The 62,065-nt window shown below is 41.1% G+C and overlaps 1 protein-coding gene and 1 long non-coding RNA gene across 3 annotated transcripts; both read left to right on the forward strand.

Moving 5' to 3' along the window:
* Positions 1 to 3,245: 3,245 nt before the first annotated feature.
* On the forward strand, positions 3,246 to 27,130 carry LOC309360233. The gene is made up of 3 exons (XR_014163962.1): positions 3,246 to 3,794; positions 4,471 to 4,509; positions 27,002 to 27,130. It is a non-coding gene; the product is annotated as an uncharacterized lncRNA (long non-coding RNA).
* A 20,130-nt stretch (positions 27,131 to 47,260) lies between these two features.
* On the forward strand, positions 47,261 to 53,424 carry LOC309359950 (uncharacterized protein). Of its 2 annotated transcripts, none has more exons than XM_081894394.1 (4): positions 47,261 to 47,344; positions 50,851 to 51,012; positions 51,711 to 52,196; positions 52,882 to 53,424. In XM_081894394.1, exons 2-4 carry the CDS (start codon positions 50,860 to 50,862, stop codon positions 53,224 to 53,226), a joined length of 984 nt encoding a protein of 327 aa, XP_081750520.1. In that variant the 5' UTR covers positions 47,261 to 47,344; positions 50,851 to 50,859; the 3' UTR covers positions 53,227 to 53,424. The 2 variants fall into 2 exon arrangements, with proteins under 2 accessions (XP_081750520.1, XP_081750519.1); XM_081894393.1 differs by lacking the exon at positions 47,261 to 47,344 and adding an exon at positions 47,481 to 47,847.
* The last annotated feature ends 8,641 nt before the right edge of the window (positions 53,425 to 62,065 follow it).

The raw sequence follows: 62,065 nt of genomic DNA on the forward strand, positions 1-62,065 counted from the left end.
ACTGCTGCTGAATAAATAATGGTCAAATTGGGATGGTCGTCGAAAGTGTTTGGTCTCTGAACCAGTTTGGGTTCAGAACTAGTAAACACACACACACACACACACTGCAAGACCATAGGTTGGTGGAAAGAGTCTGATATTGCCAGTAGAGTTCAGTGCTCACCAATGCATATTTATGGGTCTAAGAGAATTTAAAAATAAAAAGCCTACCAAGCAGAGCCAGTCTTTGCATAAACAATCTGCCCTAGGACCAGGGGAATAAAAGACAGACTAAAGCACATCTGACAAGGTGTTAGCAACACTGCATAATGCACTGCTCACATACACTAGGGGAGATGGCAAAAGAACCAGCATACCTTACATAACTGTGTATATATTCAGATGTTATTTAAATGTAAGCTTCTTTCATGTGAATCAGTTGTCAGGCAACAACACCCGTCATCCCCAGCCATGTGGACAGAACTGGTGAAAGTTGGAGTCCAACAACGCAACTGATGTGCCAGAGGTTCACAATGCCCGATTTACATTCTATTGATAGTAAGATAGAAGTCTACCTACATGCAAGGTTACCTGCCAGAGCAATGGTTTTTAATGGCTGCTGAATGTGTATCAGTTGCCATGAACTTCCCTAAGAAAGCCAGGTTTTATGTAAGTCGCCCTTTGCAAAACTCTCCCTAGCCGACAGGTTCTGTGACATTAATGCTCAGACCAACCTGAAGCAGAGGTCAGGCTAAAGTGGCCTGAAGCAGTTGAACTGACAGGGAGCAAGTGGAATTGGACAGTCAGAGCAACATTTCTTCATTCCCAGTGAAAGTTTGTGCTGTGTTTTTGCTGTTACTAATCCCTCAAGTTAAATTCTGACCACCATGCTAAAAAGGTCTGGTTTTTTAGGGACAGGAAAGATCTGCTGATTCCTTCTTTCCCTTCCTTCCTTCCTTCCTTCCTTCCTTCCTTCCTTCCTTCCTTCCTTCCTTCCTTCCTTCCTTCTCCAGAAACAGACCAGATGTCAGTGTGCTTCTCTTCTGGATTTGAAGCATTTTGTATGAACCGTGACTGGCAATGAGACGCATGGAGTATCTGAAGACCCGTATGTGCCCGTTTACCAGGAAAAAAAATTAAGCAGCAAATTATTATTTTAAAAAAGGAACAATCAATAATATACAGCAAAATTTTTGGAGTAGCTATTCTTATTTGCGGGTTGAGAAGGAATTCTACTGAAAATTAAAGTCAGCTGAAAAGAAAATTACTAGCAGTTGCTAAGATGTTGGGAGAAAACATTTGCATAGATGGGGTTTGAAAGTGTTTCAGGAACAGTTAACAAGCTTTATCTTACCAGCACTGAGGCACCCAGCTAACAATGGCTCAAGATCATTTATAGGTTGTGTTGCCACTTTGATTTCTGGCATGGCTGATGTGCTATTGACAGTTGTGTGACAGGCAGCACTTTCAGTGGGGCAGGCTTTACCCAGCATGTGAAAACTACCTTCTGTGCACACACTCATCTCAAATAGGGAATCTGTGGACCTCTGGATATTGTTGGACTAAATTTCCCATCATCCCAGAACATTGTCCAGTCTGTTTAGGGCTGATGGGAGGTGGACTTCAACCAACACATGGAGGGGTTCAATGATTACAGTGGTACCTCGGGTTACAGATGCTTCAGGTTACAGACTCCATTAACCCAGAAATAGTACCTTGGGTTAAGAACTTTGCTTTAGGTTGAGAACAGAAATCGTGCAGTGGCGGCACAGTGGCAGTGGGAGGCCCCATCAGCTAAAGTGGTACGTCAGGTTAAGAACAGTTTCAGGTTAAGAACAGACCTCCAGAATGAATTAAGTTCTTAATCTCAGGTACCACTGTGTTCCCAGCAGAATGTCCTAGAATTCACTTCTATAAGATTTAAACTCTTCAAGTTTTCCTTAAAGCCTGCAGAAGAGGAAAACTCCATGTATATTGTGAAAGGTAAAATGATCCAGCTTTCTAGCTAGCACTTCCTGACCTGATTTGAGAAAATAAATCTATGAAACCACTAAACACCTCAAATGAAGGCAGACTTAGCAAAGGCCATGCTGTCTGTCAAGTTAATTTTTAATAAGGAGCGAAACCAGAGCTAGCAAAGTTGTTTAAGAGTATAATAATTATGCATCTAAGTGTCAGTGAATGTCACCTGTGGTTTAATAAAAGTTCACTGGATGACCTCATAGTCTGACATTTGGAGAAAGTGAGAGTATCCTCTCTCAATCCACTCTTTGAGATATTTGTAAGATTTTCTCAGGTTGCCCTATACTTCTGAAAAGAGAGATATGATAACTGACTGTTCACACATAGAGTGGGGCCTTTTCACTAGTGTCACCAAAACAGAGAAGCAAATGGCCACATTATTGCATTCTGCTTCATACCTCATTGAACCTGCCTTTAAAAGAGCATTTCAAAGAAAGTTGACAGAATTGCTGATCTTTATTTCTGTTTAGTTTGATGTACTTTTTAGTCTGCTGATTTTTAGAATTTTTTTCTCTAAAAAGGGTTTTGATGTTGTTGTAGGTAGAGGTTTGTGGGTTTTTCTTTTTGGTATCAAGTTTTTAAAAGCCAATTTTAATTCTTAGTATTTTATTTTAAAGTGGGAGCCATTTCAAATAAAAAGAGTTTATGGACACTGAAATGTACAGAGAGCATGGACAGGGACAAATTATTTACTTCGTCTCTCTCTCTCTCTCTCTCTCTCTCTCTCTCTCTCTCTCTCTCTCTCTCAGAATATTGGAACTTGAAGTCATTCACTGAAAGACTGATTGGAAGTAGAGTCAAGAAAAGAAGAAGCATTTATTCACAAGAGGCTTACAATAATTAACTCATGGAATTCATTGCTGCAAGATGTGGTGGTGATGCCTGCTACCTTAGAAAACTTGAAAAAGCAACCAAATAAACAGACTAGAAAGCAGAATGTTTTTTTTTTTCTTGCAGACCAGTGTGATCCTCTATTTAAATGAATCCAGGAACTCCCTCATTTCCTTTTACTTACGATGAGAGATGTGGACTGGCTCAGGAAAGCTGTCCTTTCCTTTCCTCTGATTTCGTCCAGCCTCTAACTGACTGAGCGCAGTATAACCTCATTCATTTATCCAAATGAACAGTGGGACAGCCAAAACACAAACCTTTAAAAACATTAACAGCACAATCCTACGCATGTTTACACAGAAACAAGTCTCATTGTGCTTACCAGGACTTCCCCCCTAGTAAAAGTAATTCAGAATGTGTCTACAATTTATTTAATTGTTTAAAGCATTTTTTTTAACCCCGTGACTCAGCCAAATTTTTTTTCCTGGGGTTGTTTACAAATGAGTTAAAAAACCAACAACCAAAAGACACCCCCTGCCTTGAGGCTTACAATTTGGTAAATCTAGTTGAATCAAGAAGACACATATATTGCCAGAGGAGCAGCAATTTCATAAAGAATTTGGAAGTAAGACACACGGCTGTTTTGTCATGGAAGTCAAACATGGTTTTGAGGGGGGAGGAGATAAGAGGAAGCCACCACTATAAATAAAATTCAGATTTCACGCCATTAATTGTCCCAAAGAGAAAGAAACAAAGGGAAGCCAGTGGGAAATAAACAGTTCCATTAGATCAAAGACAGTTCTGCTGAAACTTCATCAAGGCAAAAGGATTTCTTCCCCCACCTTCCCTATAGCGAAGCACGAGATCATGAGAAGCCTAGTTGGCATGAAATATTGGCATCGTGTTCCTGTAATTAACTACAGCTCAGTCTTCCAAACATAACAAACAGAACCCCAGGAACGGTAAGAGAGATATTATATTTGGAGCAAAGTTTGGCTCTGGTGATATTTCTTTCCTATTGGAGTCACGCCAAGGTTAATCTGCCATAATTGTTCCTATCTCCAGATTCCTTTTTAATAAATAAAGCAGGCAGCCCTGGAGTTGTTGATACAACTCTTGCATTAACAACCACAGAGCACGACTCTATCAGATCTCATTCTTTCTGGATTAAGCAGTGGGTTACCGAATTACTCCATCACTGTAATTGTATTTTGCAGGAAGCTCGCAAAAAACTCCGTGATCATTTCCCCTTCGAGAACACTTATTACTCATAGCATTTGGAGGATTGAATGGATAAGCTTACCCGCAGGAACCACCAACAATATAAATCTAGGGCAAGGCTGCACAGACAGCAGGTTTTCAAGTTGGGATTTTTACTAGAACCCCAAAGTTCAAAAAGCAGAGTCGGGGCACAATGGTAATGGGTCCGAGGGAAGAGGCAGAAGTAAAATGTTGGGTCTAGGGGTAGAGCCAATTACCCCAGATCAGACATACACTGGCATGTCCCGCATCTTCAAATCCTACTGAGTTATTACTGCTCAGAAAGGCCAATAGTTGTAGCTTGATTATCCAGCCCAGTCATCATTAATTCTAATATGAATGGTAATAATGTGCACCTTGATTTTTATTTTTTTGCAGGCATTTTACTGCTGAAAACATGGCATCTCTGAAAAACAGGTGAGCACTGAGTTTACACAATAGTAGGGCCACGGGGGGTGCTGTAGTTTAAACCACTGAGCCTCTTGGGCTTGCCTATCAGAAGGTTGGAGGTTCGAATCACTGCGACAGGGTGAGCTCCCGTTGCTCTGTCCCACCTTCTGCCAACCTAGCAGTTCAAAAGCACACCAGTGCAAATAGATAAATAGGTACTGCTGCGGCGGGAAGGTAAATGGCATTTCTGCGTGCTGTGGCTTCTGTCATGGTGTTCCATTGCACCAGAAGCAGTTTAGTCATACTGGCCCACATGACCTGGAAAGCTGTCTGTGGACAAATGCTGGCTCCCTCGGCCTGAAGCGTGATGAGCGCTGCAACCCTATAGTCGACTTTGACTGGACTTAACCATCCAGGGGTCCTTTACCTTTACCTTTCTTAGCAATAGTAGATTTTGAATAGTATGGGGAGTTAAGTTTCCAGCACATTTTAATTCATTGTGAAAGATCTCCATGCTTACACAATATAAGGCCTAAGAAGACCTTTAGTGTTGCAATGGATTATTAAGGCTGGGACCCCCTTTTCAGGCATATTGCATTGTCCCTCCCACAGATATTCTGTACCAATGCTAGAATCAAACCCTCCCATCAGCTGCACCCAGCATAGCTTAAGGCAGGCACCCCCCCAAAATCAGCCCTCCAGATGTTTTGGGACTACAGTTCCCATCATCCCTGACCACTGGTCCTGTTAGCTAGGGATGATGGGAGTTGTAGTCCCAAAACATCTGCAGAGCCGAGCTTGGAGGAGTCTGGCTTAAGGTATTCAGGGGTGGTGGCAATTGTAGTCCTGCAACATCTGGCGGGTCACAGGTTCCCCATCCCTGCTGACAAATCTGTCCCTTCCAGAGCTAGCCGCATTTGACAGTTCCTATAATTAAGAACAGACTCGGGACTGAATGTTCAGACTCAAGCGAGTGTGTTGCGCCGACAGGCAAGGAATGGAAACACCCTTTCACTCTTTTGAGCGTCCTAAAGCTCGATACACAGATTCTGTGACTATTTTAATGTCTAAATATTTATAGCAAGGGGTCAAAGGCTCTTTGTTAAATGTCAAAGTTGGTTAGAGTAAGCATTCCTTGACACAATCTATCAGAGCTCTGCACATGTTTTTAATGAATGATGCCTCTACTACCCCTACAGGGGTTTTGGCCTGGAGTCAATGGTCTGAAAATGCTCCTAGAAAGAAAGAAAGAAAAAGAGAGAGAAGAATGTGCACTCTTTCAGTTTCTGCCTTTTCCAAAGAATTTGAGGATTGGATTTCATTTTTTTTCTGAGGGGGGGGGGACAGCTGATGCAAAAAATAAACTGATGGAAACTGTTTAATGTTGTTTATACTCTCAGTAGAAAAAGGGATGGGTGCACAGCTGAGAGCACTTCACTTCCTGCAGCTCTTTTGCAAAAGGGGTATAATTTTCCTATGCAGTTGCAGACTTCCTTAAAAAGGATTTTTTTTTTTTAAAAAAAAGCATAGCTCTCAGAACTCACTGGGGCTGTGGCGGGTGGGGAATGAGTCTCCCTGGATATTCTGTAGTGGATCTTAAAAGTCAGCATCCTTGGGGTGGGAGGTGGACTTTCAAAGGTAGAAGAGGATTCCGGTGTGAAGCAATTGGAAAATGTCGGAATTCATCAGCACTCTGGAGTTAGACATACTTTCCCAGAAGCCCTCATCAGAGCAATGCCATCCCAAGGTGTGTATGGGGAAATAAAAATGGCCGCCACCTGGCAGACAGTGGCAACTCGCCCCACCTTGCAAACTTGTGTCACCACTGCTCCCCCATGTTTTTGTCAGACCCATGCTTTCACCCACGGAGTGCGACAAAATTTGAGTCCACGTGTCTCTATAGATAACATTTATCTATACAATATAGTACTAAATTCTATCAATTTACACAGGATAGATATCACACAGGTGGCCCTGCTATTTCCTGGCTCCCTTTTAAAATTGATATTATTTTGGTTACCTTCCAACCTTCTGGTGTAGAGACTGATTTCAGCGTGAGGGGTGTGTGTGTGACATTTGAACTTTTAAGACCTTTCAGATATATGTCATCCACACTCTGCGACCAGTTAATTTTTTTCATTTGGTTATTTGGTCCAAGAATTTCATCTCTTGCCATCTCTGGAGATTTAGTTCTTCAGATGCTATCCCTGGAAAAAGCAGTTCTGGGGTGGGTATCTCTCCAGCATCCTTGGTAGGGCGGACCAAGATAAAAAGGTCATTCAAATTCTCCTCCCTTTGCTCCTTTCATAATTGTTATACCTCCTTTGTTTAAAAACCCAAACGTTTCTCTGGATCTTTGGCTGTTTTTGATATATTTACATCACAGCCATCATTCTTTATTGCTGGTTTTAAAAGTACGAGTAATGCACTTTTCAAGCTCTTTTCATTTGATATTTCCAGCTAGCCTTATCAACTTACCGTACCTTTGCAATGATCGAGTTAGGGCTCATTTTTGTTCTCATTTGGGAGACTTCAACATTTTAAAAAGAAGCCTTCTTGACTTTTATTAACTTCTTTAGCAACGCTGTATTAAACCTTTGAGCTGCTCAGTAATTTTCCTTTTCCAATATGTTTTTGCAAACCATCTGTTATAATGGTTTGTCATCATCATTTTTATGGGTTATGACCATTTCAGATTCCTTTTAACATAACCTGACTCCCCCCCCCCCAATAAGTTAAGTTCACTCTTTTGAAATTAAATGTGATTATAGCGGACTTTCTGAGCAGTCTTCAACTTAGAGATATCCAACCGATGTTAAAGACTACAACTCCCACAATCCCTGGGCTTTGACCATGCTGCTTGGGGCTGATGGAAGTTGGAGTCCAAAACATCTGGAGGACACCCGGTTGGTTACCCCTACAATAGGGTGTCTGCATGTTTAATCCAAAGGAAGGTTTAGGTTGCAGCCCTGTAACAATTTTCTGGGGAAATAATTGCATTGAGCTCAGTGGGGCTAACCTCTGGATTGAAGTGCATAAGGATTGTTTTATTAATCTTGAGTGCTCATTCCTTGTTTAGTTTCGCTCACGACTGACAAAAAATTGAGCTGCTTTGGCGAGTTTATTATTCTTGCAAAGTATAGGATCATTTATCATGGTAGTCAGGGAGCCTTGTTGGTAATGATTCACGGCAGTAAGATATTAAAGAACTAAGGAGATTCATAGGATTTTCTCATGGATTAATAGGGTTTTCTGATCTTTTGTTTCAAAATTACACATGAAGCAGACAAGCTGAGGGGCCAAGACAGGCTGATATATTGCACCATATGTGACAAGAATCATGTGCTTCATTTTCCTGTGACTACAATCCTATTACTACAGCCCTAACTTCTTTGTAATGCCAGTTCAAATAAATTCCTTTAAACCTCAGAGCGAATGTTCAGGGCTCTTCCTTGTTTTAAAAATTGAAGTTGGTCTGTGACATTTTGTAGGACAAGGAGTTGATTCAGGAACAATTTCTCCAGCAGGTTGAATTTGCTAGAAACTGATACAATTAGAAAATCCATACTTCTCCTTTGAAAAACCATATATACTGGGTATAACGTAATTTATGTCCATATCCCATGACTTTGTAATAAACTAATTGTGCAGACAAGCTAGAAAGTTGTACTTTAATTTTCTGAGCAGTAAGCTGCTGGAATTAGTTTAATAGGAACCAGGCATTCAGCCTCTGAGAACAGATCCATTCGAGGCAAGGACTTGTGGAGGGCAGTTGGGATGGAAAACCACAAGGATTCTAGTATATTCTATGTCCTTTGTTGGCAATTAATTAAGAGGAGATGTCCTGTTTTCACAGGGGGCAAGTGGTTCCCATTATTAAGTTTAATTTTGGTAACTAAAAGTGCTATTCATTTAGAATAATATTTCTTTAAAAAGGAGAAAGATTTCTACAATCTGAAGAGAAACCAGAGTACAGAAGAATATTTATTAGCTGACAGCTCATTAAAAGTATAAGTTTCATGGTTGTGTCCCAAAAAAGTTATTTTATCATCACAAAATTTTACAGTCATAAAATGTAGAACAGATGAGCAACACTGAATCACACCAATTCTCCGAAAATGTTCCGACATGCTTTCTCATGTCCATATAGGAAACAGCATAGACCCCACATGGACACCATTACATTGTGATGAACACACACATTTTTGCTCTACCAACACAAGATCAGAAGCCCCAACCAATCACGTTTAAAAATATGCTCTGACTTCTATGGGACTTAGCATAATTAAACATCCACATAGCAATCATGCACTATAGCTGGTTGTAACCTGCTAAGTTCCACTGAGAGAGGACCCATTGAAATTAAGGAACTTAAGTCAGTCATGCTTATTAACAGTAAAGAGTCTACTCGGAATACGACTAGCATTGGATCCTACCCAATAATTAAAAAAACTTTAAACCTAGTGTCTTTGAAAAAAGAAGCAGCTCTTGGGGGTTTTCTTTAACTGTTATTTCTAGAAGATCTTCAAGTACAGACTTTAGGAAACCCTTCACACTTCTCTGAATCTTGAAATGCAGTCAAGTAGGGGATTCCGAAATGCATCTACTAAGGTGGAATGTGCAGTGGAATAATGTAATTTTCAAGAGGATTTGTGGTTTGGTTTGATTTGGTTTTTAAAATCACAACCTGATATGCATGTGTGGAGAACTGAACTCAAGATTTGAAAAAATGAGAAACTGAGAGAAACCAAATACAGACATATATGCCCATCGCTACCATCACCTGGCGAACCTCTAGTTTTCTCCCTTTATACACAGAAAAATACAGTAACCTCCCTCATAGGTTGATGTGAAAGAAAATGGAGATGCGGGGAAATCATGTGTACTACCCTGAGCTACTTGGAAGAAAAGTGGGATATAAATGAATCAAATTTTGTGTGTGTGTGTGTGTGTGTGTGTGAGAGAGAGAGAGAGAGAGAGAGAGAGAGAGAGAGAGAGAGAGAGAGAGAGAGAAATATTATGTATCCTAGACTTGGGCTTTATTAGCAAATATTAGAAATGTTAGCCACACTTTAAATCGCAACTACAAAATGGCTTCCTATCAAAATATTTGCTCATTTGTTATCACAAGGGATATATGTCCACTGGCCTAATATAGTACAGGAAAAGCTGGTGTAGTTAGTGTTGACAGAAAATAAAATGGTACAGGACTTTAAAACTGATTTTTGTTATGGAAGAACACGATGGCTATTTATTGGGGACTTTGACACTTCCCTGTTCTTCTCTAAAGCCCTGAGTCCGTCAGCCTCTGCGCCTCAGGATATGTCAGCCCTGGGAAAACAAAGCTTCAAAGGTCTGTCTGTTTCCAAAGTCCCTCTGTTGAAAGGAAACCCAGGATACTGAAGATGTAATATGCGCACAAAGCTTTAACTTCTTTCTTTTCCCCTGGAAAGTTTAAAATAATAGCCATTTTTAAAAGGCAGGGGAACATCATGGTTTGTTTCAAAATAATGCATTGAGTCTATCTGGCATTTGACATATAAAGCGTTCATGAATTATGCTAGTTTCTTTTTGAACTTTGTGGCCTAAGACAAGAAGCAAGGCTGGAAAATGTTTGACATCACTTGATCTTCTTTTATTTCATGCTCCGTCTGACAAAAGGAAGTTTCCAAAAGAAGGGGGAAAGCTGTTTTTTTGGCCCCTGTTTAATGAAAAGCAAGATGAGGCATTAAGTGGGGCAAGATCAGTTATCAGATTAAGAGTGTGAGGTGTTAGTGTTCTTCTATCACCTTACAAAGAACTGATCGTGCCCAACCCCTTTGTGCCTCATCTTGCTTTTGTTTCATCAAACCTGGACCAGTAAACAGAAGCCTTTCCAATTTCACATTATTCAAGTGATTTAAAAGGAAACTGACATCTTGCCAGGAGAAGCTTGTTAGGTCCAAGGAAGGGGAGGGGTCAATAGGAATAGATACTGTTTAATTTTTGTTAACGCATTTTGTTCTCAGTGTATGTACCGGTATTTTGTTCTGAAACTGCCTTAGAAGCATGGCTGAAGGGCATGTGCATGTCTCTATAGCAGGCACCCCCCAAACTCAGCCCTCCAGATGTTTGGGGACTACAATTCCCATCATCCCTGACCACTGGTCCTGTTAGCTAGGGATGATGGGAGTTGTAGTCCCAAAACATCTGGAGGGCCGAGTTTGGGTCATGCCTGCTCTATAGGAACAAAACAGTACCTTTCCTGGCCTTCCAGGAAATGTACTGGTTTTTTATAGACCTTGAGACTTGTTACTGCAGGATTTTCCTTAATACAATGTATTTTTGGTATGTTATTTTCACAAATTGATTTATTTTTATGCACAATCTCCCCTTATGTATTCCCCCCCCCCAAAAAAAATTGTTTGCTCAAAAAACTGCACCACAGTATTTGAATAAGAGCAAAATTGGAAAGATAGCTGTATTTCAGTCCACAAATTGCCAATTTGGTAGATTCAGTTTTAAATAATAACAATTTTTTATTTGTATCCCATCTCTGTCCAAGAGTATTTCCAATTGTTGGACCACAACACCTGTCTGGAAAGTTGCATTTTATTATTTCACTTCCTTCTCTAGTCAAATTCTCAGTCTTTGATAAATCATTTTTTTTATACAAGGTCAGGAGTGCTGTGCCCAGTTCTGAGCACCACAATTTTAGAAGGATGTGGACAAGCAGGAATGTGAGAATAGGAGGGTGACCATGATGATCAAGGGGCCACAAACCAAGCCTTATGGGGAATGATTGAGGGAGCTGGGTACATTTAGCTTGGTAAAGAGGAGACTGAGAGGAGATATGACAGCCATCAAATTTTGACTGCAATGAGCCAGGTGGGAAGGAGCTTCTCATCCTTATTTTGGACATCTCCAGCACTCTCCCTATCATTAAAGAGCAAGATGTCTTGAACAAAACTGCTGAAAAACCATTTAATTTGAATATTGAGACTGGACTAAACTAAATATGGGCTGGGAAAGATCTTGGGAAATAGTAGAGAGGCAAACAGATGGAACAGTTAACAGATTTTGCCTGATATCTTTCAGCTTTATAAGGAGCCTATGCCCCAATCATTTCAAGCCTAGCTAGGGCACCATGTTTTTGGGTTGGGTTGTCTGTTTTTCTAATTTGAGAAGGGCTGGGGGTGGGGAGACACCAAATCGTTTGAAGTCAGGTTGCTTTGAAACCTCAGCTGTTCATTTCGTTTTTATTTTTCCTAATTGGGGTTGGGAAAGTTCAGAGTACAGCTGCAGGGCTGACTCGCTCTAGGATGAAGTAAAAACGGGAATTTGAGTACAAAGCTTGGACTTCAAGCCTGAAAACACTAATCCATTAGAGAATCAAACTCTTAATGCATCCAAGAGGTCCTTTCTCCTTTGCTCATGGTAGTGTAATCATTGCACAATTGCTCAAGTGGAAATGGCTTGTAAAACCATTCCCATTTCAATAAAGTTACCGTAATTAGTCTTTGGAGTGCTGGGATGAATAACTCAAAATACCAGACTGTTGCAAGCCTGACCTTTGGAATGATTGCAACATCTTCGCCACCATCATCAGGCCCATATTTTCTTGGCCAACAAGCAGAGCAACTTTATGCTGCCATATTTTGGCTCTGTGGTTAAAAAGGTCAGGAAAACAAGCAGGGTGAGCCCAAGGCATTTTGCTGCCTGACGCAAAGGGCAAGATGGCGCCTGTCCCAGCATCCCACATACAGCAGCCGAATGGACTGACAATTGAGTCTTGCTTGTACATTGGTGATGGGACAACATCCTCCACCACACCCAAGGACAATTGGCTAGCTTAATAGGCACAGCCTCATGGCACACAGTGCTCTGTCTGCCAGCATCTTGCTATTGCTTGAGGCCCCCAAGCACCTATTGCCTGAGGCAGTCACATTATATGGAGAGAGAGAGGGAGAGGGGTGATATGATAGCCATGTTCAAATATATAAAAGGATGTCACATAGAGGAGGGAGAAAGGTTGTTTTCTGCTGCTCCAGAGAAGCGGACAAACTACAAGAAAGAAGATTCCACCTAAACATTAGGAAGAACTTCCTGACAGTAAGAGCTGTTCGACAGTGGAATTTGCCACCAAGGAGTGTGGTGGAGTCTCCTTCTTTGGAGGTCTTTAAGCAGAGGCTTGACAACCATATGTCAGGAGTGCTCTGATGGTGTTTCCTGCTTGGCAGGGGGTTGGACTTGATGGCCCTTGTGGTCTCTTCCAACTCTATGATTCTATGGTTCTATGAGAGGGAGAGGGAGAGGGAGAGTGTGTGTAGGGCAGCCCAGGGGACCATGTGTCACTGGACCTGAAAACATGGCACTGGCTGCCAATCAGCTACCAGGTTCAATGCAATGTATGTATTAGTATTAAGGATGTGAAACCCTAAATGGCTGTGAGATCTAAGTCTCTCAATATCAAGTGTCTCCAATCACAGAGGCCCAATAAGTGGTGCCACCACTGGTGAAGCCTGCTTAGTGTTGACCCATGACAGAACCTTCTTGTTGGTGGCTCCCTGTTTGTGGAAAGACCTCCCTGTTTGTCTCCCTCATTATTAAAATTCAGGAGGAATCATTTTTCTTCACCCAGGCATTGGATGGCCAAAGGAGACTGTTCTGAAAACCTTGCAATTTATTAGCTGTGTATGTACCTGATGCTCTTAATTTTTTAAATATGATTTCATGTGTTTTATTTTAAATTGTATTGTATTTATGACTTTGCTGTTTGCTGACCTGGGCTCCAATAGAAGTAAGGCTGGGAAGAAATTTAATAATCCTTAATAACAATGCTTTGGCCCTGTTCAATTCCTTCTCTGTGGACATTAGACAGGCAGTGAGTATACAAGGTTCTGAACACCTACTGAAGACTTTTCTTTTTTTAGAGAAGATGTCTCATAGGATTGATCCTATTCAAAATATTCAAAATATAAAGCAATTCTCAGAAGTAAGCTTCAGTGAGTTAATTGGGCCTTAGTTCCAGGTGTGTGTGTGTGAGTGTGTACACACACTATAAAAGGGTAATTTCCCTTTCCCAAACAAAGGCTTTATGCTTTTAACAGCTTCAAAATATTCAAAAAGTGGCAGCATTCCCTAATATAACTTAAGACAAAGCCAACAAGGTTTTTTTAAAAAAATGTAAGTTATTAATGTCTTGCAGAGCGTGAGGATCTTACAGATGTTAAAATACATCTGTTTACAACATTTTTCTAATAAGTCCTCTGAGTTTTCCCCTGGTAGTCTTTGAAAGACTTAACGTCCCCTGGCAAAATACTGTGCTTGTTTTTATTAAAATAATTAGTCATGGTGCCTGAAAAAATTAATGCAAAGCTCGAGCTGAAGTTGTCTCTTACTTGCTGCCAATCCTTTCCCTCCCGTCACCTTCTGCAATATTTTACCTTTCATATTTAGAAATTAGGGCTTCACCCCGCACCATGCTGATGAAGCCTAAATTATTACAGTACATTCCCTTAACTTCAGTGGGACTTAGTTCAATAGGTCTTACTCCCAGGCAACTGTAGATTGCAGCTTTAATGATTTATTTAATTACAATTATTATTTTATACCTCTCCTATCTGACTGGGTTTCTCCAGCCACTCTGGGCAGCTTACAGCACATATAAAAACATAGTAAAATATCAAACATTAAAAATTTCCTGATACAGAGCTGCCTTCAGATGTCTTCTAAAAGTTGTACAGTTCTTTACCTCTTTGACATCTGAAGGGAGTGTATTCCACAGGGAAGGCACCACTACCGAGAAGGCCCTAATAATTTATATATATGAAATATTATAATGAAAAATACTATCAACAAGAATTAAGCTGTATTATTATTTAATGTTGGTCAAACTGTGAAGTCCTGAGATGATTTACTGTCATGAGAGTTGACCAAACATTTGGTATATTCGTCTGTAATATGAGACTTGGGGGTGAGTCCTTGTTATACAGCAATAATCTTCAATAGTACTTAGTTCTGTAGAACTTAACATAACATTAAGAGAGTCTGTTAAAAACAACAACAACAAAGCTTATAATCCTTGCAATCTCTTTCCACAAATGTCTCGAGTAAAACTGAACAAAGGTCACAAAGTCCTAGAATGCAAATACAAAGATTATGTATAGCTTGGTAGATTGACAAACAGACAGGATACAATCTGATTGCAGGGCACAAACTCACAGGAGATAGATTTTTTTCCACCCAGGCCAAGAATTGTGATGAAGGAGGAGCAAAGAATGCTATGCTAAGGCCACAGCTTCATTGTATGTGTACAGACATCCAAACAGCTGGGCAACCCCAAGACACAGACCGACATAGAGCATAGATGTAACCTAACCCTTATGCTGGTTAATCACCAGGACAGAGGAAGACATCAGGAAGATTTCAGCATATGTTGAACACTGCTTACCATCTACAGCTCCCTGGGGAAGCCTTCTTTCTGGAGCATCCCTAGTGCCCCTTCCTTGTCTCCCACTTTAGTAGTCCCTGGCCACTCCAAAGTGCCCCTGATGCCAAGTAGTTTGCACACTATTGACGCCTTAAAATCTTCCAGCCACATATTGTTTTCAAGTTGCACAGTTTGTTCCCCTTCCCCCATTGTAAGATGCTTCAGGGACCCAAGAAAAGGCAGAGGAGTGGTGTAAGCAGGATATGGTTTTATTCCAACAGCTTTAGTGTGTTTCAAGCAAGTCCAGATTGAGGCCCACCGGAATCTTTCATGGCTGTGTGTGTGTGTGTGACACAGCGAGAGGGAGAGAGGGAGAGAAAGAGAACACTTGAGTCCTAAGTAAAACATGGGTCTGACTGCTCCAGATTCTAGTATGCTACAACTGCTAGGAAAATATGGAGCACAATGTTAAAAATACGGACACTTGTTCATTTGCAAAAAATTATTCTCTCACCAAGGATAACGCTAATTGAGCTCCCACCCGCAACTCACATTGGTAAAGCAAGGTTTTTTTTTTTTAGTATGTTGCATTCAATTATTCTGTTTACAAGGCAATTCTTTACATGTTTACACAGAAGTAAGCCACGATGAGTTCAATGGGACTTACTCCCAGAAAGGGTTATAGGATTGCAGCCTGAATCTCAGAATCAACTTGGACTGTTCTTGTTATGCAACAGCTGTAACTCAACAACATTTATTCAGCAACATTTACTATCTGAATACATCCTAATGCAGTGCAGAGGAGTGAATCGGTGCACACTGAGTATGCTTGTGCAGGAATATATGACAGAGTTAAGAGGTATCTCTTTCTGGGGGCTAAATATCTGAGACATGGGAAGCAGATCAAGAATGGCAACTCTGGCCTCATTTCACCATACTTTAAAAACCTCCCAGAGGCTACTACTGTGGTCCACTGTAAATGTGGCTGTCTTTGGGTGCTCTGGAAACTGCAGCAAGCACAAAATGCAGCTGCCAGATTGCTAACTGGGCCTGGGTGCCGTGATCATATTTCACCTGTGCTATGCCAACTGCACCGATACCCAGTCCATTTCTGAACCCAGTTCAAAGTGCTGCTTTTGACTTCAAACATTATTTGCAGCTTAGGACCACAGTGCTTAAAAGGTCAATCATCGTCATAAAGATCTCCTTGAGCACAGAGATATCTGATGAAAAAAGCCTTTTGCAGGTCCCCCCACCCCTGCCGCTGAGGTGAGGTAAGGCTGGTGGCCACCAGAGACAGGGCATTCTCAGTGGTGCCCAACTTGTGGCATGCTGTCCCCAGAGACAGTTGCCGGACACTTGCTTCACCATTTCTTTCTGTGCCAAGGAAAGACCTTCATATTTCCCTGAGCAGTTTTAATCCTGCTCAGAGTTGTGTGCATTTTTATTTAATCTGTAGCTTTTACATTATTATATAAAGGTAAAGGTACCCATGACCGTTAGGTCCAGTCACAGACGACCCTGGGGTTGCGCACTCATCTCACTCTATAGGCTGAGGGAGCCGGCGTTCATCTGCAGACAGCTTCCAGGTCATGTGGCCAGCATGACTAAGCCGCTTCTGGCGAACCAGAGCAGCACACAGAAACGCCATTTACCTTCCCACTGGAGCGGTACCTATTTATCTACTTGCACTTTTTTGATGTGCTTTTGAACTGCTAGGTTGGCAGGAGCAGGGACTGAGCAACACCTGCCATGGGGATTCGAACCACTGACCTTCTGATCGGCAAGTCCTAGGCTCTGTGGTTTAGACCACAGTGCCACCCATGTGCCCTACATTATTATATATTTGTACTTAAATTTTGTTTTATTCTCATTCACACACCCACCCTCAGTGGATGAAACTGGAGAGCAGTAAAAAGAGCCTTATAGCAGCGATAACTTTCCCCCCAAATTCTCCCACCCCTCATCTAAAGGCAAAACAAAGACATTTATTTAAGCAGGGAAAGGGCTTCGGGGAATGGAGGCTACCCTGATATAACTGGAACATCTGCGTATTGATGTGCTTTTGAGCGTTTTACTGAGAGAGGAAACACCACAGCTGGTGTGGTGCCTCTTTCCCCAGAATCTGGGAATGAATTCCTTTCTCTCTGACATGCCCAGATTTGTAGGATCCAAGCTGAATTCCACTATTGCATTTGTGGTCATGTTCAGATCTTCCCAATGCAGAAACGACTGGGCTTCTAATTCAAGGGGGCAGCCTTGTGATACTGCAGCTTTCTTGTTTGACCTCAGAATTCCAACGCTGCAATTTGAAAGCCTTCCGGCGTTTGGAGGTGGGTTGTGTATGTGAGTGTGTAACACGCTGGAAAAATGGTGACCTAAGGCGAGCCCCAGTGGCAAGGAGGGAAATTTATGTTACTTAAACTGTAAATTCAAACCACGATGATTAAGACCACATTCTTGTTGGCTCAAATGCTCTCTGCTTTAAGCTGTAATAAACTTTAAGTGCTGCTATTATTCTAAGGCTTGATTAATCCCAGATTGCCTGGTAGAAGCAAGAGTTTGATATAAAAGAAAAGTCCAGAACTGTGTGTGAAAGCTCTTCCAACCATTTGTGTGTGTTTGTGTGTGTGTGAACCTTCAGGAAATGGCAATCCTTGACACTGTTGCAGTAGGAAAGAAACATTGCCTTCAAAATAGACTGCAAAAACAGCTATTGAGCATAGCAGGCTGGGCCTTACTTACATGTTTAACTTTAGAGAGTTTAAAATGTAGCAGTGCAGCAGTTGTTGGGTGGTATGAAAATTAAGGGCTGTATTTAACTAACCAGTCCAGCTAGCAGAAGCACAGGCAAGGACTTCCATCAGTGCCACGGAGCTTCCTCACTCTCCTCCCCTGTCTGCCCCCCACCCAAATTAGCTTGGTGGGGTTGGGGTTGGGGAGAACTCCCAGAGCAGCATGCAGGGGAGGAGAAGGGAGAATGTTATTTAAGGAAGCAGAAATACTTGTGCTGGCAGAGCAATCTCCTCAATGTTGTGTTGAATTCTTCTCTAGGTGTGTAGCACCTGTGGATGTGCCTCAGCTATCTGAGAAAAATATTCTACGTTTTACTGGTATCCCTCACTCTATGTGTGAATGACTCTGTATGAATGAAAGCTATGTAGTGTGTATTGGCATGCCAGCAAAACAGTAAATACTAAGGTATGGTCTCCATTTTATGAAGTCGTCAGGAACTTGAAATTTTCTTCAGTTACTAAGTGGTTTCTCATCATAATACAGATAGAATTTGCATGTAATGGACATTTCTGTTTAGAGACTGATACATATATTAGGGGTGTGCATAGATTCCGTGTGCACTGAAGAAATATTTATTAAAGTTTTACAAAAGCATGAATACAAAAGCACATAAAAAAGGAAATACATGAAAAAAGAAAAAATACATGAAAAAAGAAAAAATGAAAATAAAAAATACAACATATAAAAGACAAAGAAAAAATAAAAAAAGTTAAAAACACTGTGTGCACTGAATAACGAGGCAAAAACTGAGGGGATTTCAGGCAGATTCTTATTTCCCCAAATCAGTTTGTGCCATTCAGGGCCGGTCCTACCATTACGCTGAGCAAGACGACTGCCTCAGGCAGCATATGCTGGAGGCAGCTGTGGCAGGGAGAATCTAGCAAGCAGTAGCCCGCTCCTCCTCTGATCCTACGGCAAGAAAACTTCCAAGGCTGGCTCTGCTTCTGAATACCAGGTTGGGAGTGCCATTTTCTTGTTTGCTTCGGGTGGCAAAATATCTTGGGCTGGCCCCATTAACAAGGCATGTGGAGGCAGATAAAGGAGCTTCCTGCCTTCTGAGTAGCAACTTTGCCTTGCCCACCCCCCAGAAAAGTAAAACATACAGCATCTCCCTCCTTTTCTGAGGAAGGAAACCAAGCAGGCTAAGGGCAGCCCTTTAACCACAGTGAATTATTTTCCAAATGCACAGTGATTTTGGGGAGGGATGTTGAAACAAATAAACAGGGCTGTACTTTGCATGGGTCATCACTCTCCTCCACATTTTGGCTTTGGGGGCAAGGAGTGAGCAGCAGGGTTAGACTGCTCTGGTGGCCTGCTTTCCCCCAATCATTTCCCCCCCTAACAATTATGAATAATAGCTAGCTCTCTCTTTTCCTTTTCTTCATCAAAGGTACTTCCAGGAAGGATGGAGGGCATGTGGAAAAAACCTACTGTGCTATCCTAGCTGTTGCAGGATATGCTCTGCCTTGAGCTGTGTGTCTCATGTTGTGATTAATGCAGGTAAAGAATCCAAATAATTCACAGATGCACATGCTCCTACTTGAGTCTTTATTTTACACTGAGGTGACTCTGTTTTGAAGTCATGTCTGATATATTATCCTGATAACTTTTTTTTTTTTTTTGGTCCATGTTAACTTGATTTATGAAGTGTGTTTTAAAAAAAACAACCCCTCACCGTTTTATTAGAGAGATTGTACAACTTGAAGCATGTTCACAAATAACAGTTTTGCATTCCTCTAGTCAAGCTATTTATCTTATATGCTTGCATGAAATGATGGAGCATTTTCCCCCTGCCTTTCAAAAACATTTTGGCAGTTCTTGACAATTAAAGGTGGCGTATGCAAAGACAAATATGCTTCTAAATAAAACTGAGCCCAGTGGCTGACTTGCGAATTTTAATATTTTGGAATAGTTTATCTTGTGTCAAAATCTGAAAGCTCTCTGTTGAAGCGGGGACAAGCACAGTGCTTCCTTCTGAATATTGTTTATTTGTTTGCTTATAACATTAATATCCCCCTTTTTCCTATGGAGTTCAAGAAGGCATACATAGTTCTCCCCCTACCCATTTTATCATCACAACAGCCTGTGAAGTAGGTTAAGCTAAGAAATAGTGACTACCCCAAGTGACTTACCCAGTGAGCTTAATGGCTGAGTGGAGATTTGAACCCTGGTCTCCCAGGTCTCATTTGAACACTCCCCAGAGTGACTGAGGAAATCCAGCCAGATATAAATAAAACAGCAGCAGCAGCAGCAGCAGCAGCAGCAACAACAACAACAACAACAACAACAACAACAACAACAACAACTACTACTACTACTACTACTACTACTACTACAACTACTACTGCTGCTGCTGCTGCTGCTGCTGCTGCTGCTGCTACTGCTACTGCTACTGCTACTACTCCAAAACCACATTGGCTTTTGCTTTTCTTTGCTATAATTTTTGAAGGGGAGAGCAAACTGAGATTTCATAGGCTGACAACCTCTGCTGATGATTGTGGCAGCTGTGCCCAAGCTATCTTTTGCCGGAACTCAACCACAGTTCTGTCTTACAATGCCTAGAAATCAGTTACAGATAGGTAGCCGTGTTGGTCTGCCATAGTCAAAACAAAAAAAAATTCCTTCCAGTAGCACCTTAAAGACCAACTAAGTTAGTTCTTGGTATGAGCTTTCGTGTGCATGCACACTTCTTCAGATACACTGAAACAGAAGTTTCCAGACCCTTCTATATAGTGAAAAGGTGGGGAGGGGTATTACTCAGAAGGGTGGTGGGAATGGGTGATTGGCAGATAGCTGTGATGAGCCTGTTGACGACTCTTAATGACTGCAATAGGTCTTACAGGAAAAAGCAAGGGGTGAGAAGGTGAAAAATGGCTTTGTCATGTATAATGAGATAAGAATCCAAGGTCTTTGTTCAGACCAGGTCTCTCCATGGTTTTAAGTTTGGTGATAAGTTGCAATTCAGCAGCTTCTCTTTCCAGTCTATTTCTGAAATTCCTTTGTAGTAAAACAGCTACTTTGAGATCTTGTATAGAATGTCCTGGGAGATTCACAGCTATCTGCCAATCACCCATTCCCACCACCCTTCTGAGTAATACCCCTCCCCACCTTCTCACTATATAGAAGGGTCTGGAAACTTCTGTTTCAGTGTATCTGAAGAAGTGTGCATGCACACGAAAGCTCATACCAAGAACTAACTTAGTTGGTCTTTAAGGTGCTACTGGAAGGAATTTTTTTTGTAATGTCTAGAAAGGAAGTCCAACATCTACATTTATTGAATGGTGTTTTGGGGGCAGCATATACATGATGCTGATTAATAACAAACAAACAAACAAATTTCAAGTTCTAAATTCAGGGTTAAGGTAAAAAGATAAAGGACCCCTGGACGGTTAAGTCCAGTCAAAGGTGGCTATGGAGTTGTGGTGCTCATCTCGCTTTTCAGGCTGAGGGAGCTGGCATTTGTCCACAGACAGCTTTCCAGGTCATGTGGCCAGCATGACTAAACCATTTCTGGCACTATGGAACACTGTGACGGAAACCAGAGCGTACAGAAATGCCGTTTACCTTCCCACCACAGTGGTACCTATTTATCTACCTGCACTGGCATGCTTTCGAACTGCTAGGTTGTCGGGAGCTGGGACAGAGCAACGGGAGCTTACTCCATCACAGGGATTCGAACCGTCGACCTTCCAATCGGCAAACCCAAGAGGCTCAGTGGAAGGCATTCAGGGTAAGACATTTCCTGCAAGTGAGGGGAAATTGCTACTCTAAATTGATGATCCACAACACCAGCTTTTTATTTCAAAATCTTAAGGTAAATGAACTATATGTTGCATCAATGTGACCCCTCAACCTTGTTGCTGCCCCCCAAAAGCTGCAATATGGCAACATCACTCTTGATGGGGTGCCAGCTCCACAACCCCTCAGTACCTCCTGACCCTTGCTGAATATCCTGGGCTTCTGCCTGTCCAATGGGACATCCTCTCCTTTCCTCTTCCTATGTGCTCCTGTTCCCCCCAAATCTGTTCTGTGCTTCTCCCACAGTAGATCTGGGAGGTGCACAGGGAAAGGAAGTCCTATTGCACAGGCAGAACTCCTTGCACTAATGGGGTGACTTCATTGGATACAGTCCCATGAGATACTTAATTTTAAAACAGAACAAACAAAAAGGGCTTGGTCAGCAAAATCAATGCATAGACATTTGGACACTTCATTTGACATATAGGCTACAGGAATATCAATGACTCCAAATGGGAAACGTATAAGAATTCTTGAAGTGTTTCATTAATAGGAAAATACACAACGGCAACGTTGCTTTAAAACACACAGTGGTAGAACTGGAGAAGGAAAGGGGTGGTTTTTACATGTTCTATTCTTTATTTTTCTTGCTTTAATTGTAAGTTTTAATGCTGTTGGGTCTAGCACTATGACACTTTTAAAATGATTTTTTACATGCAGTTTAAAATGATTTTTCACATGCGGTTGTGCTAGCAGCGGAGCCAATCTGGCACTCCAACCTTCCCATGGCCTCAATCCTCTCACTCCCAGTAAGCAACATTGACTCACCTATTAGCATAGGCCAGGCTTCCTCAACTCGGCCCTCCAGATGTTTTGGGCCTACAACTCCCATGATCCCTTGCTAGCAGGACCAGTGGTCAGGGATGATGGGAATTGTAGTCTCAAAACATCTGGAGGGCCAAGTTTGAGGAAGCCTGGCATAGCCTCATCCAGTAAGCAGCTTCTGCCTATTGCTGTAACACAAATTACGGTAATTATATGCAGGAAAATCTCTGCTTTAAAATACTTTTAAAATTTAAGTTACAGGAGAACTTAAAGGATAAGAAAACAGCTCTGGTGCTGGGGCAACAGGGAAAGCAAAAGCCAACAAGAGATAAATTAGAGAAAATTCATACTTTAGGATTCTAGTTGTAAATGAATATAGAAGAGGTAAGGGGTTTTATATGCATAACCAGAATTTGCTTCGAAGCCTAAACTTTATATTTCTTTTAAAAATTCCAACACAAAACCTCTGATTTCCTGATGGCTCTATCGTTCTAAGATTTCATGTCTAATGGTGTGGTGGATTTTGTTCCCCGCCCAACTAATTGGGCAGAACAAGTAATGTAAGAACAGGTGCTCCTCAGCTGTGCTTTCCTATAAATTATGTTGGGGTTTTTGCTCTGTATGCAGACATATCAAGTTCAAAAAGGAAACAATGCCTGTCTCTTGCTAATGAGGGGATTAATATCTCCTCGTATGTACGCCAAACTGTTGCTGAAACATTGATGACTTTTAGGAGACAAAAGTTTAGTGTGTCTTCACCAAATAATTCATCACGTGAAGGCCTCTTCCCTCACCCATCTGGCTTAAATTCAAGCAGCCTGGTTAGATGTCCATGGATAATTGATGCTCAGTAAAACTCTATTGTGTTTCCAAGCTCACTGTGTCTTTTACACATTTACAAACTAATAAACCCTGGCAATGGCACAGAACAGGCAAAAAAAAACTACTGAAGAAGCCTTTATATTTACTTAATCAAATTTTATTGTTCTTAGGAATCCCCTTCCACAAATGTCTCACCGTGATGTACAAAATACAATGAAATAGCTAAAAACAGTTAAAATCCATGGATAACAATAACAAAAGATGGATTTTAAAACAATACAAAGGGGACAACTGTGGCAGAGGCCTATTTCTCCAGTTGGGACATCTTGTTGGAACAAAAATGTCTTCCGTGGTTTCCAGAAAGTGCAGATAATGGGCTCTTGTTGTATCTTTGCTCTTTAGCAGATAGAAATTCTGCAAAATACCAAAGTTTTAACTTCCTACTAGTCTTCCCATGCCTAAAAGAGTATACTGTAACAGACTGAGACCATAGAAGGTGCTACATACTGGCAATTAGAGGAGTCCTTCTGTTTCTTTTCTGAGGATTTCCCAGATACCACAGGGACGCCAGCTCTCTTTCTCTTTGCCCTTTCTTCCTTGTTTTCTCATTCTATCTGTAAATAAAATCTGCTTACCAAGGGACAACCTTGTTCAAATCCTTGTCCAAATTTTGCAAAAGACCACCCCCCACCTAAGCATGTTAACTATGCTTTTTGGACATCTGAGCACCCGGAACTGTTCTCCGTACATTTGAGGTCTCTGTCCACATAGGAACCTTTTAACAGGAAAAAGTGCATTCAATCACCTTGCAAGGTCATTAGACTAAGTAATGATTCTGTAAGGAGAAACAGAAGAATGCCAGCTTTAGACATGAAGATTAGTTTTAGGAACATAAATGGGAATAAGCCTTAAGTAACTCCTCCTTGGATTTTAAAGTTGCTCACTGCAGAAGAAACAATAGGAAGGAAAGAGGACATAATAAAGGACTGTCAGGTTTTTAAAGGTCATTTGCCGCTAGAAGGAAATCCTCCAATTAGTAATTTGTATGAGCCCATACAATCCAGAAAAATTCCAAACAAAGGTAAATGAAGAACTTGAGAAAGTCTTTAAGGGTTGTGAAAAAGAGGGAGAGGGAGAGGTAATCTTGATTTTTGCTGAGTAAAAAGGCAAGCAATTCCCCTCCTCAAAAGAGTACCACTTACAAGACTCAATGTTGCCCCAATTCATAAGTTTTGAAGATCAAATAAATCAAATCCATGGGAGTCTGTAGCCCAGCAGGAATTTCATTCAGGCAGTGACTGTCTAAACCAGTGCCTGCGTTTGAGAGGAGCTGCTACACACCCTGCCATTTCCACAACTACAAATACTTCCCTGCCCCTCAGAGAAAGGCATTTGGTCAAAGCCAGTGGGACTATTTTTCACCTTCATAAGTACAATATTTTCCTCCACTGTAATGCCAAAAGAGAAGCTTACACTGGGATCTACATAAGCTGCAAATGCATAGACAGTCTCCTTTGGTAAGAGTGAAGTAGGAGGCCCACAAAAACTCACTTTTTAGTGCTACCTGAAGAACATCCGAAGTCACCCTAATGCCATATATCTGGGGGCAAGTCTTGTTTGTTGGGCTGCATGACAGCTTATGAGCAAAGGCTTCAAATATTCACATCTTGTAACTTTGGATAATTAGTATGCAATCATTTCCTTCCAAGCAATGCTAGGATTACCACTAAATGCTGTCTGCTGGTGGCTGCCTAAGACATTAGTGCATGGGTAGGCAAACTAAGGCCCGGGAGCCAGATCTGGCCCAATTGCCTTCTAAATCTGGCCTGCAGATGGTCCGGGAATCAGCATGTTTTTACATGAGTAGAATGTGTCCTTTTATTTAAAATGCATCTCTGGGTTATTTGTGGGGCATAGGAATTCGTTCATCCCCTCCCCAATATAGTCCAGCCCCCCACAAGGTCCGAGGGACAGTGGACTGGCCCCCTGCTGAAAAAGGTTTGCTGACCCCTGCATTAGTGCTTTGTAGAGTGGGCATGGCTAACCGGTTGCACTCAGCATGCTGCTTGACTGCAATACCCATCTTTCTCCATTCACTGTGGAGAAAAGGTGAATAACTGGTTTATAACATAGTGCATGGCATAGAGAAAGTGGATAGAGAAAAGTCTTTCTCCCTCTCTCTCTCAGAACATGTGAACATCCAGGTAAAATAAAGTTTTTCTTCACATAGCAGCATACAGTGAAACTCTGGAATTAACTCCCACTAGATGTAATGATGGCCACCAACTTGGAGGGCTTTAAAAAGGGATTGGACAAATTCTTTAGACACTCGCCATGATCACTAAGTTCTACCGGACATCGTTGTTCTGCTTCTGCAGTTGGAGGCCGTATTCCTCTGAATGTCCATTTCTGGGACTTCCCAATGAGGATAGCACTGTTGAGATCAGGACCCTGCTTCTGGGCTTCCCGTAGGCATCTGGGTGGCCACTGAGAGAACAGGATGCTGAACTGGACAGGCCATTGGCCTGTTTTCTTTTGTTCTGATAGGTGGGTTGGGCCCTGTGTCTCTACAGGCACAAGACGTTATGAAATATTGTCACATATTCTGTTTGGAACAGCAATAGATCATGAAGTAAAGGTCAACAACTATTTACTAAGAGCTTCATATTTACAAAACATGTTTTCCATTCTGTGGACCAGTACAACATTTCACAATGGGTTGACCACAAGAATGCCAAAGGGGTGACTTCCTGCTACCCGCTCCGTATGCCACCAGAGTTCTAAAAGGGAGAGTTCATTTGAAAACTCTTCGCAGCATAACCGTTGCCTGAAAATGGCATCTGTCTAAACAGATTCATTGATATCTAGGTAATATATATCCAGCAGGATAGCAGAGAAGGCTTTGGGTATCACTTCTATCAGATAATACAGTGGTACCTCGGGTTACAGATGCTTCAAGTTACAGACGCTTCAGGTTACAGACTCCATTAACTCAGAAATAGTACCTCGGGTTAAGAACTTTGCTTCAGGATGAGAACAGAAATCATGCAGCGGCAGCAGGAGGCCCCATTAGCTAAAGTGGTGCTTCAGGTTAAGAACAGTTTCAGGTTAAGAACGGACCTCCAGAACAAATTGAGTATCTTAAGCAGAGGTACCACTGTATTGCAGAATAGACACTGGTCCAGATTCTTACCTTTCCAATTCGTATCCAGTTTAATGTGTTCTGCTTACGTAGGCCTTGATTCTTCTATTGCTTTCAGGACAATCTTTTCCTCTGTGTGGCTGATTGTCAGCCTAGACCATAGGCTGATAAAAAGTGGACTGGGCAGCTTTCTGGGGAGAGAAAGAAACAGTGGATGTCCCCCCCCCCCCCATTATCATCATAAGCAAAGAAAGGGGATTAATCAAATGCTCTTTCACCCTCCGGAATCAGGTTGCCCATCACACATGATACCACAAGAACCCCTCCCCATACCACCCCACTTGATATTTTAAATGCCAAAACCATTTCGGCAGCATCAAACTGGGATATGCCCCTACATGGAAAGTCATAAGGACATTAGATGAGCCTGCTGGAGCAGGCCAATGGCCCATCTAGTCTATCATTCTGTTCTCACACTGGCCAACCAGATGACTGTGAGAAACCCATAAGCAGGATTCCAGAACAAGAGCACTCTCTTCTCAGTTTCCAGCAACTGGTGTGGAGAAGCATATTGCCCCCCAACCATGGAGGCGCAGCATAGCCATTACAGCTAGTAGCCATCAATAGTTCTCTCATCCATGAATTTATCTAATCCCCTTTTAAAGCCATCTAGGTTGGTGGTCATCGCTGCCTCAGGTGGGAGTGAGTTTTATAGTTTAACTATGTGCTGTGTGAAGAAGTGCTAAATCTTATCTGTCCCATCTTGGTCTTCTTCATTGTTCCAGGCTTTGAAATATCACTGCTGCTGCGGAAGGAAGAGGCCCTTAGACATCTGCAGTCATAGAAAGTTAGTCCAACTATTCAACGTTTTGATATAACTTCCTTCCCTAATGTCGCTTTTGATTCTGAAAACCAAAAAAGACGGGGTGGGGAGCAAGTAACTTGCATGCCCAGAATGTTCCTTAGCAACATTTTAAAGAAGAATGTCCTTTATAACGAAATATTGAAATAATCCTGCAAGATGATATCTTGGTAATAATATAGCAATTACAGTGGATTGGCCATGTTAATTAAAGTTGTCATTCAAACCAATGAGCACTTTGTTATCAAAATGAGCTGGGATTGAGTCTGGCAGTTTGAACCAGAGGTTGAAGGCACTTGTGAGGTGATATTTTAATTAAAGGAAAAAAGATTTGGATTAGCACTGGAGGTAGAAAATACATGAAAGGTTCTGTAAAGCTGTATGAATATGTTTCATATGATGCAAGAAACCTAAATATTGGTGGATATATATATATATATATATATATATGAACAAAATCTAAGCTTTTGGGAGAAGGCAGTGTATTTTATAAGTTCAAAATAGTTGCCAACCTACTTTCCCCCTGACCTAAATTTTTAGCAACTTCTAATATTGACATTCTAGTTTGAGAATTATGACATTGTATCTTTTAGGCAGCTTTGAAAATTCTACAGCTAATCACTTCTATACAGGATCTATGGTAATTTTAATAAGTAAGTTTTAAAGGAAGCCGTGTTTTGAATTTACAGAAGGCAATGACTAGCAGCCAAGAAAAGCTATGGGTTGATCACAATATGTGTATAAAGACACTTTGTAAGTGGTCTCCTCAAACTCCAAGAGTCTGGACATTTTATTAATAAGCACAAAACTAACTTTAAATAAAAAATAAAGAGCTTATTTAAGGTGTGACATAGGGGTTGGGTCATAGGGAAGAGTGGGGGCTTTGGGAGCAGAGCTACCCAGTTTTGTTTGCCCTGGCCATATGAACTAGTCAATCCATTATTACCATGAAACACATTTTCATTTTGTTCATGGTTTCTCTCCCCCCCCCCCATTTTGGCAAAGCACGAAGGATTCAGCATCATTCAAAATTGTACAAATCCCCCAAGTTTCTGGTTAAGAGTAATCATGCAGTAGTATGGAAATAGTGTGTGTGGTCTTTTCTTTTCATGGAAATTTTCCCCAGAACACTTTGCAGAGGAAACCAAATAAAACTTAGTGCTATGAAAACAACATTTCCAAAATTCTTTTCACTGGTTTGTTTTCATTTTCATTATTTTATTTTTTTGGAGAAACAGAAAATGTTCCATATGAAATGAGACTCAATAAGGAAATAAACAAATAAGTAGCAATTATTTCCACACTGAACGCTAAAGTTATATTCTGTAAGTCCAATCATCATACAGTCTATGTTGCAACAGCAATTGCAAGAGCAATCAGACCAAAATGTGCAAGCTATGGACTAATCTGTATTTAGGTTTTCTCAAACAGTTCCTGAGTATATGATCACTTAGGATGCACAGCGCAGTTAATTCTGGTTGCACTCAGAGAAGCCTAGCTGAAAATTTGACTCACAAGTTTAGCAACAAGATAGAACCACAACAGATTCCTTCAGCCTGGGTTTTCTTACATATGAAGAGGCTTAGGATGTGTAGTATATTAGTCTGTTAGTTGCAGTTGTACACTTCATGACTGCCACAGTCCTGGCCTGATCAATTTTTTGCTGATGTATCTGTTTGCCAAGGCCAAGAGAGCTCTTTTAATGAGAAACCAGGAAACACCAACATACTTTGTTTGATAGGGGCATCCAGGGAAGGGCCATGTTATATTGGATTGTCGTGCAATTGCAATTCTCCAGTGTAGCTTCAATCAAAACCGTAAGCAGGTTCTTAACTCGCTGAAAGACAGTTTGTTGCAGAGAAAGTACGTACAATGGAGAGGAGCTAATGGAGAAGAGACTGGTGCATTGTATCTTTCTGTGGGTGATATGCTCATAAAGTAATGTGGTTACAATTGCACAACGGTGTCTCCTTTTCAGCTGTCAAATGTTGGAGGCCTTTCTGTTTGGACACTTTAGCTACAAACTGCAATAAGTTGCAGGGGAAATCAGTTATCTTGTACTTTCTTAAAGACAAAGGGTTGTATCCGGTTAGTTAGCTAAACGTATATTCTGCCTTTCCTTACCAAATGTTAACCAGGGCAGTTAACAATATAACATCAAATAAAACAGTATCCCGTATACAAGGTTTAGTCCTGTCAGACCTGGGGCTTAGTAAGGAACAGGTTGTAATGGGGTCTATATCTGCCAAAGGTAGGGCCGGCAAAAAATATTTTGGTACCTATTGTGAAGGACAAAATAGCACCCTCTAGCCATTCCACAGTTTGGCAGGAGCGGGTATAGATGTATGAGCATGTGGCAGAGGTGAAGGACCTGAACACCCAGCATTTTCTAAGCAAGTACCACTAGCAGAACTATTCAGCAGCACAGTGCAGACAAGAACAAGGTGATATATTACTTCAAGTTCCTCACCTCCACTCACAGTGCGAGAGAGGAAGGCCCCGGTAAAATCATTCCCTGTGATTAGAAGCTATACCTGTCAGTCAGAAAAGACTTTTGCCACACTCTCTTTCCACCTTGGCATTTTCCTTTTATGGCAAGCTAGGTGAGAACAGTTCCACTTTTTGTGCACGGCCTGCAGTGTTTTTTCAATGTTCCAATTTTTTAAGCAGCCTGAATCATTGTATTTTTGGTCTCTGTGGAAGCCGCCCAGAGTGGCTGGGGAAACCCAGCCAGATGGGTGGGGTACAAATAATAAATTATTATTATTATTATTATTATTATTATTATTATTATTATTATTATTATTATTTCAGAGTTCCTCCTTTTTGTACAAGGTGCTTCCTTCAGTATGAACAAGCCCTGAATATTCATTTGGGTCAGCATTTAGGGTTTGCCCAAATCTGATGCATATCTGTATTTGTAATATTCCTAGAACTAAAACAGGGAAAAAAACTATCAGGCACTTTATTCATTTCAACTGCTCTTTTTTATTATTATATAGCAGCTAAATAGAATAAAAATCTGGTAGCTCTTACTGATGCAACCGAGATGGGAATAATATAGTATGCCCAGAACTGAAAAATACAAGAAAGGCTTCCTTTGTTATTTGCCATTTTAATTGGGATATTTCAGATTTCAGAGCCTCCTTTCTGAAATCTAGTCTGTTTCTTATTTTGCAGAAATTGGAAGCTTTATTTTAATTTATTGTCCTGGTTATTGACATGCTTTACACATCCCAAATGTCACTAATTGCTTTGCCTGCATCTGTAGCTTCTTTAAGACTTAAGCCAAAAGTATGCATCTCCCAACAGACCCTGGGAGTCTCTGTCTTAGAGCCTGCCAAGTGTTTATTTCATTTCATTAAGATGTATTTCAACAATTTATTTGTTAAAATTTAGAAGCTTGAACAATTTATTTGTTAAAGCCTAGAAGCTTTAACAGCAAAGCTTCTAAGCAATGTGCAATAAAATAACAAAAGAGATATTGTAAACAACATTGGTTAAAATTAATCATAAAACAGAAGAACTTAAAATGCCTGCTGAAATAAGAGCCTTGCTTGAAACCAGATAGGGAGTGGACCTGCGAGGTCACAGCCAGGAGGGAGTTCTGCAGGATAGGACCCAAAATACTGAATGCACAGCTCCTGATGGAATCAAGCTGTGTGCTTGAGCCACAAGGGGAACACTAACAGAGACTCCCTCAAAGAATCTTGTCTTCCCTCAAGACCGCTACTTATATTGGATGTAGACTATATATTTCTTTGTGTTCACACAAAACATCAATGCTTTAATTAAGTTATTTAGCAAATATATTTATGTCATCACCACCACAGGGTCTTGCAAAGGAGTTTGTTACCATGCAGCAGAAAGGCTCTTCAAGGCTGTGAACCTTGAACAGGTAGGTTGCCGCACCTATGAGAATTTTGGTGCACCTGAGATCTGTTCCATATAGAAGGGCTGGAAGATTGTAAGTGTAGCTGCTAGGAAAGAGAGTGCTCCTTTCTTGTAAAACTTGGAAACAAAACACTTTAAAAATGCTTCTGTTATGCTTCCCAAGAATCTGTTTCTTTGGGTCTCGCTTCGGGCTAATTTGGCTGCCTTAGAGACGTATTTCTCCATATGGTCATGACCACCAATATTTGGCCACTCTGGATAAAATTAGAGGATCCCCATTATAATTTGTTGTGCAACAGGACTGTAGCATTCATGATTAGGAGCTCTCACGGCGATGCTTGCAAATCAGTATCAGGCTTTCGGGTTGAAGATTTCGAAGCAACAATGGGAAAATTAGATAGGACCAGCAGTTGGGTTCATTTGCCACCCTGTTTTGCACTGTGGCCGGCTTCAGTATGAAGGTGAAAGTTGCAAGTTGACCTTAGAGTCTGAAGGCCAGATAAAATGTCCAGAGTGTGTCTTCGTGTCCAGTGCATTGAACTCAATTGTGGTTACCAATGAGTATACATCAGTGTTTAACCAACCTTGGGTCTCCAGGTGTTTTCAGACTACAATTCCCATCATCCCTGGCCACTGGTCTTGCTAGCTAGGGATGATGGGAGTTGTAGTCAAAAACTAGCTGCAGACCCAAGGTTGGGAAACACTGGTATACATGCATAGGATTGTGCTGTCCAGTATTGCTGGTGAGCCAAAAGCAGTCTGTTAGGTAGCAGGTGGCATGGTGGGGCTGCATCACTCACCCCACCATACCTCTAGCTGGGTCATTACTGTATACCAGGACAGAGAGGGATGAGGTGGGAGTGAGGTGGGTGTATCACCAGATTGGCTCCACAGGTGCATATGTATCACACTGACTCAGGTGGAAGGAGGTTGCCTGAGCAGTGCACCCCTACCACCCTGTCCTTTACTGATGTAGACAGTAAATAAATAGAATAAAAGGGCTTGTTTTCATGTGTGTTTACTCCTCACTATACCAAATATTCCATATTATCCAGATATAAATATCCAGGACTTCTTTTATTTTTAGTTAAGTGATAAGATGAATAGGAAGAGCACTGAGTTTTGTATATATACTGTAAAGAAGAAAAATCAAAACATGAACGATGAAGCCAAGTTTCAGTGTATAATAGCAATCCAAGGGCTGTCCCACAAGGCATTCACTGACAACAACAGAACTCTGTTTACCACAAATTTCCATGCCCTTTCTCTTGTTTAGTTACTGCTAGACCCTCTGTTCTTCAGCCAGGTTTTACATCCTTTGTATCAAATGGCTTATGTTGAAAAGCAAAACACAGAGAAGTTCATTGGGATTTGAGATCAAAGTGTAGAATACAAGCATTTGGGTGGTCAGTTTTAACCTAAAGTCTTCTTGTATCAGGCACAGCATTGTTACAATACAAGCACTTTGCTTTGAGGGGGGAAAGAGATGGATATATCAAAACGGTAAATATAAAATGGGTAGGAGGCATGAAATGAAAAGGGGGATTGGAAATATAGAACAGAATAAACCAGGAAGCCTAGAGTTTTATGCAGTGACTGGAGCCATCAGAAGACTATTCAGACATTAGCAGTAGGCTTGACACCGATGGCTCCAAAATGTGTAATTTTATCTTGGTTTAAAGGTTTTGAACTCTGGCTTAAGATTTATATTTGATGATACTGATGTGAAGAAACCCCAAGGACCTCACACCAAGGAACAGCCCCCTCAAGTCTTTCATATTGTTTTATAGCAACAATTTCAGGGAAGTCAAATCACAGGCTGAGAGCACAGGGAAGAATGCTGAAATAACAGTTTTGTAGCAGGGTGGTACTTTGCCGAGTGTGAAAACATTTCATTTACTTATTGTTTATTAAATTTGTATCCCTTCCTTCCCCCAAAAGAGCCCAGGGTGGCAAACAGCAAAATATTAAAGCAGCACAATTTAAAACCAAATAAAAACATGTTTAAATCATCTGGAGCATTTAAAAATGTTTAGAACTTCTAAAAATATTTAAAAGCGATCACATACCCTTCCAGTTAATGATTTCAGCTTTGCCGTAGCCAGTATATTTTAGCCTGGGTATACGGAAATGTTTTTGAATTTCTTCTGAAGCATAATAATAATAATAATAATAATAATAATAATAATAATAATAATAATAATAATAATAATAATGTATTACTTATAAACCATCCATCTGGCTATGTTTCCCCAGCCATTCTGGGCAGCTCCCAACAGAATATAAAAAACATGATAAAACATCAGACATTAAAAACTTCCCTAAACAGGGCTGCCTTCAGATGTCTTCTAAAAATCATATAGTTGTTTATTTCCTTGACATCTGATGGGAGGGCATTCCACAGAGCGGGCACCACTATGAGAAGGCCCTCTGCCTGGTTCCCTGTAACCTCACTTCTCGCAGTGAGGGAACTGCCAGAAGGCCCTTGGTGCTGGACCTCAGTGTCCAAGCTGAACAATGGGGGTGGAGATGCTCCTTCAGGTGTACTGGGCTGAGGGAGAGCAGTACACCTCACCAAGGAGGGCATTCCACCACCAGGGAACCACCACCAAGAAGGTCCTGTCATGAGTCAGCGTCAATTGGACAGTAGTCATAGGCAGTACCACCAATCTGGTGTTAAAAAGAAGCAGATTAGCCCATTCAAATGCATTCTAATTTTATTTAATTTATTTAAATATTTCTAAACCACTCTTTCACATAAAACGTTGCAAGGCATATGCAACCTAAAGAACCCAATAAAAAGGATAAGAATGTCAGACACAACAGTAAAAGCTGGTTGGCAAAGAATTTCAAGTTCAAAAGGCCTGCCTGAATAATACAGTTTTCACATGGTGTCTAAAAGTGAGCAGGGATGATTCCTACTGGGCCTCATGGAGGTTTATTGAGAGCTCTGCGGCACCCATAGCTCTGATTTCCAACGTACAGGAATGGCTAAAGTGGCAGTGCTGCCACTGCTGCCCTCAGAATTTGCCACTTGAGACGGCTGCCTCACTTTGCCTAATGGCAGTACTGGCCCAGGCGGCCTTCCATGATAGAAAGGCTGCCCCTGGCTGGCACTAGAATTTGAGTCCTCTCTGCAGTCTGTTATCCTTCTTTGGAGAGACTCATGTATGAAACCGACACACCACAACAACTCAATCAATGTTCGATACTAGAAGCTATAATGTAGACAAAGTGATTGAAAGAGGAACAGCCCTCGAGCTTCACGAATTCCCATTACTTTTAAATCTGATTTATGGTGCAGGCCAACATTCTAGCCATATGAGTCTACCTTCGACTATCATTCTGTTGAGTGATATGTATTAGAAAAGTGCCATCAATCCTACACCTGTTCAATGTGTACTGAAGAGCATGTTGTGACAAATATGAATACCAGCATTCAGGAAAGAATGCAAATTTAATTGATGCACTTTTTTCCTATGTGAGATGTGTATGAGAGAGAGGAGGAATGAAAGAGAAAGAATAAGAATCCCTCACTGAAACCTTTACTGATTTATTTCCCCCTATGCTTTGGCTACAAAGATATACTGTAGTAGAAAATTGCCTAACTGAAAAATATTGCACCATGAAAATACAGAAGTCTGCAAACATTAGAGATTGTTTGTATTATAAAGATTTTAGGGGTGCTTTTTTAATGTCTCATGAAAATAAAAAGAATGTCAATATCTATCTTCATTCTCTTCACGAGGAATGTGCTGTAGCTTGCAATGTGTGCCTCTTAAGTAAATGTTAGTCAAAAATATCTCTGAGATGATTAAGACCAGTGACGTTTGAAGTGGTTTATTTTGGAAAACCAAATGTTACACTGTTTGAAAACAGGTTGTTCCTATGTGACAGAAAGCCCTAAACGATAGGAAGACTTTGGTTTGTTAAAAATAAAATAAAAAATAGATTTATTCCCCCCCCCAAATCCAACACAACAGGAGTTTCACCCAGTTTTAGCCCTTTTATGAAACTGCCACTTAAAAATTAACAGGCTGAGGCACACTACATTTTCTGTCTACCATTTGCATATGTCCACCACCCACTGACTCCCTTAGGACCTCCCCCATTGCTCTGACACAGAAAAGCCCACCCTATGCACCCATTCGCAGGCTGCCCTTCATACAGCTCCTTTGAGACATCAGTAGTGAGAATGGACTTAAGCTACAGACCCAGCCCCCTCAGCAGCCCGATTTAAACCCTCTTTGAGTGCCTTACCCTGACTGGAATAAATTGGGAGAATGCCTCTTGCTTGCCTGGCTAGTGTGTGGAGAGATGCATGTAGGTGAGTGTGTAGACCAGGCATAGGCAAACTCCAGCCCTCCAGATGTTTGGGACTACAATTCCCATCATCCCTAACTATAGGACCAGTAGTCAGGGATGATGGGATGATGATGGGAACTGTAGTCCCAAACATCTGGAGGGCTGGAGTTTGCCTATGCCTGGTGTAGACATATGGTGGCTTTTTGTGGCTGGAATGTAGCCTACTATATAATAAGAGTCACATCCCTCGCTCCATCCACAAGGGAGGTTAGCCATGAGCAAATGCAGCCCTTGAGCTGAAAAATGTTCCATATATCTATATTTCTATATCTATCTATCTACTGTATTTTTCCATGTATAAGACTAGGGTTTTTTTTTTACCAAAACATTAGGTTTAAAATTGGGGCTCGCCTTATACACAGGTAGTGCTGAGGAGTGTTTTCTTAATCTGGGGTCCCCCAAAATAGGGGGCTTCTTATACACAAAAAATATGGTATATATCTCCTTAGCTAATGAATAAGGCATAAATTGAGCTTATGGAATAGAAATTAAAGCATCCAAGAAGCTTATGTCAGTGGACTTGAGCATGATCACATTCAAGTGCTTGTCATATTGAAGCATACTTATTTTAAATTGCAGTTACCATAGTTACCTTTTAATTCTGGTCCATATGTTTCTTGAGGGGGGGGACACCCTTTTTCTTAATGGAAATTGACAGTCATGAATACAGATGCCATTTGTAAGTCTAAAAAAGGCAAATCCTCCTCTCTTCTTTTCTTCTCTAAATGTCATCAGATGTGCAGTTAATTCCTTTGAAGTCTTATTTCCTGTAGTCCACTTGCCAAGCAGAAGAGGTGAGCTACAAGAAAATGGTCTTCTCTCTCCCACTTTCTCTCTCTCTCTCTAAATATTTTTGAGTTCAGTGTTTGGAAAAATGCCATTTTCTTTTACATCCTGTCATCCTTCCTTGAGTGCAACATACCTGTAGTGGACACCTGTGTAAATATTTATAAATATTTTTCCTTTAGGAGACTGCTTGCAAAGTTATGAAATCCGATAGCTGTGATTTCTATGGAAGCAAGTCCTGATACAGTTCTGCTGAGCAGCAAAGCACAATTGATTTTATGAGGCCAGAGTTGGATTTTGTGGTTAGTACATAGCCTTGAACAATGGAGACAACTTTCAAATATATTGTTGGCATTATGGGAACCTTCTTCTCCTTCCTCTTCTTTACTCTCCAGTAGATTAAGCAACTGTTGGCTTCTAAGTGCAACCTTGCCCTTAACCAACCAGAAAATTAATCCAGGTCTAGCTTCCACCATAAAATAGTAGGACTGGTCATTCTGTTTTGCTAAAGGTGTCAAGTTAGGTTGAAGTGGGCTGCTATTTCATAACTCTGGAGCCTTGTGATCTACTTTATGGTGGCCTTGTGGGTTTCCTGTCCCCATCAGATGACTCTCTTCTGAGAAAGATCTGGCCAAAGATCAGCAAGCACCCCCCAGAAACACAGGAGCAGTCCAGAACAACAGCTGAGGAGGACCTGGGACCTTCAGTGGAGACTGGCAGGGATCTCTCCCTGCAAAAGGGGGGCTTGAACTCTGAAGCAAGACAGAACAACCCCCAATCCCCTGTGAACCATAGTGCCCCAAGAGGCAGATTGAGATCCTCACAGTCAGGAGGAGAATCCCAAGGGTCATCTATTCCAATCCCCTGCAATGCAGGAATCTTGATTAGATTATATCCGACAGGTATAACCCAACCCCTGCTTAAAAACCTCCAAGGGAGGAGAGTCCATCACCTCTCATTGGAGGAATTCCTCAGTAGGACCTTTCTAGCTGGGCTCTGCAGAAAACATTGATTTTAGCATATTTGTTAGCCCAGGTAAACAAGCATTCCCTGAGAGATGAATATTAAGCTGACTTACTGATTTGTTGGTGTAACATCTTTTATTGATGTTTTTATTATGATCACTTGGCTGTTGTTTTTTAATCCTTGGGGGTATAGAAATATTTGTAAATAAATAAATATCACTCATCCAATCTACGCTGGTTGACATTTCATTTCTGGGCTCAATTTAAAGTGCTGGTGGTTACCTTTAGAGCTTTAATCAGTTTGGGGTCAAGTTATTTTGACAACTGCTTTCAGACAGGGCCATTCTAGTGGCCACCCCATAGGCAGGGACATATAGCTCCCATTCAGTTGTTTTTGAAACATCCCTTGAAGGCTTTTCTGCTTGAAGTCATTTTTAACTAATATCCTAGTGTTCTTTATTTAAAGTGCTGCTATTTTAATCTCTCTTTTTTCAACTGCTTAAATCTAATATATGTAACATTTTATACCATTTGTGTTCTTTTAAGTGCTGCTGGAGTAACATTTTTTTGATGTTTTAGGACTGGATCCAACATTTCAGAAGCAGAAGTCTGCCTGGGCAGTGGGTCTTTCACTTCCTCCCAAGCCCTCCCAGCTTCATCCCCATAAACCTTTCCATATTATCAATGGGACCTGCTAAACATTGTGGGTTGTGTCATCCAGAGCCACAGTGGGGAAACTGACCACACCTGGGCAGAGATCTTGCATGATACTGAATTCAGCCCTTTCCATTTTACTCCAGATAGTACTTCATAGATTATGATTATGTTCATGACAAATTTTGTGATGTGAGCCACCTTAGGGTGGGGCTTGCTTTTGAAAAGTGGCATACAAACGCAGAAATAAATGAGTGGATAAATTAAATAGAATTAAATAAATAAGAAATACATGCTGTATCTTTTCAGAGTTGTCTGAGAATTGCAGTGCTCTCTCTTTCTGGGAGCATTTTCCTATTTATAATTCAGCATAAGATTTGTTTTTTTTTAAAATACCATCTTTCAATTATATTCCCCAGGCAGTTTAAAGAAAGAATAACATTTCACAAGCATCAAGTTTCACACCATTTGAAAGTCTGTGAAATATTTACAACCAGACAAGAATAGGTGTTTTCCAAGCCTAAATCCTGCAAACAGTTTATAAATCTCTTTCAATTTTGCATGTCATTTTCAGAAGGTAATATGTTTTTACACAGTTACTTTTCTTTTCTTTTTCATCCCCTCTTCCCCTATCTCCAGCTCTGTGAAGTAAAAAATATATACATGATAAGACTTGAGGATTGACACTCCTTGACAGCTCACATATTCCCCTCCTGTCATTGTGATTCTATTTTCTATAGACTGCTAAGCCTCCTGAAAATGATTACCTTCCACTAGGTTTTCTTCCATTGGGTTTGATGCAACATGTAATTCTGTAACAGGTAGAAATAAAACAGGATCTCAAGGTTGGCAACACAAGATATATGATGTAGCATATCCTTATCTGCCTCTCTTTCACTCCATCCTTCTGCCTCTAATTACAATGAAAGGAATACTGACCATAGAAAGTTCAGACTCAGTGGCTGGATATAATGATGAAATCAGGAGGCAAAAGTTTCATATGGTGTTTTTTAAGCTGAGAACTGCAGAGAAGTGTGAAATCTGATAGATAATTATGTTTCAACCCAAGTATTAATCTGGTAGATATGGATTGGATCAGCTCACTTTAAAACGTGAACCAAATAAAATTCTCTTTCATGCATAAGTATTACCATTTAAAAAATGCCTCTCTTCTCAAAACCACAAATCAGTCAAATGAGCAAGTCAGCTATTCAAAGCCCTTGGCTTCGGCCTTGTTTATGTATTCAAGAGGTGAAATGAACATGTTATATTAAATCTGAAGGTATATCATATAAACCGCTTGTTGCAATGCCTTTTAAGTTAAATAAGAAAGTTGTGAGGTGCTGTTCAGTTTGACTCCCCAATGACAGAAGTTCCTAGCCACTCCTGTAAAGCAAAGGGTGGTGGCAGCCTTAGCATGACATCACCTTAGCCTGGACTCAGAGTCATTGTGCACATTACACAGAATGCGATGGTTCAATTCAATTCAATTCAATTCATATCTCGCTTCCCACTTCCAGAAGGAGTTCCAAAGTGGTACCAGTTATAATATACCAGAAAAATATATTAAAATGATGTGAATACTGCCTGCAATAACCTCTCCTTTCCCCAGCTTCTCCCAGTGTTTCCCAGTTCTGGCTATACCTGTTGTTGGGGTTCTCTCCCTGCTCTCTGCCACTTCATGACATCAGTTTAGTTTTAGTTTTTTGCATTTCTCCCCAGCATCACCACCACCAAAAAGTAAGTGTGTGTGTGTGTGTGTGTGTGTGTGTGTGTGTGAGAGAGAGAGAGAGAGAGAGAGAGAGAGAGAGAGAGAGAGAAGGCTGGAGATTTTTGCAGCAAATTGCCACTCTTCAGGTTCTCCTGTTCTTCATAATGTTTTCCTTTTAAAATAAACCCAACAGAACTCTGGGGGAAAGGATGGAAAATGCAGACTTCAGGCTGATTATACTGGGGTTGTGCTGTCCTCTCAGCTTAGACTCCCAAGGGCACTCACTGATAGGGAGAAGGGCAGAAGTCATGGTGTCAGTACCTTGGAGAGCTCACAGTGACTGTTGTTCAATAGGAGCCTCTCAGTGGGAGCTGTTGCCTCAACAGCATGCCAAACCTTATGAAGGCTGGCCAGCCTGAACCTTCTATTAGCACCACTACCTGCCACCGCCTGCCTCCCAGTTCTCTCTCTCTAAAAAGTTCTGTAACCTCTGGCTTCTATACCATCGAGGTGATGAGGTATGAACTGGGGGGGGGGGGTGTTCTTGAGCTGGAGGAATCTGGTAAGACCACATCATCTGGCCTGAATGGGAGCAGGGCTTCCCGGCAATTCTTCCTCCCCCTCCCAAATTCATCTCTGAGCCAGGTGGAAGATTGTGGCTAGAGAATACCGAGTTCAGGTCAGCTGTTGCTTCTGTTTGCTCCTTCACCTTTGCTCTCTGGGTGGTATGGTGGGAGGCTTGGGTCCAGTTGGGTCATCCAGAGGGAGTGAAGAGAGCAAACAGAGACAGTGCTTTGCCTTGGAGCCCAATCTTCACCATTACATCTCTTAGAACAGGAGTGGTAAACTAGTTTCAGCCAGCCACGGTCTGGATCCTTATATCCCCTAACCCATGCCAGCCAAGTGTGGCAGGGTGTGGGGTTGTCCCACCTGTCAATCATTTGATGTCACAATGATGTCTTGTGAACCATATTCACCCCCACAAGGTTTGAAACCAATCACCCCAACATGGTGCTTGCAAGGCAAGTGGGTCTGTCTTGGCCAGAATGGCCTCACGGGTCAAATGGGGGAGACTGGAAGGCCACGGGCTGCTCTGGTTCCTCACCTCTGATTTAGAAGGGGAAATCAAGTGAAAGGATGTGGTGGCTTTTTCTTCCATGACCAGCCTTTGGTGTTGCACTGAAAGCAAGCTACATTGACCTTTTCTCCTGCCTTTTCTTTATGCTCTTCTACCAGCTCTACCAGTTGGTGGAAACCACAGAAGGAGAGAGTGCTCTTGTGCTTGGGTCCTGCTTGAGGTTTTCCCACAGTGAGAACAGAATACTGGACTGGATGGGCCATTGGCCTGATCCAGCAGGCCTTTCTTATATTCTTAAGTTGTCTTATTTGCATACCCTCACCCTCCCTCTTCCCCTTCTCCTCCTGGATATGGTAGAACTGCAATGCAGAGGTACTTCCAGCAGGTTCAGGAGACTTGCTAGATGGAAGGCAAGGGAAGAAAAGAGCGGCTGCTCTTAACTGGTTGTCTCTCCAAACCAGCAACACATGACAATCAGCTGCTTCTCTTTTAAACTAAAGTGGCAGTGTTAAGCACACCATTTCAAAACACATGTTTCATGAAACATGCATTTTTGCCCTAAGCTGTTCCAATTAAAACTTAATGCAGTTCCATAGTTACTTCCAGATTTCTTAAAGTATGCTAAATGAATGCAAGACAGAATTGTGGCCAGTTTTTAAAATAACTTTGCAACCCCATCACACAACAAAGACTCCCTCATTGCACTCACATGCTATACCTTCTTATTTCATATTAGGTTCTTCCGAGCGTGTCACAGGCATTCAAACACTAAAGGCTCATTTCAAATCTGTTTATTTTGTAGTCTGCTACTGAAGAGATTCATAACAACCAGGGTCACATTCCCAGAGTGCTTAGTAAAGTATTCACTGTTATGCTTTGCTTGTTTGGTTACATGTAGTGGAAGTTTTTTGACAATGAATGCTCTGCTCTTAAAACAAATGTATTGGAATGTAGCAAATGTATGTTCCAAGAAACCACCACTACAACACGGTTAAATGCATGTCTGTTTGACACATTATTATTTTGTGGCAACAACCTTGTGCGTCTTAGCTCTCATTATGGAAATTCCACACATATCCATAAAAACATGCTTGTAAGAAAAAAACTGAAATGGCTGCAAACCACCCCAAAAGGCTATAATAGGTTTAGCATTCAATTCTTTGTCCTAATGCTGTTGCATTTAAATCAATATAACCATTGATAAAGACCAGACTCTAGTAGTGAAAACATTTCTGGAATTCACTGTAGCATGAAACACCACAGCAGCACTTGTAAGCAACATTTCAAAAGAGAATCCATCTAATGTTTAGAACTCAGAAGATTAATGAAATGCTTATGATGACCAATGTTAACTTTGCAATAACAATTCACACACAGTTCAACTGTTGAATGATTTGTGTTTAAGCATGCCTGAAATATATAATAGTATCTATGACTATCTTGATTTATAGATTGAAGGAGGGGTTGTCCAAAACACACACACATCACTGTTAGACTTTGGAATTTGATTGACTGGGTCAGTCTGCAGTTTTCCATAAAAAGCCAGCTGGGTTGTCCAGAAGTCTTTGTCACTGGCTGGTGTCAGTAGGGTGGGGTTGTTTGCATGGTATTCTTGATTCTCAACGTTGTGTACAAAGACCTATCACCATACATCTTGTATGGTTCATTGAATGACTGATTACGTCTTGGATTAATTCACCCCTCCCAAGCAATAGTGAGAACCAGGTGTAAACTGAAGAAAGGTTTCAGCACTCTCTTGAAATATTTCAAGTAGTTAGTATGTACTGCCTGTACCTTAGGTCCCTGTAACAAAAAATATACGCCTTGTACAAGACACCTGAATTGTAGTCTGTATGTGATGTTCCCACTTATATGAAAGAGTTGAAGTTCTAAAATCTAATTGCCTAATGATGAGCTGGGACTATATGGCTTTCATAAAAGGGACACTGAATTTTACTGTATATACATAGGCTACTAGCAGCAGCATATACAGAATATATACAATACTGAGGCTTGAATGTAAAGTATACCTATTTTACTAGCATCACTTTGCATGAAAACCAGTGTGTGGATTGCACAGAGAACCTGGTTTCTTGAGCTTCTGTCAGTGTGTGTAAGATGTGGTGGTGGCGAAACCATGATCTCAGCACTGCTTTGATGTGCTAAAGGCGCCATCTTCATTACTTCCTGCCAGAAGTCATGAAATATTAGCGGTGCTAATATTTTTTAATGGAAGCTCTGTGTTTCATTACTTTAATTCATTGCACTGTCTCCTTTTCATTTCTGCCAGGGGAGCTTTGAAAGATTCTAATGGTTTTGCATTGTCTTTCACCAATTCATTATAAATGTGTTTGCAAGGGAGAATGGAATCATTACTCATTAGAGAATTATTTAACTGTAGCGTTAAGACCAAAGAGTCTCTTATTGTCCCATAGGACTCTTCCAGCATTCTTTTGGATGACCCATGCCTCACCTCTTTCCCACAAATACTCACCTGAAGGCTAATATATCTCTGCATCCTCTTTCTCAAGATTGATGCTTCCTGAAATCAGCAGGTCTTCACAAGTATCATCTGAACCCAATTAGCCCATCTGAACCCAATTAGCCAATGCAATAAATGGACATGCTATAATTTCTATCGGTTGTGAATAAACTGGTCCAAGGCCATTTGATCCTCAGATGAAGTCTTTCACCCACTCTCATAATATGCCAGCCCAGGGTCACCCAATAAAGCAGAATCGTGTGAGATTCAAGACAGTCCAACAGGAAACATTTCTTCATCCAGAGCACTGTTCAGCTACAAAATCCACTACCATAATATGCAGTGATGGTCACCAATTTGGAAGGCTTTAAAAGAGGATTAGACAAATACATGGCGTTTAAGGCTATCAATGGCTATGGCTATGGCTATCAAAGGCCACTAGGCTATGGTGGCTATGTACTACTTCCAGTGTTGGAGTCAGTATTGCTCTCAATATTAGCTGCTGGGATTCACAATCTGGGATAGTGCTGCTACATTCAGGTCTGGCTTAATGCAGATATTAATATTGCACAGTTCAAAGTGACTGGGTGCATTAAAAACTGACTATGTTTGAAATGAAGCATTGTCTAGATCCATTAGATGGTTCAAAACTTTACTGGAAGAACTTTCTTCATAACATAGCAAAATGATACATCCAAACAGTTCCATGAGGCATATACGAGTCCAAGGCATAGGCTCAGCACTTTACAAAAAAATTAATACTCCTAACATGCCTATAAGCAGAGGTCTTTCTCCCTTTGCAGCCTCCATTTGCCCAGAGCTGTTTTCCTGGAGAGATTCATTTATAGCCTCAGTCTGAGAACAAAAAGACTCCAGCCCCTCCAAGATGGCAAATTTTGCAATTCAATACCTCTCATGTGATCTAAGGCTAAACCATCACATCTTAGCTAGCAGAAAACAACAATAGTTAATTATAATTATCAACCGAGTTAGAGTTCAGAGTCCTATTCTTGGCTTCAGTATAGCTCTGTGGAAAATCCCCATGTTAAATCTTTCATTGATACACATAGCCATTCCCATTTCAATGTGAATTAAACCAATTATACTTAACACGGCTTGCAGGCTTCCCCTGGGCATTTGGTTAGCCACTAGGAGAATAAGTTGCTGGGTGAGATGGGCCTTTGATCTGAACCAAATGGACTCTTCTTGTGCTCTTAAATTAATGTATTTCTCATCTCTGTTCATTTAAGTGCACTCATTTAATATGATTGTGTTGGTTTTTCTGCAGATATTACAAACATATTAATTCTGTTACTATTTCTCACATTGTTTATGGTAAAACTATAACAGTCTTTCTGCTTCTTATTTTGTATTTTACACTTTCCATTTCAACCTTATTACTCATCTGCTTTCCAGTAATTTCTCTTTTCACCTTCACTTTAAACTACTTGTACTTCCTTTAAAAGGTCACCATGATCTTGCTTCTCCAGATGTAACGAATATCATAATTTCTACCCATAGGGTAGAAGCACAGGTGGGGAGTTTTGTTGTGGATAACAAGCTGTGGCTTGTGTTAGTCCATCACTACTGATCTTGAAGTCCTTGAAGACTTGCATGAATTCTTACACACAATGCTTGCACTCTCTTGCTCTAGAAACATCCTGGATGTTGCTCTGCTTTTCTGGCACTAACCATAACAATTTGAATTTCAGTTGATTCTAGTACCTACGCCATATTTTATTGTTTTGATTTCTTTATTGCATTTATATCCCACTTCTTCTCAAAGGAGCTCAAGACAGTGTGCTCCACATTTAGTCCCCACAACATCCCTGTGAGGTAGGTTAGCCTGACAAGCAATGTTTGGCCCAAGATCAGCTTCATGGCTGACTGGGGATTTGAACTCTGGTCTTCCAGATTCTAGACCAATACTCAACCACTACACCACACTGGCTTTCATATATAACATATGCCTCAGCGTTCACCTCTATCATGAAAACACACACTTAATGAATGGGGTTTACTGATTCATAGAAACTGTGATGTAAATTGCCCCTTGTCCTACTGAAATTGATATGTGTGTACAAATGTGTAGTAAAGGATAATATTAGTCATTTTATCTGGCCTGTTCCACACACACACAAAATGTTTCAGTTACCGTGCCTATTTTAGGGGGGAACAAGTATACCTTGCAGAAGACACAAGAACAAATACTTCCCTCATTTCTCTGTGTTGAGAGGAGCCTGACTTATGGATTCCATGTAGAAGAAAATTAATGATCTCCTTTCAAAGAAAGATTCGTACAAGAACCAATAAAATAAAACAGATGTTATGACTTGACCTGGGTTGTGTGTATCAGATACAAACCTACATCCATATTTTAAAATCAGATGATAATAATAGAAGCCTTTGTTTTAAAGAAGGGGTCTAAACCAGAGGTGCTGTCACAGCTGGTCAGTGGGAGAGATTACACCCATTATTCTGTCCTGAAAAAGAACAGAATTAATGGCAACCATGTTTTAAAGGGAACAAGAGGGCACTTGAAATATTTCAGTAGGTTCTCTGTTCTTCCATGACAGATTTTTTTCCCTTCCTGCCAAGTATGCATTTTTATAAATAACTGATGATTTGCTTGTTTTAACTATAAAAGAATGGATGCCCCCCTCCCTGCTTTTTATCAATTTGTAGTTTAAAGATCTAAATAAGGGATTGGGAATCTGTGTCCCTCCAGATGTTGTTCAGATACAACTCCTGTTCTCCCTAACCATTGGTCATAATGGCTTGATTTCTAACAGAAATCAAGCAGTTGTTTCCTTGCACAGAAATAATCTGCTTCCATCCAGGGTTTGATCTTCAGTAGTTTGTTCAGTACCTGGTGATTCTCTTTGAAGTTCATCATATACTTTGTGTACATTTAAAGAGGGCTGTGTTGTTTTAGCCCAAACTAACACCCTGTTCTATTCAAGAAGGAGTTGGAATTATTTAGCCAGCTGTGAACACAGATGGAATAGCTTGGAATGTATTTCCAAATAGAAATCTGGAAGTTATACTAAAACAACAAAAACCTAAGATTGTGCTATTGACCAGGCTAATATTAAAGTATTAATGTGTTTTTGCAATGGAGTGATGCACATGAAAACTTTTCCAAAAAAAAGAAGTGAGCCTTCCAGTAACGCATGGAACCTAAACATCTGAAGGGATCCATCATACATTTATTTTGTCTTGCCTACAAATGTTATGCAATGCCTTGCCCCATCTCACCCCAAAGCACCCAGTATGCTAAGTCAGTGTTTCCCAACCTTGGGCCTCCAGCTGTTTTTGAACTACAATTCCCATCATCCCTGACCACTAGTCTTGCTAGCTAGGGATGATGGGAGTTGTAGTCCAAAAACAGCTGGAGACCCAAGGTTGGGAAACACTGTGCTAAGTTCTGAGTAACCCACAATCTCGATGGATAAAACCGCTTTTGGTGGACTGGTAAACTGAATGGACTGAACATTAAGAAGTAATAATAATCAAAATGTGCTTGTATTTATATTTACAGGTGCATGAAAGATCCCAGTTCATCATCACAAGAACCCTGTAAGGTAGAAAAGGCAGAGAGATAAGTGACTTACTGAAGGCAATCTAAAAGGCTTCATATTTCACTAAAAATTGAACCCAGTCCATCTGAGTCCATCTTAATTATCTATATACTGGCAACACTAGGTAAGCTTCTCTGCTGCACGCCAAACAGGCCCCCAGTCCAGTTTCAATTTTTAAAAGGCTGGGCCTTGTGTGCGATCCAGTAGGGGTAACTTGCTGCGATAGCCCAACTTGCTGAAGAGGGATGTTTTCTCTGTCCAACCAATTCAGGCATAGTGTGGCATAGATACTGAACCACCACACTTGCACAATAAATGAAAGGTTGCATATCGGTAGTTTAGCAAACACCCAACATTATCGGTCTCACATCATGCCACCATATTGTATCTTTGTACCTAACTTATTTTCAAATATACACCAGAACAAGAGATTTCAAAGTTCCAGTATAATAATGCTTCTTGAAGAAATACAACAAGGATCGGGTCCAAAAGAAGATGAACAATGTACAGTATATATCTGAAGCTTAGCGGCACTTTTTGGTATTATCAAGGAATATGGTATGGTCAGACACAATGTGAGGAAAGGAAAATGGGGAATCTTCTGATCTTTGTCTCAATCTCCATGCAGCTGGTCTTGTTGGAAGCCTCTTGGAACCTTACTTATGACCTCACCAAAGGAGAGAACAAACTGCCGTCTTGATGTCATGACTGAATCCTTCTACTTTTCATAGGTCTGTGGTTTGACAGAAGGTAAGCTATGAAAAGGGGAAAGCTGAATATATCTATGAGTCCCTTGAAAATCTCTCACACACTCCTCTTACACCTACACCCACACTTCATTGGCATATGTTTGAGATACAAAATTAGGAATAGTCTAAAGAAAGAAAAAGGAAGCAATATAACCAGAATTTCCTGATTTCAGAAAATGTCTTTATCCTCTCCATTCTCCAATGATTCTAGCTTATTTTGAAATGTGTGGGCTTTTGCTCTGTGAAGTCTTTATAGGATGCCCTGGAAGTTGCCTTCAAAGAAACATTTCTTGGAGAACAGTCTTTGGCTTGAAAGAGAAGAACCCACTTGGGAGTTGGTGTGGATGAAAAATCTTCAAACACCAGTAGATCAAAGATAGACCTTACAAAAATGTGACTTTCTGTTCGAGCGTTGGTGTATTTCAGTTACTGTTACAGCTGGAAAGGAATCACATCCAGTGTAGCTGCTAGGAATTGTTAGAAAAGGAAGAGAAGACAATGGAGGTGCTTTTATCACTCTCATGCATAAATGCAAGCAGTGTGGTCTTTTGTTTTTATCCTTCCAGAACACATGCCAAAGGTCGCAGGTTCAATCCACAGCATCTCAAAGCAGGGCTGGGAAATAAACTTGTTGGAAACCCAGAGGAGAAGCTGCTAATCTAGGCATACGCAAACTCCGGCCCTCCAGATGTTTGAGACTACAATTCCCATCATCCCTGACCACTGGTCCTGTTAGCTAGGGATGATGGGAATTGTAGTTCCAAAACATCTGGAGGGCCAGAGTGTGCCTATGCCTGCGCTAATCAGTGCAGGTAATCCTGAGCTAGATCAATCAATTATCTGACTCTGTATAAGGCAGCTTCCTGTATTTCATATCATAGAGCCTCACACAGACACAACCAAGAAACAATTCAAACAAAGCACATTTCAGCATTATTGATTTCAGTGGCGTAGCGTGGGTTGTCAGCACCCGGGGCAAGGCAAGTGATTTGCACCCCCTAACCCGTGTATTTGCACCCCCTAACCCTAGCCCCCAGATGTTGCGCCCGGTGCGGCCGGCCCCCCTGCACCCCCCATGCTACGCCACTGATTGATTTCAGTGAGACCATTGAGCACATGCTTAAATCTCTACCATTCAAATCAATGGGAGTGGGGGTTTTTTGTAAAAAATAATAATTGACTGTAACATACTCAGTAGTGAGCTGCAGGGGTGGTGCTCTCCTGACCTCCTGTCGCCTGTGTTGCTACTGCTCACTGGGAGGGCAGCAGCAGCACAGTGGTGGAAATGTCTACCATTGCTGATCATACCTACACTGCCAGGGCTGGTCCACTCAAGAGGCAACTATCTTAGGTGGCAGGAGCCACAGGAGAGGCAGATGCAGATCTTTATTCTCCCCTTCTTCCTGATGTAGATATTCACTGACCCATTCTTCCCCGTCAAGGAGGGAGCCAACTTTTGTGGTCTGCCTCAGGTGCCAAAATGTCTTGGGCCACCCCTGCCTATTGCATAGACATTTATGTGCTTCCTCTCGGCTTCAGGATATGTACACCCAGCAGTTCCAGAATATGGTAGTGTAACATATGATCCCTTCTGAATCAGACCAATGGCCCATCTGGTCCAGGGTCTTGTTCTCACAGTGGCCAACCGGATGTCTGTGAGAGGACAAACAACAAAGACACAGTTGCGCTGTCCCCATGCATTGGGCTTTCAGAGGCATGCAGTCAGTAGTGGAGCTTCATGCTCCGGCACCGTGGGGCGGAGAGCAGGCAAGGGCAGCGCTGGAGGTGGAACATAGCCACTGATCGCTGCGTCCTCCTGTTTGCTTAACTGAGCAGACATAGGAAAGGCTATGAAAAGCTATGCATGGGCCTTCTATTCCCTATAATGACATAATGTGGCATCTATATTTATTCCTTATATTTTTACCCCACTGAAGCACAGTAACACAAACATCCTGTCTCCATCACTTCCCACTCTGTGGAGTCAAAACACATACCATCATGTGATAGACAAAAATCCCATGACTGCAATTCATGGAGCAGGAATTCTAACATCTTCCTACCATAGGAATCCAGAGTGGCATACACATAGAATCAGAATTGTAGAGTTGGGAGGGGCCCAAAGGACCATCTAGCCCAGCAATTCAGTTTAAACATTTTAAACAGCTGTACAAAAATACTATCAGGATAGCAGTATAACTATACAGAACAGCAGAAGGGAAATAACAGTCCCAGTCCCCTTTCCCCAAAGGCCTGTATGCACAAACAAGTGCATTTTTAACTTGTTTGGGAGAATAATGCCAAATGGGACCATATTATGCAAAGAGTGGGTGGAAGATGGAATGTGTTACATCCTGTTGGGACAGAGCTGAGTCATGCGTGCATCTCCCAGAGTAAGAAAAGGGAAGAGCAGCAACAACAAAAATGGGAACGTGGAATGAATTCAATGTTTACAAAGGTTACAAAACCCAGGCTTCTGTTTTACACACTAACTTGGCTGAAGGGTGATGGGTCTGATCAAGACAAATGAGAAAACAGTGTCAGCTCTGGGGAAATTAAAGGAGTGAAATGTTTTTATCTTTTTATACAGCATATGAACGATGACAAATCAGCTGAACAGGCAGCTAGATTAATACAAATAGGAGAAACTTTTTTAAATATTGCAGAGAGCTTAGTTGCAAGCCTTTGTGAGAAGGTTCAATGAAGCCCCATAATGTTATAGGGTTCAGAATACAGACATATCCATTATTTGCCATTAGATGGGTTGAAGGTACAAAGCAAAAAGAGCTGTTTGAGTTGGTGAGCTCAGGGTTCCAGTAGAATAGGGATTTGGCCATGATTTTGACTGGTTGCATTTGGACCAATGACTCAGGGCGCTTCCAGATGACCTTTTTATGGAGTTTTTGCCCTGTTATGCCTACACAAAGTTTGCAGGAAGTTGTACAGTGTTGACTGTTATTGATAATTTATTCTGATTTGTTTTCTGAGAGGTTACACAATGTTGCACCAAGTTATTGATATCCCACACTTTTGGAAAGTTGCTTTGAGCTGCCTGTGACAAGAAAAAGCAATGGATGTATTTAGTAAATAATCATAAAAATAGTCATCCCTGATTTTCCAGTTGTGCTGGTAAGGGCAGCATTACAAAATCCTCGGAAAAGCACCAGGGACTAAAACCTGTTATGCTTATGGGCAAAGGTGTATTGAAACCCTCCTGGAATCCCCTTAGGGCTGCAACACTTCTATTATTGCAAACCAGAGGAACTAGAAGGTCCTTGTCATGCCAGACTGTCTCCCGCTCACAACTCCTTCCCTTTGTTAGAAGAAGAGGCTTTGTGCTGGCAACCTCTTACCCATTGCATGGACTTGCAGTTAGCTAGTTTCATAGTAAAGGTGTCTCAGTGGGTGTATCCTGACTGTGATTTTATGGATATTAGTGTCTGGTTTTGGTGTCTAAATTCATGGAGCACACACGTGATGACTTTTTTGTTTATTTCCATCTTAAAGCTACACACGATGAAGGAAGAGGATAACTCAGAGGCTAAAGTAACCCAGGATGAAAGGAATTATAAGCACAAAGCACGCTGCCGATTCATGAGGAAACAGAAAAATGGGATTTCACCCTGGAAGAACACTGGGAAGTTAAAGAAAAGGTTGCAGTCAAAGGAGGTATGGCCTCCTCTAATTCTGTGAAAAAAGTGCAGACACCCTCCAGGACCTAGCCCTTCAATGTCAGGGAGCCGACAAGAAGAGCACGTCATTCACAGATGAGAGAAAAAGAGTGAAACACTTGGCTAACTTACAGTTAGTTTCTTTAGGAAGGAAAGCAGAACAAAGAACACAGAGACTTTTAAAGGTTGCCCCTGTCTTAGTGACATTGTTGTCCAGACTGGCTTGTGGCTCCCCTTTCACTCCCTAGCCCTCTATGTCAGGCCCCTCCCTCTCTATAGCAACCTCCAAGGGACCCTCTCTATGCCTGCCTGGCTCTCTGCTCAGCAGCATGCAAGAGATGCCTCACTGGGTTTAAGGCAGGTTTCTCACCCAGCCCTACCTAGAGATGTCAGGAATTGGACCTGGGACCTTTAGCATGCAAAGGAGATGCTCTGCACTCAGCAATAGTGCTCTCCCCATCTCACAATGTTCAGAGATGTAATATTGGTTTCAGCATAGGACAAACTGCAGCAGAGTGGAAACAGTGTTGCATGAGACGGTTACTGGGAGGAATGGAAAACAATGCATTCTTACATCTTTGTTTACAAGTGGTGTGTGTGCAAAATCAATCATTGTTATTAGATAATAGATCATTGATGTCAGAAATTATGATTGCAGACCTTTCAGTATGCTAACCTTTGTCATTTTCTTTCTAGAAAAGCCAAGAAAGTTTGAAAGAAACAAAGGAAAGAGCACCAACTCTCTCCTGTCAAGAAACCTCCAAGACAGTTGAGAATAGTGCTGAGGATTTCAATACCGAGTGGACCGTTTTTAATGATTTGTTCTTCTCAAGTGATGTGGTGCCCTGTAATGAGTTCATACCTTATTACAGGACATACTCAAACCTTGTGGAAATCCCTCTGCAGGTAAATATAGAATTGAGCCATGAGAACGCAGAAGGAGAAGAAGTTCAAAGCGATGGATGTGTCTTTAATCCTAAGTATGAAGATGAGCCTCTAAAGGATGTGAGTCTCACCACGGGATATTTTCCATATTATAGAACATATGAGGAATACTTTGGCAGCTCAGATCTTCCCAGTGAAATACACAGTGGAGCAGATAGCGAAGGGAGTGTGGCAAACAATGCAGAGGAAATCAAGAGTGAAATTAGCTGTGAAACTGAGGAAGTATCTGAAGGTCCTGTAAGTACAAGAAAGGCCAAATCTTACGCTGAACCCAATATCATACAATAATTTCCTTTATATCTTACTTTTAAAAGACACCTGAAGGCAGCCCTGTTTAGGAAAAAATTTAATGTTTAATGCTGTACTGTGTTTCTCATATTTGATTGGGAGCTGCCCAGAGTGGCTGGGCAAACCCAGTCAGATGGGTGGGGTATAAATGATAAATTATTATTATTATTATTATTATTATTATTATTATTATTATTATTATCTTTATGGATGGCAAAACATCATTTTTTTCGCTGCTCACCTATGAGATTTAGGGCCTAACTAAATGTTACATATAAATATGTGTATTAAAACACCTGTAGTCTTTTTTAAAAAGAGAAAAGCCAATATGCAAGTGGGCAATTTAGAGGTGTGAGGTTGTCTAACCACACCCTGGGAACTCTATACTCTTATCTGTTTATTATTTTGGAAGAATTATTGCTTCTTTTGTCAAATTCGTTATTTGTTACAATATTTTCATGCCCATTAGAGATAATAAATAATAATGACAGAGAGGTTCCAACACTCACACTTCACAGATCTGAGGCCCATATATTTCTGAAAGAGCATCCCAAAGTAGTCCACAGTTATTAGGGACTGGTCCTTAGTTCACATAATCCATGAATTTTGACCATGCCCCCCTTTATGTTTTCAGGATATTCAGGAAAACTGTGAAACATCAGAGGATACCAGCCAATGTTCTGAGAGTCTTCAATTCACTGAAAACCAAGTATTAACTGACTCCATTGTTGAGTCCTGCGATTCTGACCTCTCTCTCTTCGATGAAATTTTAAACCTGAGGCAATCACCTTCCGACAGTGGTTACTTTCCATATTATAGAACGTATGGGAAATTGCTTCTTGGCCCAGAAGCCTCAAGTAATGCACTCTGTAGCAGCAGAGATGCACTGGAAATGTTTGGTATGGAAAGTGAAGGAATTTTACCGGAAACTAGGGACAATGAGAATGGCTGTTCGGTTTGCTCTCTCCACTGGGATTGAAACCACAGGCATGGTTTTAAGGACTCTTGCCATTGCACGACCTAGTAATAATTTATATTGAAACATTTTAATAAGAAACTGTTATTCATATTGAGCCATTGAAAAAATGGGAGAAATGTTCAACTAGCTTTTGCTTGAACTTGGAGAAATTGACCATCTCTGGCAGAAGATAAAGGAGATGAAAAAGTTATCGTTTTTTTTTAAAAAAACTGCCAACCCTATAGATGATCAATCAGACTCTCAAATTGTTGAAGGAAAGAAGAATTTTGTCATGATTAAGGCAAGCTCCCAAAATACGCCCCCCCATACCACTGTTTAAAATAAGAAGTTGATAATATGTGGTTTGAGATTTAGCTTCTCTCTCTACCACAAAAACTCAAGCTGAGAAAATCTGAGAAGAGAAGTCTTTCTGCAACCAAATAGTTCAGCTGCAAAAAGTGTAGAATTTGTATATTGAGGCATGGAGGATAATATACTGCAGATGAAAAACTAGTGTACTTAATCTAATGAGCAATCATTTCTGGTTGCTGCCACTGACAATTTTCTCTACAAGCACTCCTGTTACAGAAGGAAGACAGGGACAACCTGACCAATTCTCCATCCTGGCCAACAGCATAACAAAGATTCAGTATGTAACAGAGGTGTTGTAATTGCCCACTAAACAGCAACTTTCAGTCTGTAGGAATGAAAGATGCATTATTCACTGCCATCTTTACCAGCTGATTCTTTGTCAGAGTGTAGAAAAATGCGGGAGAAGAAAGGAGAGGCATGGAACCTTTGAAGAGTATGTAGAAGTCTTCAAATTACTAGTATGATTGCTCTTTCAAGCAATACTATTTTTCTCCATGATTAAAAACAACAAAAAACAGTTCCTGTATTTTGTTATGTTTGATATGAGCTATGGATAGGGAGGGACTATTTTGTATAAAAACTTAATAAATACAACTATTTATTAATGTGCCATGTTTTAAAATGTGCATTCTTCGAGACTGTTCATAAGTAACCCAATATGTTCAAGCAACCACATATAATTGGACAAATGTTCCCTCCAAGAAGCCCAGAGCATCTTAAAAATGGCCCCGGACAGACTTCCACGCAAACACAGTACAGGATCAGACCTGTTTAAAACTGCATCATGTGCTATAAGCAGTTCCTTAGGCATAAGCAATAAGCCCAACTGGTTTTAGGAATGCCAAAAAATCCTGTGGTAACTAGAGCTGCAGCCAAAATTGGGAAAGTATAATGGAATCTGTTTTGATTTTGCCACTCAGTCACTTTCAAATACCTTGCTCCAGTGCTTTTTTTTTAGGGGGGGACGCAGAGGTATGCATACCTTTGTGAATCTAAGTTGTAAATCTAAGTTTGGCCTCGTTGAGGGGCAGTATTTCAATATGAGTAGGAAAATGAGAGTACCCTAAATATTTTTTTAAAGAAAAAAAGCACTGCCTGCTCTAAGATTTTCAGTAGTCCCACTGTGGTCCTAATCTTGTCAACACTCAACCTCCTAAATTTTCTGTTAGCGGGAATGATGCTGAAGAGTTGTAAAAAAAAAACCCCATAAAAGATTATCATGAAGCTTAATTTTTGCATTTCTAAACATTCAGAGGATCAAATAAAGCCCTCATTTCTAGCTACGGGATATATCTAAAATTAGCTCCTCTATACTGGCTTTTCTGTATGATTTATGTGAACAATGAATCTAAGAAATCAAGGATTTTGGAGATAAGTGCATTATAGGCTTTCTGGATTATGAAAGTAAATCTGAAGCAAAATCATTAAGCACTTCACTTCACATTATCATATGGAAAGTTATTTTTTAAATATTTCTCCCATGGAACCATGCGATGGCAGAATAGAGATCATTAACAAGAAGGCTAATTGCAGTTTCCTTGTGTAAAGAATACTCACTAAACAAATTTTCATTTGTGTTGTTCTATGTAACAGAGTTAACAGAGCACAGGATGAATTTCTCAAAACTTTCTCCATATGTCAGCACTGAATTAGAAAAGGGCACGATATAGCCTTCACCAAGGAAAACGCCTCATTTGGGAATGACAAATATGTCAGTAAAGTCTTGGCAGACTGGAGCTTGTTTACTTTTATCTTTCTACTTGAAAAATCCATAATTATTGCTCTGAGACCTCAATATTTCAATATTATTAGTGGTTCTTTCAAGTTTCCAAAACAATCCACAATTACTTAGAAACACACCATGTAGTTTCCATTGATCTCATATAATCCTTTAATCTCATGAATCCACAAAGTTAATTTTTAAAAACAAGCCTCAACAAAATGCTTTCTTTTAATAATGAAATGGGTTATATTGGTGGATCTTCAGGGACTTCTCACAAGGGACTGGATGGGCCTCCATTTTGAATCAAAATGAAAAAGTACCCATCATCATCACCACCACCTTTTGTTTCCCTGTTAGGAGTTTGACTTCCACCAAAAGTATTTAGCTAGAGGGGTTTTGTTTGTTTTGTTTTGTGGCCCAGTCACTATCTCTCACCCAAGCCTCTGACCTCAAAGAATTTTCAGAGGATACCTTGAATCCCTTAGGCAAAGTGGGAGGGAAATCAAAATAAATAAACCATTCTTCCCTGTTTCTATATCTGAAAATAAATGCAGGGAATGTGGCTGAATCTAAATTACCACTGCTACATACCAAGTGTTTATTTAAATGGTTTTCACATTGTCCAGGTATTATTACCCACAAGACTCGTCTCAAGCTCTTTGTCATAACATGATGGAGTGCTTCTAATCTCATACATGCCTTGTACCCCACCAATAACCATATATTTGTCATATATACTATCTGGGAGCAGCATCTCTGCAAGGTTTCAAGCAGGGGGTTTGCCCTGTCCAGAGTTGCCAGGTAGAAATGGGCAGATCTGACAGTTTTGGGTTTGCTCAGTTGCTCATTTTCACAATAAGTTTCTACTTTTAAAAAAAAAGTCCTCGTGCAGATTCCTCAGCATTGGAGTGCTAATTTCTCCTGATATGCAGATATGTATGCAGTTTTGCCTAATAAGATTCATTTTTTGTATTTTATTTTCACAAATATATACACTTACCTGACTGGAATGTTACTTGACTGGAAAACTGTGTAGCAAAATTCAGAAAAGTATAAATTTCAAGGAATGGCTGGGTTTCAGTTCATATAATGTTTCAGAAAGTGTGGATTAGGTAGGTTCATTTTTAAATACAAACTGAATTGAATTTCTCACCAGTTCCTAAAAGCCAAAGATTGGATACTGGACCTTTTGCTTATCTTGGTCCAGAATAGTCTTGGCTATCCCCTGTCATGCAAATCAGGTTCCATTGGAAACCTCATGTGCCCTCTGGGACTTGAAATCCCTCTCAGTGTATAGAAGGTCTCTGTTGGACAATGACCAGACTGCCCTCTTTTACTCTGCTTTAAACCCAACTTTAATCCTGCACTGGAGGAATATAATTTCTATCCCTGTCTTCCAGTAGCAGATGGTAGGAGCAGCTCCCCATGCCTCACTCCTTCCCTTTCTCTCAGTAAGCGCAACCAACCTTTGTTGTTGTTGTTGTTGTAATTCTCTGTATCATCGTTATTACCATTCAACAAAACCCACATTTCTGACCTTTCTAGAAGACGTGAGGTCAAATTACATCAGATCTTATATTCCTTAGGTCATCACATTCTTGCTATGTGGCAGTTTCCATTACCACATGCAGTCATGGCAACGGAAATATTTTGTAACGTGGAGATCCCGTGTGCTCCTCTTCTGCACTGCGCATAATATAAGTGTGTCAATCCACCCAAAACGTGTCTCTGTTTCATTCCCTTTGATATTTTTAGTTTAGTGTTAATTTTTACCTCAGCTGTAATTGCCAGGTCCTCCACATGTGCTGATGTGACTCTTACTCTGTGGAGAACCCAGAAGATGAACTGAGCCCTATCCAGGTCACCTCACTGCCTGCTACTGATGTCTTCTTGGTTGCAAGCATAGTCAGTCACAACACAGAGGTGTCAGCTTAAAACTCAAGTGGCATGATGCATCACAGTTTCCAATAGCTGCCCCAAAATAATCTTTTTCTTTCTCCTCTTATTTGGCCAGTGTAATGCCACTGGGAAACAACAGAGCATGTCGACCACAGTGGAATCATAGTCCTCAAGACTGATGAATAAAAAGTTAATACAGGGTCAACCCACCCGTGAGGCAAGGCGAGGCAGCCACCTCAAGTGGCTGAAGCCCAAAAAGTGGCGCCCCCGTGAAGAAACAGCAGTGGAACTGGTTTCTGAAGAGATCTCAGCAAGATCTCATGAGATCTCACAGAGCACATGAGATCTCACAATATTTCAGCAAGCTGGCACCACTGCTGGCACTTTGTGGCCCTCACTGGGGCAGCATCTTCCCATTTTGCCTCACACAGTGAAACAGGTACAGATAGGTAGCCGTGTTGGTCTGCCATAGTCAAAACAAAACAAAAATTCCTTCCAGTAGCACCTTAAAGACCAACTAAGTCAGTTCTTGGTATGAGCTTTCGTGTGCATGCACACTGTGTATCTGAAGAAGTGTGCATGCACACGAAAGCTCATACCAAGAACTGACTTAGTTGGTCTTTAAGGTGCTACTGGAAGGATTTTTTTTTGTTTTGACAGTGAAACAGGATGTGCCATCCCTGAGTTAATGGCAAGATTCTTGCTGTTACAAGCAGTTTTTGAATCCATACTCCATAAGGGGATATTTAATTAAATAACCAGTTGTGCTCCGGGAAGCGTTGGTGCTCGTGTTCACTGCCCCAGTGAGGTTTTCTCAAACGCCAGAGTTTTGAAAATGAAAGTGCAAAGCAAGCTGCAGAAAACTACATAAAGAGCTAACAGGGTCTGTTTTAAGGCTGTTTAACGGACTAAATGGTTACACTGAAACGCAGCGCCAGTACATCTAAGCTCTTGCCTCTCCCCATGAATCTGACTTAATAACTTAGCTTTGAACTCTGGTTAGAAACTAAGCTTTGGAACGTCACACATATCACAGAGCTGCAGAACTTGGCATTCAACAAAAGAGGCTTATAGAGTTTCCCCCTTTCTGGTTCATATAAAAATGGAAAGGATTTTTTTATTATGAAGCTGCCTTGCTTCTATTCAGAGATTCCCTTGTTATTCGGATGGTTTTAAGAGCAGCACCTTGACCTGGGATTGCTTTGTCCATTCAGCACTAAATGAGCTACATCCAATGTATTTCTGCACTATTTTTACCAACAGCATGTTGAAAGTACCTTTGAATTTTGCACAGATCTGAATGCTCTGCAAAATGTCAATTTGGAACTAGGTTTGCATTTTAGATCCTGAGTCACATGATTTGTTTGGTTCCTCCAAAGGGAACAGCTGTGACAGTTGTTGTGGTTCAATTTCAGGGATGCACTTTTTATGGTTGAATCATTCCGCAAACACTTTTGTCTAGGAACTCTGGCTTGATTGCCAATAATTCTGAATAAGAGATAAAACAGTAATCTCTCACACTGGGTGTGTGTGTGTGTGTGTGTGTGTGAGAGAGAGAGAGAGAGAGAGAGAGAGAGATCTTTTAAGTTATTGGATAGAGCAATCCAAACTATAGGAAGCCAGTGTAATTTATGCCAGACTAAAGCAAACCACCCCTTCATGGATCACTGCCTTGCCGTGGCGAAGGGGCTTGAATAACTCAGAGAAGCTATGAGCTATGCCGTGCAGGGCCACCCAAGATGGACAGGTCATAGTGGAGAGTTTTGACCAAACGTGATCCACCTGGAGCAGGAACCGGCAAGCCACTCCAGTATCCCTGCCAAGGAAACTCCATGGACAAAGGCAACAGGCATATAAAAGTTATGATGCTGGAAGATGAGCCCCTCAGGTCGGAAGGCGTCCAACATGCTACTGAGGAAGAGCAGAGGACAAGTACAAGTAGATTCAGAGCTGATGAAGCCGCTGGGCCAAAGCCGAAAGGACGCTCAGTTGCGGATATGCCTGGAAGCGAAAGGAAAGTCCAATGCTGTAAAGAAAAATATTGCATAGGAACCTGGAATGTAAGAACCATGAACCTTGGTAAGTTGGATGTGGTCAAAAATGAGATGGCAAGAATAAATATTGACATCCTGGGCATCGGTGAACTAAAATGGACGGGAATGGGTGAATTCAGTTCGGATGACCATCATATCTACTACTATGGGCAAGAATCCCGTAAAAGAAATGGAGTGGCCCTCATAGTCAACAAAAGAGTGGCGAAAGCTGTACTGGGATGCAATCTCAAAAATGATAGAATGATCTCGATACAAATCCAAGGCAGACCTTTTAACATCACAGTAATCCAAGTTTATGCACCAACCACTGGTGCTGAAGAAACTGAAATTGACCAATTCTATGAAGACTTACAACACCTTATAGAAATGACACCAAAGAAGGATGTTCTTCTCATTATAGGGGACTTGAATGCTAAAGTAGGGAGTCAAGAGATAAAAGGAACAACTGACAAGTTTGGCCTTGGAGATCAAAACGAAGCAGGGCAAAGGCTAATAGAGTTCTGCCAAGAAAACAAGCTGGTCATCACAAACACTCTTTTCCAGCAACACAAGAGACGACTCTACACATGGACATCACCAGATGGGCAGCATCAAGAGATCTGTTCAAGAAAATTTGAGATATGAAAGGAACATTCCGTACAAAGATTTCCATAATAAAGGACAAAAGTGGAAAGGACCTAACAGAAGCAGAAGACATCAAGAAGAGGTGGCAAGAATACACAGAGGAACTGTACCAGAAAGAAATGGATGGCTCGTACACCCCAGGTAGTGTGGTTGCTGACCTTGAGCCAGACATCCTGGAGAGTGAAGTCAAATGGGCCTTAGAAAGCACTGCTAATAACAAGGCCAGTGGAAGTGATGATATTCCAGCTGAACTATTTAAAATTTTAAACGATGATGCTGTTAAGGTGCTACACTCAATATGCCAGCAAGTTTGGAAAACTCAGCAGTGGCCAGAGGATTGGAGAAGATCAGTCTACATCCCAATCCCAAAGAAGGGCAGTGCCAAAGAATGCTCCAGCAACCGCACAATTGCACTCATTTCACACGCTAGCAAGGTTATGCTTAAAATTCTACAAGGCAGACTTAAGCAGTATATAGACCGAGAACTCCCAGAAGAGCAAGCTGGATTTCGAAGGGGCAGAGGAACCAGAGACCAAATTGCAAACATGCACTGGATTATGGAGAAAGCTAGAGAGTTCCAGAAAGACATCTACTTCTGCTTCATTGACTATTCAAAAGCCTTTGACTGTGTCAACCAGAACAAACTATGGCAAGTTCTTAAAGAAATGGGAGTGCCTGATCACCTCATCTGTCTCCTGAGAAATCTCTATGTGGGACAAGAAGCTACAGTTAGAACTGGATATGGAACAACTGATTGGTTCAAAATTGGGAAAGGAGTACGGCAAGGCTGTATACTGTCTCCCTGCTTATTTAACTTATATGCAGAATTCATCATGCAAAAGGCTGGGCTGGATGAATCCCAAGCTGGAATTAAGATTGCCGGAAGAAATATCAACAACCTCAGATATGCAGATGACACCACCTTGATGGCAGAAAGTGAGGAGGAATTAAATAACCTTTTAATGAGGGTGAAAGAGGAGAGCGCAAAATATGGTCTGAAGCTCAACATCAAAAAAACAAAGATCATGGCCACTGGTCCCATCACCTTCTGGCAAATAGAAGGGGAAGAAATGGAGGCAGTGAGAGATTTTACTTTCCTGGGCTCCATGATCACTGCAGATGGTGACAGCAGTCATGAAATTAAAAGACGCCTGCTCCTTGGGAGAAAGGTGATGGCAAACCTAGACAGTATCTTAAAAAGCAGAGACATCACCTTGCCAACAAAGGTCCGTATAGTTAAAGCCATGGTTTTCCCAGTAGTGATGTGTGGAAGTGAGAGCTGGACATAAAGAAGGCTGATCACCGAAGAATTGATGCTTTGAATTATGGTGTTGGAGGAGACTCTTGAGAGTCCCATGGATTGCAAGAAGATCAAACGCATCCATTCTGAAGGTAATCAGCCCTGAGTGCTCACTGGAAGGACAGATCGTGAAGCTGAGACTCCAATACTTTGGCCACCTCATGAGAAGAGAAGATTCCCTGGAAAAAACCCTGATTTTGGGAAAGATTGAGGGCACAAGGAGAAGGGGACGACAGAGGACGAGATGGTTGGATGGGGTTCTCGAAGCTACCAGCATGAGTTAACCAAACTGCGGGAGGCAGTGGAAGACAGGAGTGCCTGCCGTGCTCTGGTCCATGGGGTCACGAAGAGTCAGACATGACTAAACAACTGAACAACAACAAAGCAAACCAGTGAAATTTACCCCTATTCCAAACTCAGTTCAGCAGCAGGCCAACCCAAGCCTGGCAGAGGGAAAATAAGCCTTTAAAATAGGGGTATACTTGTACCACCCTTTTTTGTCATTATATCTTTTGCTGAGTTAGTCACATGACCAAGCTGAATGGAGTTTCAAATTGGGTAAGTCTCCCCCTGTCCACTGAATTTAATGAATTTAAGTAAGTCATGCTCATTAATTTGAATGGGTCTACTCCAAGCTGTGCTAACCCTGGATACAACCCCATATGTGACAGGTATGCAGCAGGCCATTTGGACTGAATCAGCTTCTCCCACATCTCTCTCTGCTTTTATGACAAGTTTGGTAAGATATGAGATCATCGCCCTTATTCTTTTTCACTTTTGCTCCCTTACTTCTTCAAAGGGAAAGCAAGTAAAGCAAGTGGCTTGCCGAAAGTCACCTAGTGACTTTATAATAAAAGAGAGGTTTGAACAAAGGACTTCCTAATTCAC

This window comes from Podarcis melisellensis (assembly GCF_964234715.1).
Source record: "Podarcis melisellensis genome assembly, chromosome: 2".
In the NCBI taxonomy this organism is placed as follows: domain Eukaryota; kingdom Metazoa; phylum Chordata; class Lepidosauria; order Squamata; family Lacertidae; genus Podarcis; species Podarcis melisellensis.

Excerpts from the sequence above, each read along its gene's own strand:
- LOC309359950 (XM_081894393.1), top strand. Across the intron at positions 51,013-51,710 it reads AAAGGTTGCAGTCAAAGGAG|AAAAGCCAAGAAAGTTTGAA; the intron begins GTATGGCCTCCT and ends TTTTCTTTCTAG. Across the intron at positions 52,197-52,881 it reads AGGAAGTATCTGAAGGTCCT|GATATTCAGGAAAACTGTGA; the intron begins GTAAGTACAAGA and ends TTATGTTTTCAG.